General features: G+C 35.3%; 6 protein-coding genes and 2 pseudogenes across 9 annotated transcripts; 4 read left to right on the forward strand and 4 right to left on the reverse strand.

Moving 5' to 3' along the window:
- Nucleotides 1-6,464: 6,464 nt before the first annotated feature.
- LOC111410825 (proteasome subunit beta type-1) lies at nucleotides 6,465-10,559 on the forward strand. The gene is made up of 7 exons (XM_023041390.1): nucleotides 6,465-6,645; nucleotides 6,736-6,843; nucleotides 7,871-7,952; nucleotides 8,577-8,706; nucleotides 8,805-8,947; nucleotides 9,035-9,121; nucleotides 10,187-10,559. The coding sequence occupies exons 1-7, from the start codon at nucleotides 6,599-6,601 to the stop codon at nucleotides 10,259-10,261; spliced, it is 672 nt and encodes a 223-aa protein (XP_022897158.1). The 5' UTR covers nucleotides 6,465-6,598; the 3' UTR covers nucleotides 10,262-10,559.
- Nucleotides 10,373-12,617, reverse strand: LOC111410824. Of its 3 annotated transcripts, XM_023041386.1 has the most exons (7): nucleotides 12,336-12,611; nucleotides 12,205-12,261; nucleotides 11,966-12,091; nucleotides 11,215-11,293; nucleotides 11,039-11,131; nucleotides 10,851-10,964; nucleotides 10,512-10,746 (listed from the first exon to the last, which is right to left on the reverse strand). In XM_023041386.1, exons 1-7 carry the CDS (start codon nucleotides 12,491-12,493, stop codon nucleotides 10,693-10,695), a joined length of 681 nt encoding a protein of 226 aa, XP_022897154.1. In that variant the 5' UTR covers nucleotides 12,494-12,611; the 3' UTR covers nucleotides 10,512-10,692. The 3 variants fall into 3 exon arrangements, with proteins under 3 accessions (XP_022897155.1, XP_022897157.1, XP_022897154.1); XM_023041387.1 differs by lacking the exon at nucleotides 11,039-11,131 and having other exon boundaries at nucleotides 10,373-10,746; nucleotides 12,336-12,617; XM_023041389.1 differs by lacking the exon at nucleotides 11,966-12,091 and having other exon boundaries at nucleotides 10,373-10,746; nucleotides 12,336-12,615.
- An 873-nt stretch (nucleotides 12,618-13,490) lies between these two features.
- Nucleotides 13,491-16,304, forward strand: LOC111411531 (annotated as a pseudogene).
- Nucleotides 16,305-20,561: 4,257 nt separating this feature from the next.
- LOC111410826 (SNARE-interacting protein KEULE-like) lies at nucleotides 20,562-31,516 on the reverse strand. Its single transcript, XM_023041391.1, has 22 exons — nucleotides 31,309-31,516; nucleotides 30,587-30,645; nucleotides 29,938-30,019; nucleotides 29,423-29,501; nucleotides 29,082-29,132; nucleotides 28,888-28,984; nucleotides 28,749-28,781; nucleotides 28,408-28,536; nucleotides 27,460-27,654; nucleotides 27,286-27,369; nucleotides 27,107-27,205; nucleotides 26,958-27,028; nucleotides 26,250-26,346; nucleotides 25,787-25,912; nucleotides 25,594-25,689; nucleotides 24,108-24,224; nucleotides 23,924-24,004; nucleotides 22,620-22,822; nucleotides 22,222-22,312; nucleotides 22,045-22,134; nucleotides 21,301-21,401; nucleotides 20,562-21,210 (listed from the first exon to the last, which is right to left on the reverse strand). Exons 1-21 carry the CDS (start codon nucleotides 31,379-31,381, stop codon nucleotides 21,348-21,350), a joined length of 2,007 nt encoding a protein of 668 aa, XP_022897159.1. The 5' UTR covers nucleotides 31,382-31,516; the 3' UTR covers nucleotides 20,562-21,210; nucleotides 21,301-21,347.
- Nucleotides 31,517-35,038: 3,522 nt separating this feature from the next.
- Nucleotides 35,039-39,519, forward strand: LOC111410827 (probable protein S-acyltransferase 14). Of its 2 annotated transcripts, XM_023041393.1 has the most exons (8): nucleotides 35,039-35,171; nucleotides 35,411-35,612; nucleotides 35,987-36,197; nucleotides 36,277-36,368; nucleotides 37,427-37,550; nucleotides 37,643-37,728; nucleotides 38,180-38,245; nucleotides 39,013-39,519. In XM_023041393.1, the coding sequence occupies exons 2-8, from the start codon at nucleotides 35,424-35,426 to the stop codon at nucleotides 39,136-39,138; spliced, it is 894 nt and encodes a 297-aa protein (XP_022897161.1). In that variant the 5' UTR covers nucleotides 35,039-35,171; nucleotides 35,411-35,423; the 3' UTR covers nucleotides 39,139-39,519. The 2 variants fall into 2 exon arrangements, with proteins under 2 accessions (XP_022897161.1, XP_022897160.1); XM_023041392.1 differs by lacking the exon at nucleotides 35,039-35,171 and having other exon boundaries at nucleotides 35,196-35,612.
- A 491-nt stretch (nucleotides 39,520-40,010) lies between these two features.
- On the forward strand, nucleotides 40,011-42,151 carry LOC111410828 (pentatricopeptide repeat-containing protein At2g45350, chloroplastic). The gene has a single exon (XM_023041394.1). The coding sequence runs from the start codon at nucleotides 40,097-40,099 to the stop codon at nucleotides 41,885-41,887; it is 1,791 nt and encodes a 596-aa protein (XP_022897162.1). The 5' UTR covers nucleotides 40,011-40,096; the 3' UTR covers nucleotides 41,888-42,151.
- A 1,288-nt stretch (nucleotides 42,152-43,439) lies between these two features.
- LOC111410829 (40S ribosomal protein S13) lies at nucleotides 43,440-45,916 on the reverse strand. Its single transcript, XM_023041395.1, has 5 exons — nucleotides 45,794-45,916; nucleotides 45,626-45,698; nucleotides 44,588-44,726; nucleotides 44,313-44,499; nucleotides 43,440-43,770 (listed from the first exon to the last, which is right to left on the reverse strand). The coding sequence occupies exons 1-5, from the start codon at nucleotides 45,814-45,816 to the stop codon at nucleotides 43,737-43,739; spliced, it is 456 nt and encodes a 151-aa protein (XP_022897163.1). The 5' UTR covers nucleotides 45,817-45,916; the 3' UTR covers nucleotides 43,440-43,736.
- A 2,629-nt stretch (nucleotides 45,917-48,545) lies between these two features.
- On the reverse strand, nucleotides 48,546-60,748 carry LOC111410830 (annotated as a pseudogene).
- Nucleotides 60,749-68,348: the final 7,600 nt, after the last annotated feature.

A 68,348-nucleotide genomic window follows, 5' to 3' on the forward strand; every position in this document is an offset into this window, starting at 1 on the left:
TAGGTAAAAGTAAAATTTATTGATTTCTGGAAACTGGAAGTTTCCAAGTAATCACATTTTGTAGTTTGGTGTGACTGTACCTTCTCAAACATTTTTTTAATTGCCTATGTACATTATGTTGAAGTTTTACCAATGAAAGTAGAAACCATGTTTGTAACAAGGGAAATGCTATATGTACCAAATCATTTACCAAATAGATGATCGAATTGACAAGTGTCGTGCCCTCATTGGAGTGGATTGGAGGGGCGCCACTTATCAATTCGGTCAAAAATTAGTTAAGACATTTGGTACAAGTAGATTAATTTTTGTAGTGTACAGATTGTGACTATACCTTCTCAAATTTTTTTAATTCTGATTTTGTCTTATTATTCATGTCATTACATTTGACAAATATTTTCGTGTATATATATTTTGAGGAATAATATTATTTGCCAATTGAAGAAAGTGGAAAGTTGTCCTACTTAATTTATCTTGGTCGTCCCTCCCCTTTGTTTGTGATCGAGAATTTGAATTTGTTCTTAACTGCAGAATTGAATTATATTAGTGCTAATTAAATTTTGTTCTTATACTCGAGAGGATGATTATTCTCAAATAACTACTGGTTAACCCATGAGCTCGGCTTGGGCTCGTGGCTCGTGAAAAACGAGCCAAGCTCGAGCCGCTCGCGAGCTTGTATTTTTTTTTTTTTATTTTTTTGGACAAGAGCTCGTGGGCTCGACCAGGCTAGGCTCGTGATGAGCCCGAGTAGCCCACGAGCAGGGTTTTAACGAGCCGACCGTCGGCTCGGCCCGTTTGACATCCCGTAGTTTCAATTTTCAAGTTCTCCATCAGTTTCTGTATTTAATTTGTTTTAGTATTTTTGTTTTTGGATTTTCTATTTGTAAAATTCCAATAATCGTATGTCGATCAATTGTTATTATTCAGTAACTCAGTTAGTTGATTAGCTTTGTAAGTCTGCTTCGATATTTGTTCGGGTCTTCCTCTCACGCGCATTTCCTACAATTGGTCATTAAAAAAGCAATATTTATTTGGCTATGCGTGCAGAATTTGTAGTGGTTTTGAGTAGTTGACTGTAAATAGAATTTGCAGAATTATCAGAAAGTTTATCTTTCTCCACACGATTTGTAGAGGGTCAGAGAGTAGAAAGGTGAGATGGAGAAGTTTTAATATTCGGTTGAATCATTTGGTGTTGCAATTTCTTAATGTTTCCCATTGTTTGAGGTTCTCGTAATGATATATAATTCAATATGTGTTTGTGTCTTTGTATAGTTCATTGGTGATGATAGTATACCACATTGTTCTCTACCAAAAAGTCATGCTAGAGGAAAGACGGATATAGCATGGGGTCATTATAAAGAGAATATTGAAGCTAGTACTAATGGGAAAAAAAAAACTTGTTTGCTTGTATTGTGGAAAGACTTTTGTTGGAGGGGGTATTAATCGAGTCAAAAACACTTGGCGGGAGTAAAAGGTGAAGTAGATTCTTGTCGTAAAGTACCTCCTGATGTTAGATTTAAAATGAAAGAAAACTTGGACACATTTGCTGCAAAGAAGCGTAGAACTCAAGAAGTTCTTGATTAGTGTAATTCACATAGCTCTTATTATCGAGAACAAGAAGAGAATGTATAGAGATTTAGATAATGATGATATTCAAGAGATCATCCCTCCTAGTTCTAAAGGAAAGAGTATAGCTATGTAGACAAGTCAACGAAAAGGAATGTGAGCAAAACATTTAAAACAACAAAAAGGAATTAGTTCCTACTTCATGCCAAGAACGGAACCTGGTAACCAACCTACTATCAAAAGTGTTCTTCAGAGTAAAGAAGCTATAGAAAAATGTGATCTCACCATATCAAAATGGATGATTGATTCATGTATTCCTTTCAATGCTGTGAATTCTGTGTATTATCAACAAAGTATAGATGACATAGCTAGCATGAGCCCTGGCTATAAAGGCCCGAACTTTCCTAATCTTCGTGGTTATTTGTTGGCTAAAAATGTCGAGGAAGTACAGAATTATATAGAAAGCTATCGTTCAACATGGAAGACGACTGGTTGTACAATTATGACAGATGATTGGACAGATCAATGTAGAAGAACTCTTATTAATTTTTTAGTTTATTGTCCAAAAGAAACGATATTTTTAAAATCCGTAGATGTTTTAGATGAATCAAAAAGTGCTGACATGTTATACAAGTTATTTCGAGATGTTGTGTTATTTGTAGGTTCAGAATTTGTGGTCCATATGGTGACGGATAACGCTGTAAATTATGTTGCTGAAGGTAGGTTATTGGAGCAAGAGTTTCAAACATTATTTTGGTCTCCATGTGCAGCCATTGTATTAATTTAATGTTTCATGATATTGGTAAGCTGGATGAAGTTAGTAATGTCATATCTAAAGTATCACAAATCACAAAATGCATATACAACCATTGCTACCCGTTGCATTTGATGAGAAAGTTTACTGGAAGAAAGGAAATACTTCGACATGCTCCTACTCGTTTTGCCACTAACTTTATTGCTTTACAAAGCATATTGGCCCAAAAGGATCCATTAAGAGAAATAGTGACATCTAGATAATGGACTTTATTAGCATATGCAGAGGAAAGTAAATGGAAAAGATTTGTTGATGATGTACTTGATTCATTTTGGAAAGAGTGTTATACTATTGTGCAACTTACTAAGCCCCTAGTTCGTGTTCTACGTATTGTTGATAGTGATGAAAAGCCTCCGATGGGCTATTTGTATGAAGCCATTCACGTGGCAAAAAGTGAGATGGAATGTAGATTTCAAAGAAGGAAGAATAGAATAGCTCCTTATTTGCAAATTATTCAGAATAGATTGGATAGTCAATTACGTAAGAATCTTCATGCTGCTGGGTATTGGTTAAACCCGTCTTTCCAATACAATAATCCTGATATGGATATCATAAACAAATTATTTCAGGGCTTTTAGATGTAATCGAGATATATGCTTACGGTCAACTTGATTTGAGAAGCAAATTAACTAGTGAAATGAGATTATTTAGGCAAGCACGTGGTGACTTTGGACGTTTATCTGGTGTAGCTGATCGTCGTAAAATGGCTCCTGGTAAATTTTATTTTCATGTTATGTACTTTGTTGTGTCTGAATTATATGACATACGCCTATTATATTCTTTTTGTTTGGTACAGATGAATGGTAGATGTGTTATGGTAACAGTGCACCAAATCTACAAACACTTGCAATTCGAGTATTAAGTCAAACATGTAGTTCTTCAGGTTGCGAGAGAAATTGGAGTATGTTTGAACATATTCATTCTAAAAAGAGAAATAGACTTGAGCACCAAAGACTTAGTAATCTTGTGTATGTTCACTACAATTTACGATTGCAACAACGGTAATATTATTTAAATAAAATATTTCAACCTTGGTGATTTTATTTTTTATTTGAAGATTTTGCTTTCTTCTATTAGAATTTTGTGTTGATTACTGATAAGTGTGTTTTTGCACACTTATTTACATCACAAATATGACTTAAATACAAGTAAAATGATTGAATTGTTATTTAACTTTGTCAAATTCATGCAATGTAGGTAATTCTATGGAAATAGTGGAATTCAGGAAAAAAGAGCCGAAAAATGACCAAATTGCAATTATCTGAAGGTTGACCCGATGAACACATCAAGCAATTGATCAAGCCAAGCACCAATTGGAAGTTATAATGGAACATTGGAGCAACTAGAAACAAGAGAGGAGGTCAAGAAGTGAAGGAATGAAACTTGAGGATCAAAATGACTCAAATTAGAAGTTTGCTCTACTATGCGGTCGCATAGTATAAAACCTATGCGGTCGCGAGTGACCCTCCAGGGATTAAAAACGCCATTTTTCTTATGCCTATGTGGTCGCATAGGTATAATTTTTTCCCGATTTTTGCAGTTTCCTTATACGATTTCAACTCCTTTGGTAACCTAATTTGGACGGGTTTAAATAGCAACAAAACATCCAGAAGCGGCACGAACGACTTGGGAGGCAAAAACATTCATCTTGGAGTGGATTTGAAGGCAAGAACAAGAATTGATGCGAGATTTACAAGATTTCTTTAAGTTTTGATAACCCGGTGATGTATTTTATTCATACTTTGTTAGATTTCGTTATTTTTATCATGATAGGCTAGATTTCTGCAACTAGGTGATCGATTACCATGTAATTATTATTAAACTTGCTATTTCATGATTTTGAATTATTAGTTCGATGGGATATTTGAATGGATTATATTGCTTTATTTATTTCCACAATTAATGTGCACTTAATTTGTGTGACTTTGGTGGTTTAATTCTGAATTTGAGAAAATTAGATTAAACTCGACATATATAATTCATCATAGGGTCCGATAGGGGATAGAAATATACCCCTATGCCCTATGTAAATCTTTAATTGCTCACAAAAAGATTACATGAGTTCTTGTATAATTGCATCTGTCATAGAAATATAGGCTGGTGATTTATGAGAATAGATTCAATACATCTCGAGAGAGAGTATTCAATAAATTTAGGAGCATTGATTTGTCAAATTCTTATTGGATTATCAAAATTGTGAAATTAGGGTTTAATTAGTAATTATTTGGGGATTCGTGATCCTAGTGCATTTGTTTTACATAGATTTTCATAAATTGACAATACATTTCATTTATTTTTCATAACATTTCGTAATTGAGTCATTCGTTAAGTAAATTTAAGTAATTAGGGTTTGATTTGAAATTAGGGTTTTTCAATTTGGGGATTTCCCCCAAATTAGGGTTTGATTTGAAATTAGGGTTTTTCAATTTGGGGATTTCTCCCAAAATTAGGGCTTTTGATTCCAAAATTCATCTTAATTCAATTAGTTTCGGTTAAGGCTAAAATAAATAAAATTGAACTACTCTTTCTCTGTAGGAGATACTCGGACTTCTAAAATCCACTTTATTTTACTTGTCACGACCCGTACACTTGCGGTAATTTAAATCGAAAGAAATATTTCGCGAACAATTACTTATAAATTGGAATAAACTTTGTTTAGGAATTATTTCAAGAGTCGAAATTATGATCCTATTGACTTTGAAAGGTTTGACATTTATAACAATTGGGTGTTAGAGGATGAGCCACCGAATTTGGTAGATTATGAGTTGGAGACATTTCGTCGTGATTTGAGTGCATGCTCTATACAAAATGATAAAAATGATGATAATTGTTTGACTGATGCTATTGTTTCTTCTTCTTCCCCCTTTTTTTTAAGTACATGTGCTGTAACGTACAAATTTAAAACTCTTTTCAAAAGAATTACATTTTGATAATCTTGATCTGGATTGTGATGGAAACGATGACAATGGAAATGTTAATGGAAGTGATGCAAACAATGGAAACAAGGATTTTAGTATGACTAAGACCCATCATTGGTACAAGGCGAAGGAATTGAAGAATTTATGTCCGAGACCCCAGCATGGATGCGCTCAAACTCTTATTAATTGAGAAGATATTAATTTATTTCAAAATGTTCTTTATCAACGTTTAACTTTTGATTGATGGTTTTACTTTTGCAAGAATATTATTAAAGTATATGAAGCTATCTTGTTGAACTTTTCCATATAATGTATATGTTTTATATGATCGATTGTTGTGCTCATTGTTCCAAATTCATATTTTCACTATATATAATCTAGAATTTGTGAAATTGGGCTACAAATTAATATTTAGTTAACAAAACAATGTGGGGTTAATTTAGTTATTAGTAAAAAATGGAAATAATATATATATATATATATATATATATATATATATATATATTTATTTATTTATTTATAGGAATTGACCCGTCGGTTGAACCACTAACCCGTTGACCCAGTGCATTGTCCGGATCGACAGTCGGATTGGGTCTAATAACTATGCTTACCAAGACCCAAAATAATTTTATCTTGCACAAATGATGTATAGCGCTAGTCTACAAAATAGTTGGGTTATTAGTTTGTCATATAATTGGAGCATCTAACCCATTCAATGTGGTTAATCACACTAGGTAATTTCAACCTTATTTTAGTTTTTCAATTTATTTTTTTTTGGGGGGGGGGGGGGCAATATCCTATTCGTTGTTAAAATTTCGATGATGTATCTTGCCACCTGATGTTGGGTTAATTACTCGAAGTGTTATTGAACTTGACAATTGGTGTCATTTGACTTGTCGCTTAACTTTTAAACTTGTTTTAATTATACCACCGTGTTAATCCATCGACCTTGAAAACTTCTACAAGGTATGGACGGGGAGGTAAATGAATTTATTTATTTATTCTTTCCTTTTAATTTTTCCTTTTGCTTTCGGTTAGTACCCTTTAAAAGTTTAGATTGATTGTGCAGTGAAGTCATAGGTTGGGGACCATTTGTTTAAAAAAAAAAAAAAAACCAGTAACGACACCGTTTCAATTGCCCGTCCGCCAAAAATACCCACGCCAAATGGGAATATTTTCATTTTCCTGAATTTCTTGAGAAAAAAGATACCGAGAGCTCAAAAGGTGAAGTGGGATTCATTCTCATCCAAGGCACCACAATTTTGAATCTCTCCTCTCTCATTCTCTTAGATCGGATATCACCATGACTAAACAGCAAGCAAATTGGTCTCCTTACGACAACAATGGAGGGTATGCAAAACCCTAGTTCGATTTATATGCACAAAAAATTGTTAGTTAGATATTATGATGTTAGTTTCTCATCTCTGTTTGTGTGTCCAGTACATGTGTTGCGATTGCAGGAACTGATTACTGCGTGGTTGCCGCCGACACTCGAATGTCCTCTGGTTACAACATTCTCACTCGCGATTACTCCAAAATTAATCAACTGTAAAGAATTGCTTTCCCATTTCATTTTCTATTTATAAGGAATTTGACTTTCGCAACTCTGTATGTCTTAATTTTTGAATTGATCCTCGTTAAAAAAAAAAAAAAAAAAGGAGGTCAGTAGGTTGTTTTAGTAATTTAAATTTTTTAGTACTATTGATGACATATTTATTAACAAAACTTTGTAAACGGATAAGTAATTACTCGAGCCAATTTTCTGCATCTGTCTTTTTGACGGTCTTGACATTAATGGCCGTAGCATCCAGATGAAAGATTTGCGTATTTTATAATAGTGTTGTGGATGTTTTTATTTATGGAGAGAACTTTCCCTCTGCTTAGAATTTGGCAAAATTGGAATCTGGAGAGAGAAAATTGTGCATGCGATATCAAGTTGGAAGTTATTTTTTTTTTTTTTTTCATTTGATTCTTTATCGCAAATAAGTATGGGATATCAAGTTGAGTTTCTTTGACATTTTTTATTCACTGAAGGGTAGGAGAAATCAATTTCTTTCTCACTTTTCTCGTTTCCCTTTGCTTAATGTATGACTTGAACAGAAACTTGAATAATGTGAAAACTATGTCTCTTAGTTCAGAAAGCTGGCTTTTTGACTTCAGCAGCTTTGAAAAGAGTGACGAGGTTAAAAAATGCTTTTAAATGTGCAAGAGGATTGCTTGATGGCACTCACTTTCATTTCTTAAGAACTTATTATGTCTGTTAATTATATTCATTTTAGTGTTTAGGTACATCTTTGAGATGTTCATTGTTGTACTACCTCAAGAACATTTGCTTAAAGCATTCATGATGCTTAATTTTTGTATTCATTCTTCCCTTCTTACTCAGAAAAGGTAATTTTTGTTCTTCCATTCAACTTTTTGGAGTCTGTATTATGTGACTTTCCTCATCATGAATTTATTTGGCAATATGTGATTGTTGTGTATGGCTACTTTTTTCAATTTTCTTGATTGCTTCAAAGTTGTCCTTATCTTGGCAAAGATGTAAAGTATATATTTTGGTTCTCCAATAATGTAGGGCGGACAAATCCGTGCTGGCCTCGTCAGGTTTTCAGGCTGATGTGAGAGCTCTACAAAAAGTCTTGGCAGCTAAGCACTTGGTATGTTCTTTAAGCATTTTAAGATTATTGGAAGACTTTATAATTTTAATCTCCCTAGCGGCAGTTAAATATGTAAAGGGTCGAGTTATGCATTTCTTCATTGAGCTGTTCATATTCCTCATTCAATTGCTAAATTAAAATGCTAGTGTGAAATTTTAAGGGCGTCTCAGCCCCTTTTTCCTTATCAGCTATGGGTGTCAAATCACTCAACTATAATTGTGTTAACGTTCCTTTTGATTTACTTCAGTCAATTTTCGTCATGTTTTCTAGAGTTCCAGGTAGATGACTGATTCACTTTCCTTTGTCCTATTGCATTATGCCATCAGAGGTTTTTGTTACTATTCAAGGAACTAATTTATGATGAATAAATTGCATATGCAAACCTTCTTTTATCTCATTGCAGTCCCTTTTAGTACCTAAAAGTTTGAAACCTCAATTTTCTTCCTTCCTTTTTCATTACCACTCCTGTTTGGTGGACTAAACATGATAATTGGATCGTTGCAAAAGGATTAAACTGAGTTTTATAATTGCTGCTCTGAACTCTTTCGGTGCTGCAAGCTTAGGGTAGTTGAAATATGTATACAACTCATGCCTGATAATTCTTTATTGTTTCGTGAATTGCAGCAATATCAGCATCAGCATAACAAGCAAATGAGCTGTCCTGCAATGGCACAGCTGCTCTCTAATACCCTGTACTACAAACGTTTCTTTCCATACTACGCATTCAATGTTTTGGGTGGTCTTGACAACGAAGGTAAGACTTTAGTGAATTCCAGTTGGTTTGTGGTACGTCTATCATTACTTACATCATGCTATTTTCTTTTCTTTGTTCTTTTTGGGGAAATCCTGAAGGAAAGGGCTGTGTCTTCACGTATGATGCTGTTGGATCTTATGAGAGGGTTGGATACAGTTCTCAGGGTTCTGGTTCTACACTTATCACGCCCTTTTTGGACAACCAACTGAAGTCCCCAAGCCCTCTCTTATTACCTGCCAGGGTCTGATTTTGTCTACCATGCATAGATAATTTCTACATACAGTTTATATCAAGTATGGCCGAGTTATGTTTTAATGATATTCTGCAGGATGCTGTTACTCCACTTTCAGAGTTAGAAGCCATTGACTTGGTGAAAACCTGTTTTGCGTCTGCAACAGAAAGGGATATATATACTGTAAGCGAGTCTTCTATTTTGTCAATAAGGAGAAGTTATCTGCTTTTCTTTGAATTATTTGTGGAGCTTTCCCTTTTAGTCATCTGCACCATGTTCCTCATTAGGCTGGCACGTGTTTGAAATCCTTTTTGATGTACCATTGTAGTTAAATGGTTTAATTTTTGAGTGTAAGAGCATAAATGTGTCTTCAGGATCAAATATTACCATTTTAAGAAGCTTTATCATAAATTAATGATTTACTGCATGTTTGCTCAGGTGCATCGAACAACATTAAGAAAAAAGGGTTAAAATCTTGTTTAATGTATTATTTAGTCACTTTAGTCCTGTCCAGTACATATATAAGCCTGTTATCCCTTGCGTACCTTTGATCTGTTGAGCGAGAGCCCTTCCACATGGGACTCCCGGATCACTATGGCCGACTTTCGTCTCTGTTCGACCAGTCAGTCTGATTAGTCCTGTCCAGTACATATATAAGCCTGTTATCCCTTGCGTACCTTTGATCTGTTGAGCGAGAGCCCTTCCATATGGGACTCCCGGATCACTATAGCCGACTTTTGTCTCTGTTCGACCAGTCGGTCTGATTAGTCCTGTCCACATGGGACTCCCGGATCACTATGGCCGACTTTCGCCTCTGTTCGACCAGTCAGTTTGATTAGTCCTGTCCAGTACATATATAAGAAATGTATAGAGAGAATTATACAATTTGGGCCCTATGATTTAAAAAGGTACTTGTAACACATTGGGGCGGGAAATGACCTGGAATATTCTCTTCCCAATTCTCCCTCCTATGTGGTTTGTTCCTCAAAGTTTTATGTACAAATCAATACTCTTACTACACTGCTTAAAATTTTAACAAGGGAAATCAATACGTCAACCAAAAATCTAGTAGTACCTAGGAATTTTGTATCTTGTGTGGATGTAAAAAATTTCCCTCTATAAATAGCTCAGATATGTAATCCTATTGGACCATATTGCTAGATGGATTATTTGTGGATCTGGTTTTCATTTGTCCTTTTTTTTGTCTGCTGTTATCTATAGACCAAGCTTCTTGTGTATGTTTTGCAGGGAGACAAATTGGAAATTCTCATTTTGAATGCAAGTGGTATACGTCGGGAATACATGGAGCTTAGGAAAGATTGAGTCCTGTCCCCTGTTTCTTTGCTGCTGCTCTTGCTGAATTGGGGGACTTATGCTCGGCATGGCTGTAGAGGGTAGTTGCCAGATGATTCTTATGTTCTACTGGCATGTCGCTTATTTAACTCCCGGACTAGCAGTCTGCATCCTTTAATGAAAATGTCGTGACATGACTTTTTTTCTGGGGACTTGCATTTCTTTATTTGAACAATCACCTATAGCTTGTGTTTGAATCTTCGATCATGTTTACATGTAGTGACTGTGTTGAATGGCATTTCTTGAAATACATGAGCAAGCTTTGAAATATTAATTCTTGGAACTTTTTATGGATTCTGATTTATTCAGTATCCAAACCAAAGTACAATATAACAAGATACATGACATGAAAACGTGGGAAAGGGAATATCTCTTGATTCGAATGCTGCTCTTGCGCCTAGTCAGAAGGTGTTTTCTGATGCCCATCCCTTCTTCTCTAGTTCTAATCTGAGTACCTGTTTCAGATCAAGAAATTTATGTTACTGTGACATATTTTACAGCATTAGTTTGGGTGAGAAGTGCAATAATATCCAACATGCGAGTTCCTAATAACTTTTACTTTGATTCTCTTTCTGTTGATATCAAAGTCGAAATTCCCCATACGTGATGCTGAACGATACTGTACGATTGATTTCTTGCCCGGTGGAAACCAAAACTCAACATCATCAACGAACTGAAAGGAGAGAGAGAAAATTCAAGTATGGAGTAAATAAAAACTAAAGATTAACACAAATTTGTTGCACCTACCCCCAAGATTGGGCTTTCATATTCCACGCGCACATAATCATCCCTCTTTTCTACTATTCTTGGACTAAAATTGTCTGGTTTTGTTGATTTTATCTAAGCCATGCAACAATTAAAAATTTGTTAGAGATTTCAATTATAAATAGAGGAATTGTGAACGAAACACGTTGAATTTGTACCACTTCAAGAAGCTCCTCCATTGCTTTTTCTTTACTCACAGGCTTTTCACTTCCACGTCCCTCCTCGGGATTGTAGTTCCTGAAAAATAATACACGAAAAACAATCTCATCATCATTTTTCATTAAAATGAAGTCAATGCAAATTAGTTGGATAATTTTCAATATTATTGTGTAATGGTTCGTGTATCACATGTTTAATAAAGAAATTCATAGGTGATGATGCTATCACCGTCCAAACTTTGAACCGACTCCTTTTTCTATTTGAAAATCAGGCACATTTCCCTTACCAACCGCCCCTGGGAGGGGGGTCGAGTTTTGATAACTGAATTTAGGTTAATGTCTTCGATTGCTCACTGAATTTAGGTCCATGTCTTAAATTGCTCACTGAAATTTAAAATATTGAATTTTGATCACTTAATTTTGGAATATGCCATATATTACTCACTATCATAATTGTTGAACTTTAAAAAATATTAAATTTACAGTGACTAATGTATAGTATTTTTCAAAATTCCGTTAGTAATATATAATATTTTTCAAAGTTTAGTAAGTGATGGACAATATTTTTCAAAATTTAGTGGTCAAAACTTGATATTTTAAACTTTAGTGAAGAATGGAAAACATGAACATAAGTTCAATGATCAAAATTCGACATTTTAAATTTTAGCGATCGGCATTGACCTATGTTGAGTGACCATTTGCACAGTTAATTCTCGAGAAAAAAACAGTGCAACGAGAAATAGCTAGTTACCAAGGTGGGGCATAGTGGGTAAGATCACTGATATTCTCAGAAGTTGAAACACAATTGTTGGTGGCCGGACATAATGCTAGACCAAGAGGATTCTTCTGCACTCCCAAGTAATTTGGCTTCGTTCCACTGTCCTCCTCAACAATAAAGGTTTTTGTTTTTTTTAAATCCCAAGAAATAATAATGTGTAGTGAATGGTTGAAGAGAGGATAGAGGAGACGAGGCGGGGATAAAAAACATGCCTGAAATGGAAAACAGCTCCGAGAACCGCAATTTCACTGCTCCTCAATATGATTTCCCTTTCACACATAAAGGTATTGGGATTAATCGAAAATCCATTTGATTGAAGAATAAAAATGGTAAATCGGAATACCTGCGCCCCTTTTGGTCGGTGTTCTGTTTTGGGGCCTCTTCTTCCTCCTTTGGCGACCCATTTGTAATATTGATACGAACGAAAGGAGAAGCTTTGTGAGCTTTGTTGTAGGTTTTGCAATGGATGAAATGGGCACTGGAGGAAGCCATCGAAGCCATTACTGCACAAAGCTCGCTCGCTCGCTCTCTCTTTCTGCGCTATATTATAGAACGGGAGTTAAATGTGCCGGGTCAGGCCGCCTCGTGGTCGATTTTTAGGGCCGTGCTATATGGACAGCCCCATCCAAGAAGATTATTCGTGTTTTTTTATTTTTCTTTTTGGAATGTGCACTGACAATTGTACTTTCACTTTTCGAAAGATTGGTAAAGGTGTAATATTTGCAAGCACAATTTTTATTTAATACGTTAGATTTTAATTGAAGTAAACATATTATTTAATTAACTTTTTGTCGAATTATTATCTTTAACCTTCCATTAATTAGTACGTCTCATTTTTTATGATAATTTATATCAAAATATTTTATTTTCATGCTTTGAAACGAGGAGAAAATATTTCACACTTTTTATTCATTTATTTATAGAAATATGATAAAAATAAAAGCATCTTCAAATGACTTTCTATTTTCAAAGAACATATTCTATTATTTAGAGAGCATTTATAAATTTAAAACATTTTAAATTTTGAAATATTCTAACAAACTCTTTATATTTAACATTTAATTTTATTACTAACAAAAAATATTTATTATTTTTCTATCTTTTATTTTAACTAGTTTTTTTTAGATTATTTTATTATTTTCCTACATTGGGAATTGAAAACACCTTGAATGCATTTAATTATAGAGAGTAAGTCAAACCTATTCTCTAAATTGAAACATTAATTTAAAGAGTTTATTGGAGCATGATTTTAAAGATTGACTCTTTAAAATAGAAAATGAGCTTGTCTCTCCAAATTTGGAGAATGAAATATTCTGTAAATTAAAATGTTAATTTAAAAAGTTTATTGGAGTATAATTCTAAAAGATGACTTTTTAAATTAGAGAACATCTCATATTTAAAGAATCTCTTAAAGATGTTCTAAATTGTTCTACGTCATTTCAACGAATTTTTCATGAAATATGAAATATATTTCCATACTGAAGATTCTATATTGTAGATGATTGGAATTAGGACAAGTTTGCCTTTGCCATCTGGGTGGGAGATGTTTTGGCAGATATCGGTGTACTTTCTTATCGAGGACTATGCTAATTAGAACCTCGCTACGTGTAAAGAATCGGATTTCACAGAAGCTCTTCAGACAACACATAAAGCGTGAGGTCAACAATTTTGTTTGCAATTTTTTATCACCCACGGGTCCTGCATGGGGCCAACCTCATGTGTTTCTTTTGGAGGCTGGAGGGGTTCTATTCTGGACAAATGGTTATCCCCTGCTAATTATTGGCTACACAATGGATGGGGGTACCAGAAAATCCACCGAGTTCACCATGAATACAATGCTCCAATTGGATTTGCATCTCATGCACATTGGCCAGAAATCATAATCCACGGATTTGCCTCCTTTTTGGGTCCACTCATTGTTCCGAGACACATGATCACCTTCTGGCTATGGTTTATTTTGAGGCAAATGGAACTATGGAAGCCATTGAAACTCATAGTGGGTACGTACGTATACAAGTACATCCCAGATTTCAAGTATTCAAGAAAATCCCATTTCACTCATTTAAAAACTTGAGCTGTTAGAGGGACTTAGTCTTCAACAAGCTCTCCAAAAACTTGAGCTGTTATAAAATTTAGTCTTCGACTCGCTCCCTTAAGTGCAAAAATGTGTATTTTCATATTGTGATGTAGGTACGAGTTTGATAGATGCATAGCATGGTAACGTGGCAGGAACTGTGAAGAGCCGTTGCATGGAAATGTGGGGATCTGATACGTGAAGGAAGAGAGAGGATGTGGGCTTCAGATAGAGAACAAGACCTAGTCCAATGATAGATGCATAGCATGGTAACCGTGGCAGGAACTGTGAAGAGCCGTTGCATGGGAACGTGGAGATCTGATACGTGAAGGAAGAGAGAGGACGTGGGCTTCAGATAGAGAACAAGACCTAGTCCAATAGCATTTTATTTTCTTGTTTTCATTTTCTGTTTGGCAGTTGCATTTATTTTGTTTTGCACGTTATTAGTGCTGTTAATTAATGTAGGTTTAGTGTTTCCTTAGATTTAGGAACTGCTTGGTTGTGTTGGGCTTTTGCCTATATATATATATATATATATATATAGTGGACGTGAATGGAAGAAACCAGATGATGAATTAAAAACAATTGTGGTTTATTCTCATCCTAAGAGAAAAACTTGTGGTTTCCTTCCTACCCAAAAGATCCAAGAAAAGTTGCAGGAAGCCCTTGTTTTGGTTTCAGAAATAAGGATGTCTTTTAAGGAGTCTTTTCTTCCAAGGAGTTCATTTCAAGCACTTGGCAGAAAGGATGATCATGCTCCTCGCCACTGCACTGAATTGCAAAAGGAAGAGGAAGACTTCACTGGTTCACGAACAGGAGACATGGATTTTTCCCATTTTTCTGTAGATGATCCAGTGGAATGGTTGCTTCATGCAAATCGTTATTTTGAGTGTCATGAGATTGATGGTGCTCAAAAAGTGACGTATGCAGGCAAAACTCCACAAGCGTTTCTAATTGAAGGCAGCCCAGAATTGATTGCATATGAGGAGCAAGAGTCGGCATAGTGTGACCACATCCAAGTGTTTGACAGGGGCAAGAGAATAATTCAACATTGCATCCAGGGAGACCTTCAGAAGCAAATTCCAATTGTGGACCTTGAGGACAAGTGTCCAATTGAGGGGGAGGTATTAATGAGTGAGAAAGAGAACGTGGCCCTTAATTCGAGAATAAGACCAAGTCAGTGGCTCAGTTGTGAAGATTCTATGGCTATTTTGTTGTTTGCATGTGGGAATTTGAGTCCAATTCCAAGATCATGCTATGCATCTATCATCCAATAGAATTTTATTTCTGTTTGGCAGTTGCATTTATTTTGTTTTGCACGTTATTAGTGCTGTTAATTAATGTAGGTTTAGTGTTCCTTAGATTTAGGAACTGCTTGGTTGTGTTGGGCTTTTGCCTATATATATATGTAGTGGACGTGAATGGAAGAAACCAGATGACGAATTAAAAACAATTGTGGTTTGTTCTCACCCTAAGAGAAAAACTTGTGGTTTCCTTCCTACCCAAAAGGAAGTTTTATGTATTTAAATCTATTGTTTTTGTCTTTGTTCTAACTGGGACCGCATCAGAGTTCCCTTTGAGTCCGAAATTTATTCCATTTTATGGAGGAGCAATTTACAATGACCACCACTACGTTGGTGGAAATTGCCACAGCAACTTTACTTCAGTATCCACTTACCGTGCTTACATTTACGGAACCAACAAGGTTTGTCCATATTTCGAACTCAAGTTTTTACTTTTTGACAATTTTTTTTAATTTATAGGAGAAATAACATCTAATTGTTATTTTCATCGATTTTATTCCTTTTGCTGTGATTTTTCTTGAATGTTTTTTCTAGGGATACTGGTACCAGAAGGAAGTATTCGAAAATGTACTAGCTATACATTCCCTCGAATTATGTCTAAATGATGGGATTGTTATTTCCTTTCAGGGTGGAATTCACATTTCTTATCTTATTATACTGCTTGTTGGATTCATCAGAAACGGGAGAAATCGAAGCAAATGTGAGCAAAAATGGAGATAGTACACACAAGTCATGAAACTTGTAGCAAGTTTTTCGAGGTTCTCGTTTAAGAGAGTGCTATTTTTAATTAAAATCAAAATGTTATTATTAATTAAATCTTGATTTTGGGTTAGTGAATAAAATATATAAAAAGCTTATTAGTGTTTATGACTTATCTGATGAGAGTAAATTGTTGGGCACAGAAGCTCTGATACCACTTGTTGATCCAAACTAGATTGTAAATAATGAGATTTAATGACAATATTATGAAGTAAACAAGATCACACGATTAAACACAAGATTTAATTTGTAAAAAAGGAACAAAAGATTAAACTCACGATATTTATTATTGAACAATATGAAGAAAATAAGTACAGAATAGCAAAATTGCTTCTATGTTACTCTCTAATAAAACTGATAGAGAAGCCTTGTATTTATAGGCTACGTTTCAAATCCTAGAAGAGTTCTAAGAGGCAAGAAAATATATTATAATTAGAAGACCCAATTTCAACAGGATTTTACTTCTTTGTTGAATGCAGTTAGGCTCATTTCCAATACTAACAACATGCGATTTAAGACTCTTATTTGAATCACAACTCTAACAATCTCCACATTGACTCAAATTCCGGTGCAATGAGCGGAGTTTCACAAAATTTCTCCACCCCAGAAATAAACACGTTTGCATCAAAATGAAATGCCAAATCGCTTCAACGCAGTAACCAAAACTCTCCAAATAAACCATCGTCCTTTGCACGGCGTCCACAAGCGACACCTGAACCCTACTCCTGGGTTTCCCAAAATTCCACCAAGAAATTAATGTTTACCAAATATGGTCGAAGCATACTCTGTAACAGAAATCATACAAAATGCCTGAACAGAAGGCACCTTGCTAAAACTGTCGCCTTTAACGTTCCCAAAAGCATTACAGACATCAATGACATCAAGATACCTGAGCTCAATGGATCCAATCCTAGCAACTGAACATAGTGCAACCGTTGAAATTTGTGGTAAAGCGGAATCACCAACATTTTCTCGAGCAATGTTCTGAACCGACCTAAAGCCTGTTACAAGAGGTACTGTACTAAACTGAATATCCACCACGTATGTCTCTTAACTGGTTCTGCGCTCTCCTGCAAGATGTACAATTAAGACATTCTCCGTCCCTCTAGTACAACCCGGACACCATTTCGGACCTTCAAGATTTCACCTTCACCAGAGAATTTATACTCTTTTGCATTTAGAGCATTAAGCGAGATGAGATTCCTTTTCAGGTCTGGAACATGTCGAATATGATTAATTATTCTGATTCTCCCATCCCGCAGCCTAAATTTGACTTGATCGATCCCAGCAATACGGCAATATTTGTTGTTTCTCATTACAACTCCACATTGCTAAACAAACTCATATGTCCGAAAGAAATTCCGATTGGAACACATATGATGCGAACATGCTGAATCAAGAATCCGCTCCTCGTCAGACCTAGATTCCGCGTCAGATACCACGATCAACATCACATCTCCGTCGTCTAAAAAAACCTCAACTGCATTTGTTTCGTCCGAAGTCAAATGTTGCACTCCACAATTTGCAGCTAAATCACCTTTAGTCTGCAATTTATCGCAATCCTTTCGAATATGTCCCTTACGTCTGCAGAAGAAGCAAAACAAATTGCTGTTATTCTTCGATCTGTCCCTCCATTGACCACCATGAGATACAAGAGCTTCCTCATCCCTCGATGTAGCTCCAACCAAATGCTTCAACTTCTCATTTGAGTGCAAAGTATCATAGACATCGTCTACAGTGAAAATATCTTAACTATACAAAATGGTGTCCCGAAACGACGCATAAGAGCCGGGCAGCGAACACAACAGGATCAAGGCCAGATCTTCTTCATCATACTTAACCTTCAACGTCTCTAGATCTATAACTATTTCCTTGAACATGACAATATTGTCCTCTAGTGACTCTCCTTCCGCCATGCGATGAGAATATAGCTTCTGCTTTAGAGCCAGTTTGCTCATGAGACTTTTAGTCATGCATAATTGCTCCATTTTTAACCACAAGGTAGCCGCTGTTTTCTCCTTCAAGACATCTTGTAGAATATTGTTGGATAAATGAAAATGGATCTGCGATAAAGCCTTCCGATCCCTTCGTTGTTTCTATTCCGTTGTCCAATCAGTTGGCATCTTCTTAAAACCTAGCAATGCATCGTCTAAATACAATTGTGCCAGTATAGCCCTCATCTTTCTTGCCACAAAAAAAAACCTTGTATTACGATCCAGCAGCGGACTGTCATACCTCATGGTAGTCATCTCTAAAAAACATCAATCAATCCACAGAAGAAGAAAAAACTCTGATACCACTTGTTGGGCGTGGAAGCTCCGATACCACTTATTGATCTTAACCGGATTGTAAATAATGAAATTTAATGACAATATTATAAAGTAAACAAGATCACACGATTAAACACAAGATTTAATTTGTAAAAGAGGAACAAAAGATTAACCGCGGAGGAACGATATTTATTATCGAACAATATGGAGAAAACCAAGTGCAGAATAGCAAAACTGCTTCTATGTTATTTTCTAATGAAACTAACAGAGGAGTCTTGTATTTATAGGCCACGTTTTAAACCCTAGAATAGTCCTAAAAGGCAAGAAAATATATTACAATTAGAATACTCAATTTCGACAGGATTTTGTTTCCTTGTTATTGAATGCAGTTAGACTTAATTTTGACACTAACAACATGCGATTCAAGATTCCTATTTGAGTCACAACTCTAATATAAATGATTTCATGGTTGGCAGTTGATCTTCTCTACAGAAGCCAAAAAAATTACAATCTTCAGTTTGGCTCAAATCCACGACTATAAGTTTAAGAGGCTTTATCGTCTGAGCTAGACGAGCTTTGATTTGTCATCTTTTTATTAAAACTAATGAAAAATATTTGATCATAAAGATAGTTTCAGTTTCAGGGAGTTGAATGAATTGAAATAGCCTATCTCACTCACTCTGTAGCATGTGGGGCTCTTAACATTTTGTTTGTGCATTTGAGCCCCATTTAACAGCTTTTTCTAGCTCAAACCTTTGGATCTAAACTATGGGTAATTGATACAACGTCCCTATCATTTGTCTTTGTCACGCAAATTGTTCATATCGTTGACCTTTGACATTTAGATCCTCATATTAACTTTCTTTTTGTTAATTATCCTTGACGTCACATTCCTTCCATTTACTCCACTAAAGCTTTAAGAAGGATGAATTTTTAATCCTCTTTAAATTAACAAAAAGAAAAGAAAAATAAAAAAATAATTACAGCCAATGTTTCAAAAAAATTTTTCTCAAAATGTGCAAACTAGTCCCACTTATAATTATTATAAAACATATTAAAAAAGAAAAAGAAAAAAAAGTTTCATCTTCACAATGAATCCCACCTAACCCGACAGACCCCCAGTCCACCACCACTAGGGATACTGAAAAGACATGAGAAATTTGAATTAACCTCTTTGGACAGGGTTAATTCTAGGGCCAAAAATAGGGGTGTCCCTGGCTGTCCAGCAAGGTTGGAGAAATTTACTAAAACGAACATTTGCCAATTTAAAAAAAAAGGGGTTTTTCCACCCACAATTTTTTGAAAACAAAGGCAAATCCTTACTAAAAACGCTGAAAATTATCAACTTGATGATAATACTAAAAATAAAATTAGAAAATTTTGATAAATCAATGAAATTTAGTTTAAAAGTTATAAAAATTATGAATCTCATAAAATGTGTGAATAAAATTATTTTTTGACTTCAATTTAATTTTTTATCAACTTTTACTGAAAATGGACTAATATATATCTAGATCACTATCAGATAGAAGTAGGCATTCTACTTCGTCTATTTCTATTCCCAAAAATCAAATTCCTAATCCTGTTTATTCTAAAAATAGAGAGGAAGATTCTCAAAGTGAATCTAATTTGAATTATTCCCAAGTACATGGAATGTTTCACGGGTTTCTAGACTGCCCTCATTCGTCCGTTTTATTTTTCATCTTTCCATAATGTGTTGACATGTATTATCTATGAAACAATTCTGTGAAAGAAATCTTTACGCGTAGCATGATTATTCTAATTTAGGTTTTGAATATAATATCATAAGGAAAAACCCCTGAAATTAGATTTGCAAATTTTAAAACAATTTTGTAACAAAGAATTTATGTCACCAAGAAATAAGGAATTTCATCATTGGTTCTTTGAGACCTTTAACAATAAAGGAAAAATTAGGGTTGAGTTTCCTGACCTATCCAATTATGGGAGTTTGGATCTACGTTTGACGGAATTTCTTACTTTGACAATTAAAAAGTCAAAATTTTCTAAAATAATTATTATGCCCTTACTAAATAATAAAAAAATTAAAAACAAAATCAGAATGAAAAATGAAATATATATATATAATTTTAAAACAAACAAAAAGAAAATGAGGAAAAAAACAAATCATTTGATTTTTTATTTTTCCTAATATTTCACAACCTTGAAAACCCTGGCCCTTGTTTGATCAACCGACAACCAACAAGTTCCTAGCAAATCAACAGCAAAAGCTCCTTTTATGCACAACTGCGCAAGGACATACTATGCGCAAGAAAACCAGCACAACATTTTCTCCTTTTTCTCTTCTATATCTCAAATTTCAGATAAAAAACTTGATAAATCATTGTCCATAAATTCAATAATAAAATTTGGATTAAAAAATTATTGGAGACTTTCCTGTTTCCTCTTCCAGATAGAACAGGATTGCTCCTAAAATTAAATTGATCATAAAATACCGCCTCCTAGTTGCTTGATAACTCAGAAACAACAAAATATATATTTGATCTCAAAAAAAGGAAAAAAAAAAAAAAAAAAAAAGGAAAAAAAAAAAAAAAAAAGAAAATTATCTTAATCTATGTTACATTATGAATGAAAACTTGCACTTTGTCCAGGATAAAATGGTCATTAACTATCAACAATTTCTTAACTCTCCACAGCCAGGATGTACAGGACTTCAATAAGTTGCCTGAAGATCTTCATCTTCCCCTAAAGAATCATGTTTCACCCATTATACAGTCAGAAACCAACCATGAAACTCCCATTTTGCTGTTCCAGATATGTATATATTCCACCCTGCTCATGCAAAATATATATATGTACATTTAGAATTCAAAACCAACAGAATCAGGGGAAAACACGGAGATTGTGTGAATCAAGACAAACCTGCTGGTTTTGGGCAAAACTAAGTATAATGTGATGAAAATCAACTTCTAGATTCCGAGGCCATCAGCAGAAAGCTCCTTTTCTGACAAGAGCTTAAGTTTCTGCAGGACAAAACGATAATTGTTAAGATTTGGGATTCATCTTAAAAGGTCAATTTTGTTAAGAAGAGTAGCACCCAAACCATATAAAGTTGGCCTATGTTTTCATTTTTATTCGAAGTGGGATTGTATCTCTTAATATGCCCCGCAAGATGGTGACTCGTTTGATCATACCAATCTAGAAATTTGTGTGATCATTTTTTAGTCTTAATCGGATCAAATTGCTCGTCAGAATTTAATGAGCTCTAATATCATGTTAAGATTTGGATTTCATTTTAAAAGGTCAATCTTGTCAAAAGAAGTAACCCAAGAGGTCTATGTTTTCATCACTGGAAGTGAAGAAATTACACTAAGGCCATGGATGGGTGTTCGGGTCCAGAAAGCTTCTACTGGGTGAAAAACAATACTCAGATATAAAGAAATAAAAATGTAAAGCAATATATGCAAGAGAGCTCCACCGGAAACAAAGGACTTAACGACAAATTGGTCATCTGCATGTACGAAATGGCAGTAGACAAGAACAAATGTTAAATATAATCCAGTTTGATATGTAAGGCCAAAATTCAATTTTGCTAGCTGGAAACTAGTTGAAGACTAAAATATTATATGAAAAAAAGAAAGAAGAAAAAATGAAAGATAACATTACCGTGATGTATTGAGGTGGATCATCAATACTAGTTGAACCAAGGACTATTTCCCTCCTCAATTTTGCTGTTAGCTTGTGACAAACCCTTAACTGAGGACAAAACAAGCGAATGTAAGCCATCTGCACAAGGCGAATACCGTCAAGATTACAGCTGAGGAATAAAACGAGAAGTCCCACCTCAGATCTAGTTGCCCCACCAATTATGAATATAAAAATGCGCTTTCCCATCTTCTTAAAATCATTAGATACATTCCTCAAAACTGAATCACTGAAAACACGGTATTAAAGAGTTATAAGTACTTGAATAACCTATTCAAAGATGTTGGGAATGCAATTTATATTCTCTTAACAGAGTAGAAGAAAATTTGATAAATGATACACGACTATGAATTTTATTTATCTGTAGGCTATATAATGCATTTTCTTATATGTCTGGAAGTCCATAAAAAGAAGACCAAGTCATCAAACTAAAGGATGAACTTAAATTGATCACGATCGTGTGGATCCTAACTAACAATGACATTCAGGATAAAGCAAATTCTTCTGGAGCAGTGCAGATTGCTAGGTGTTCATACCTTGAATATCCATCATCAGATGCTCGAGATCGTGCCCATGTTGCAGTTCGTCTTGATCTCACTGATCCACCCTGAGAGGGCACACTAGTTCGACCTGATCTCACTGATCCACCCTGTGGTGGCCCGCTGGAAGGACTAGGATTATTCATGCTTTGATAATCTTCTTTTGGCAGTTCACCTTTATTCAACTTCTCTATTAACTCCTGAATAAATAAAAAGTGAAAAACAAGGTTATTGTACACTTTTCATGAAAGAAAGAGCAATACATGATGAAAATGTTTAGCTTAAAGCATTTCATTCTGGCTCTTCATTAACAGAAATATTATGATAAAGGAGGTGAAGAAAAAAATATTCAGGGTGCAAAAGATTTACCCATTCAACATTATGCAAATCAGCAGAAAATGAGTACGATACCTTGCACAAGAAGATGTTGGAAAAATTCACCTCCATTTTTATTCTGTTCCTTTTTCTCTTTATCAACTTACCCATCACTTCTTAGAACTTTAACTCCTTATATAAATTAAAATGTAAGAACTTTATGTGAAGTGGTCAATCATAGTACTTTTCCAGGATCAATAGTGCACTGCCTCATTTCTGTGTGTAGAAGTTCTTAAATTGCTATTTTTGATCCGTTGGAAATGATCAGGAAGCATTGATTATGCAGGCAGCCCAAGGTAAACGAATAATGACATAATTTGCTCTACATTATTCAAACCGTCAGGCAAGACTCCTTTAAGTCATAAGCATGTTTACTCTTAAGCAGTTGTAAGTGATAATAGGTGGATATAGGGGAGCATAAATTCAGTCATAAGTGAAATAGGACCTGGAGTATTAATGAATTGGAGATTAAAATTTTTTAATCTTGGAAGATCTATTTTAATTGCCCTACAGATTAATTCAAGCATGAGGTAGCATAAAAATGACAAGGACATGGTTTCATTTTCAAGTTTCAACTGTGCAAAAACAGTGAAATATTTCAAGTTTGCTTCATGCTTAATGTGGTACACTGGTTTACTCTTGATTTGGTATTAGAAGCTCCCCTATCAATGTAGATTATTAATCATCTCTCCAAGTCGCATAATCCAATCACCCTAATGAAAATTGGGATAAGGACCAGGTCAGCTTTCACTCAAAACTGGAGGCTCTAGAATTGAAACCTTTCTCTTCTAATGAAAACCTACGTCCATGCAGACAAGGAAAAAATAAAAAGTGGCAGTGTGAACCGACCAGGAGTTTTTAGCTTGAAAATGCAAGACTTTTGAAGTTTAGATTCAAGCAGCATATGCAAAAACTTTTAACCAAACCTCTATCATAGGATAAAACCGAGATAGCGCCCATGTTTCTTCTTCCTCTCCAGTTCGATCCTTTCTTGCTGCATTCTTCCTCTAATAAGCAAACAAAAAGGTTAGAAAACTGTCAGTCTCAGTTCTAGAATCAACTGTGGTTCTGCAACTGACTTTAAGCATTTGAACTGGTAAATATATTTACCTTTGCTGAATCAAACTTAAGTGAAAAAGTCCCATGTGAAGTCTTCCTTGAATTTGATCCCTCGAGCAATTTCATATTTTTCACTGCCTTCATGTCTTCGCTTGATAATTTTGCCAACTAAAGCAGTAAAATAGCAGCCTCATCAATTTTATCTAATATTTTAGATCAATTATATTACTCCAAGCATCCACAAAATATAATACTAACGCTAGGAATCACATAAATGGATATAAGTTCCACCACCCCCTGCTCAGCAAATGGATACTCATCTTCCTACAGATCTTGTGCGAGTCAGTGGCTTCAATTAATATCCATTTTAATGACCAACAAGGGCTTGCACTTAAACTCATTTTTAGACATCTAAAATTGAACAAACTGAGACTCATTAAAAATCAAAATAACTAGAAACGAAAACTAAAGAGAATCCGGTTAACAAAATCACTGTGTTGATAAATAGGATCAATCCAATAAACTTTTTCCAAAAGTGCATACGTAATTTGAAACAATGAAAATCTAACAGTGCCTTCTCTGAAAGCATATGTAATAACTCATTTCGTGATAATAATCTTTTTCTATTATTGTAATTTCACCCCTATGACTACTGATCTAGGATCTTCTTAGCTACATCATATTAATTTAAGGAAAGTTACTTGGAAAGAAAAAAAAAGCTGTGCTTCGAAAGAGGCCATAACTTGTGGCCTTCCCTAAAGGAAATAATAAGTGATAAAAAAATGCATGCAAAAGATAAAATTGAAACGAGCATTCAAGATTGCTAAAAGTGCACCTAAAAAATCTCTCAAATAGGATAATATATAGTAGGCAGAGCGGATGGACTAAGGAATGAACGTTGGAGGTTAGGAACAGTCAACCTATAACATCTAGATATTCTAACAGATGTATTCTAATTCCAATCAAAATAATCTTTCAGACTAGTGTATAATTGCATCGCCTCGGCTTCATATTAATGTTCTGTTCTGTAAAAAGAATTCTGTTCTAGGGTTTAACTTATTGCAGTAGGATATCCTAGGCATGTTTGAAAAGAAAATTAAAGCATATACCCTGTCAATCTCACAAAAATTCATAGTTTAGCTCTAAATAATATTTTAGAGGAGAATTTATCTCAGCTTAATGCTTTTGGTATTTACTGAAAACAGTAGGGCGTTATAGTAGATATTTAGTGGTATTATTTTGAGATAATATCAGACACCCCTCAACTGATAATATCAGAGACAAGTGATCTCCTGTGTTTTCGAAAATCACAGAAACCTCCCTTCTAGGCAAATATATATATATAACTTTCCTATTTTATCCTTCATTCTATTAGATTTGGAACAATCTTTTTCTTATTTTTATTTTTTCTAAATTTAGCTTGAAGAAAACTCAAAATGCTAACTTTATTATTTTTTTTATTGTGACAAGAACAAAAAGAAAATAGTTTACTCAGTATATTGCAAATGAGAGAGAGAGAGAGAGAGAGAGAGGTCACCTGCATTAGTTTGGTTGCTTTGTCACCCTCAAATTTTTCTGGATAGACAGAAGCATATATCATCAAAAGCCGTAACTTATTCTCGCACATCCCATTCTGCATGAGGTAAAAGAAAAATTCACAGTGCTATGGGAAACAGAGAACACAATGCTGCCAGACTTCTGAATGCAGACACAGATATCAAAATTATCACCTGCTTCATTCTCAGATAATTGATGACTTCCTTTGTTCCTGCATCTCCAAATACAAGATCTTGCTCAAGTTGTCCAAGTTCTCGAAGACCCACATCTCTGATGATTGCATTCAGTTTTCCAGCAATCTGAGAGAAGGACGTAAAAAATCAGCTCGATAAAAATGTTGTTAACGTGCTTGGATTGTCTTGCCTTCATAATACTTCTAAAAGGTTTTCATTTGATTAGTCTTCTGTATCACATTTAAATATTAGAATGAGTGATAGAACTCTATGTAGGTACGAGGAATCCTGAGGGAAAGCCTAAAATGTTTACATAGTTCGTAGCTTCAAGCTTCCATGATACCCAGTAAAGGGGCTTGAGGTCCTTCATAGGCTAGATGATAAATGGTTAAAGTGCTTCATTGAGTATATGCTAAGAGAGAGTGGAGAAATAATTATAAATCCTATGATGAAAGAAGCAAACCTCAACATGAAGAGAGAGTTTCTCCATTTGTTCATTGTATTGTGGTAAAGCTTGAACCATTTTCTGCAGGTCTCTTGTGGACAATTCACTACCATCTCTGCATAAAAACAAAATTCACCATCAGAAGAGAAAAACAAACAGTAATAATTTCATGAAAGGACCCTTCTGTTCTTTTGAAACTCTACTTATTTATAGAATTTGAAATTTATTCATGCATATTTTGAAACTGAAATGAGGTAGACAACAACTCTTCCGGTAAAATTCCACTTAAAATAAAGCTTTTAATGACATAACCAAAACAGAAAGTCATATTGCCTATCAGTGATCATGACAGAATGGTAAGAGTAATTGTCAAATACAATCTAAAAGAGTGTTGCATACTTTATAATCTTTTCAAATTAGTAGACAGTGGTAACTTGTCTAAACAGGTTAGTTTTGCCGTTTTCAAAGAAAAGATCTTAGCTTTGGGAAAACTTCAATTTAATATAAACTATGACATCATAAGATCTCCTCGGCTATTTCTAGATTCAAGAAATAAAAATTTCATGGGTGATGGAAAAATGTTTCTGCTCTTAAGAGACTGAAATTAAGATTCCCAAAAGATAATGGTCGAAGAAAATCAACTTCCTCAGTACAATATTACAGGTATGCTTCACTGTGGTAAGAAAGGGGGAAAATTTTGTGTGTATGAGAACCATTATCACCAACCTCTGCTGCAATTGTGCTGCTTTGTTCTTTGAAACAAAATTTGTCATCTTCTCGCTCAACTTTTCACTAGCCTAAAAAATACAAGTTTAGAAAGCATATTCATATACAAAAAAATAACCCCAAAAGACAAGGTGACGCATGAGAAATACCTCTGCTATATGAGCATGTCTGAGTTCAAGCCAGACAGGGTCATTATCTTCTAAAAGGACTTCCTTTTTCTCCGGCTCACCACCTGATTTGCTAGGAATCTTTCATCCATTATGTCATTAGATGATTCCACATATCTCAAAATAACCCCTCAAAATATAAAGATAACAAAAACATTTACCTCGTGCACATATTTGTTTCCCTCCAAATCAAGCATATCATGACACATAGCATCATAGGTCCATTCGTGAATAATTGGAGCAATCTAAAGCATCAGATTCATCATAAGTATAACAAAAAAACCTTTAACCAACAAAGGAGGTGAAAAAAATATTATTAGGAAAATAGCCAAAACCTGATCTATTGATCTATCCACTATTAGTAATTCACATGTTTCCGTTTGTGGAAAGTTAGGAATGGCTGATTTATACGTTGTAATGTTGTTCCAAATAGCAGCAGCAAGCTTTGTGGGAACTAATTCACGGGAGGTTGTCATCGTTGATGCATCATCAAGTACCTTGGCAGCTCGATATCTCACAAAAGGAAATTCCTATAGATTTAGCATCGTGTTAAGTAACAGCCCAGAAATAAGCAAATAGATGAAATAAATCCAGCTCTCATATTTTCCATACTCGCAGCCACAAATCACAATCAAAAAAGTTTCAAGATTACTTATTTTCCTGTTCTCTGCTTTAGCTTTATCTTTCATTTTCCTATATTACTCTTTCCATTTTTTAAATTTTTTATCTTCCATACTAGTCTAACCCCACGAAGCAAAAACTAGTGGAACAGAGTATTGGGTAAATCTGGAGCCTGGAGGAAGGTTAAGCTTGTCAATTCATATATCTTGTACCATACGTCTGACAACAATAGAATGGTAATAAAGTACAGCTTAGGAAATAAAAATTGATCAGAGAAGCCTGGAGTCCAATAAACTTAGGATCGATTTTGACCAAAAGAGTTTTCAATAAAACTAGGGACTGCTCGAGACATTATGATTTTTTTCCCTCTTCTGCATATTTAGCCCATGTTTGGCCCCCATTTTTTATAATGAAAATGAGAGGAATAGTGTTTTGTTGAAAAAATGAGTGGTTGAAAAAGAAGGAAATTTTTTTGATTTACGTGTAATATTATTTTATGGAAGATTGTGTGGTTGAAAATATGAGAGAGAAAAATAGAATGTAATGGAATGTAATTTAATGGGGATCAAACATGAGCTTAATGGTAATTAAATATTATAGTATAGTAATATTATTTTGTATGGATGCAGATCCAAAAGCTGAAAGAAGTTAGCCCATCGCACCTTTAATGAAGCAAAAACAGTAGCAATTCTAGTAGCCATTACATTCAAGCATGCATCAAATCTGTGAGAACTTCCAGCCTCTTTACCAAAGAGTTCTTCTAGTGCTCTTTCATGATCGGTAATAAAAGCCTGCAACCAAAATTACCGAACTGATAGAACTTCTGTCTTAATTAGGATCCATATATAAATCTGAGAGGAAACTAAGATCTAAATATCACATAAACACATCGGACAGAAACTTCTTATTACTTATAAAACATTTTCTCCATTATTATGCATTTCTAACTTCAATGCTGAAAGGTATTATCAAATTGCATCAACACAAGTGATTCATTCAATACCTGACTGTCGATAGAGAAGTACTCCAAATTCATCTGCATTTTGCCAATGGACAAGAATTTTTTAAAATTACAAAGATAACTGTAAGAATCCTCAAAGTATCTAAATGAACTTCGCTTCTGGAGATGAAAAGATATTAACCTCTCTTAATGCACCAATACGTGGTAACACACTAGTATCATTCTTGATTCGAGCAACAAGATCCTTTGGCACAGATGAACTGAAGTATACATATGCTCTGACAGAGGGATACCAAGATAAAAAGAAAATGTCAAAATCTGTAAAATCAGATCAAAGGAAGTATGATATTCAGAGAAATAATTTTTTTCACTCACTTCTTGTATAAGGGCTCTCTTCCTGACATGTCTGACAAGAACATAATGACACTGCATAGGTTTCAAACAGTAATCAGTCCCTGTCTTCTTATAAGACATTCTGAATAACTAGTATCCTAAAAACAGACAAAAAGAAATAATATATAAATGGAAATTCCTCGTGCACGGACTTTGCAAACAAATAAATCCTGAATGTGATGTGAGTGGTGGGAGGGAAAGGAAAAATAACTAATTATATTTTCTACGTATATTGGAATGCATATATCTTGCTTTCTTTTCATAAAATTAATGCATGCTAATAATAATAATAATAAAATTAAGATATTGAATGACGACCATACTTCTCCTTGGAAGGTTGAATGAAGTATATGGCATCCATTGATGGCAAAGGTTGTCTTCTTCTGAAAAGATCTTCCACCACTGCCAGATGAAATAGTGATATTAAAAAGGAGAACAATAACTGGGAAAATATTCAAGAAAATAAAAAACCTGTCTGTAAAGATGTTAAACAATTGATAGGCCTATGCATTCATGTAACGTGATTATCGAAATCATATTGCCTGAGCATCGTTAGTGCAGTAACTTAAACTTGGACGGGTAATTCAGATAAAAATATAGAATGGATAACACATCTAGTGAGAATCAAGTGAATGGATCTTGGATAATGAAACACGAAGAAGGGATATAGCCTATTTGTCATGAGAGTTCACCAGATCTGACAAGTGAGCAGAAAAAACAGAGTACATTGGAGATAAAATGCCAAAAAAGGGATTTGCTTAGGTTAACAAGAAACAAGGTGACAGGATTTATGATGTAAACATGATTGTATGGTACTAATTCATCATATGGTTCTCACATGAAATTCCTTGGTCTGTTATATCTGCCATTTTGCAGGAGTGAGACATCACTTTCACTGTGACTTTATCCATGATAAGTACCTGCACAAATTTGAGAAGTGAGGTGTCTAACTTACAAAAACTAAAGGGCTACCAGAGTAAAAAAAGCACAGTAAAATAAGTATATCAACGACATAAAATGTGATGATATGTTATTTGCTAGCAAATGTTAGAGCGTCAGAATTAATCTTCTGACACAATTTTGAATAGTTTCACGAAGTTCAAGATTACAAAAATTTTGGACTTGTGCTTGTCAACTACTCTATATGCATGAATAACTATTTATTTAATTAAAAAAAAAAAAAAAAAAAAACTAAAGTGCACATGTATAAGAAAACCAAGAATGCCTAAGAAACATATATTTTGCTCAAACTTTCCATCAATTTGCTATTGATTCGTTCAGATGCATCCTCAATATTTGCTTATTTTACCCGTCAAATTAAATTAAATTTCTATTTTACTTAGAAAGAATTCATGTGCCTTGGCATGCTTCAGAGATAGTGTCGAGGTTATTAGTCATATCTGATGTTAATTATGTTATTAAAAATGGGAGGATGTGGCCAATAGCTACCTCTTAAACAAAACATGACAATAGGATATAAAACTTACCTTCCACAACGATCTTGAATCTCCTGCTTTGGAAGATTGAAGCATCTCATACAACAGCCCTAAAAAATTCACCAAAACAATCAGTTCAAATTCTAAAAGTTATCATTTACAAGATGTAGAAGTCATCCACATACTTGTGCATGCTTAAAGGAGAGGATATGCAAAGCATGACAAAAAGAAACAAGAAGGTAGTTAAAATGAAAACTGTATACGTTTATGCATATAAGCCTTTTCCTGCTATATATAATTTTCCATTATTCATTTTGTAATCTCGAACTCTTAAACCAAGCTGCATTACAAACATGGCCAGTCTGCTGGCCAAGCCAACACCGAATCAAATATCACTATGAGGTAACCACATTTTCTCGTGGAAATTAAAGACAATGAATAGGCTATTCAAATTTTTCTCAGTCCAAATACTAAACTAGAATTACCCAAGCCCAAATCGTGTAGAATATTGATCTCTTAAATCAAACCGTTATTTGATATAACCGACTCTCTTGATCCAAACATAATTGATAATCAACCCTGATCCATATATTATTCAACAATGTGAAGCGAGAGAGGAAGGTTTCCACAGATGTGCATATCCAGTAAGCGATACAATGACGATTGCGAAATTCATAAAATCACAAGTAAAAGCGAAAAAAAAATGAAAAATCATACTACAGTTTCTCTGTGTAAGTGTTGTGAGAGACAGAGAAATGACAGAATGGGCTTACGATCGCGACTGACTTGCCGGAAAGTCTTGTACTCTCCGCCATGGGAGGACGAATCTGAATCCGAAAATGACATCTAGTTGAACTTTTATCTCAGCAATGGAGGTGAAATTTTGGATTATTTTCAGATTCTAATACAACTTTGTTCAAATGGAGAGCACTAAACAGAGAATGAAATACAAAAGAGGTAAAATGGCAGCGCGTTTTTGAAGGCGAGGGAGACTGGGAAAAGGTCGTTATGTTTGTGGGGACGCATAATTTGCTCCAACGGTGGTTACTTTTTTTATTCTAATTAACTCCCATCTTTTATCTTGTATTTGCTTTCCACTCCCTGTAACTTTTATGCCATTTTGGTATGTATCAAACAAGATGTGCTAAGTGTAAATCACAAATTTATTTACCAACAGACAATGTCATCAAATAGTTCTATTACTTCTAAATAAAAAAAATAATAGTGGTTGAATACATAATTATCGTGCAATAAATAAGGAAAGATGAATTTAAATTTGTTTAGATCTAACCTGAAAACTTCAATATTCCTCTACAAGGTTGGATTAGGGGCCTCAAGGCCGAAGAACAAATTGAAAGGTGTAGTCGATGGAATATGTGTGAATATTCATGTACTATCCCTTACTGCAACTAAGGTATAAAAGATGCTATGTACTACCCCTTATTGTAACTAAAGTATGAAAGATGTTAGGTTAGTGGAAAACTGATTATCTAAGCTTCACTAGTTTCTTGGAGCAAACATCCATTGTCTAACGGAGGAGGTAGTTTTGAGCTCGTTCCACAAACATTATATCCAATCATCAATTTCTTCCAACTTGTTCATCAACTATGGCATGTAATCACAATTCTTGAAGGACTTAGATAGCCTAAATCGACAATTTTGTCCAAATCCATTGTTACATTTGAGTTGATTGCTTCATGTCCTCCCTCATCAAAAAGCAGAATTAATTGTGTTGATTCTTACATGAAATTGGCGAGTGGTGCATCCAGTTGGCATGATCATCCTCGCTTTCTAGCTTTAGTATCTATTCAAATTATCCTCTATTATTCTCGATCTTTTCTTGTTTAACAACTATTAATTCTTTCACCTTCGACTATCTCTAACAAATCACATAATCATTGGACTTTAAGCTATCTAATGAAACACCAAGGGAATACTCATGCATGATCCAATGACGTGTACCTTTATAAGGTTCAAAATCTCCTTGTCTCGAAACATCTTCTTGGAGCCAATTATCTAGCCTTGAGAGTTGTTGATTTACGTTACTCCAATTTGACCGTCCCATAAGCCATAACCTACTTTTCTTGAAATTCTCTTCGTACCAATCTTGTACAACTTTGTGAATACATGGATAGTCTTCTTTAGAGTCTTCGTACCATTCTTGTTGATTTTTGTTTCAATCTCCCATGGATCATTGTCGCTGAAAGCGTCCTATGGATTGGCATTGTCACCGAAAAGTTTTCTTCACAATACCGTTTCTTGACAATGGGTCACCTCAACGAGGTAGAATGGGATCAATTCTTCATTGTTGGATGTCAAGGTGGCATAACAAATTATTCATTTGTTTAGTGCTTTCTCGATTATTTGAGCCTAATTGCAATGAGAAGGATTTAAAAAAATGTTCTCTCTGTCATCCTGGTTCCACTCGAAACATGTATAAGGCACTATGCCCTCATTTCGTCTCCATTTTTTCAAAATTTATTTTCAACCAATCGTTCTTCTATATAATAATATTACATGTATATCTAAAACATTTTATTATCTTTTGACCACGCATTCTTAAAAAAATTACAATTCTAAAATACATTTCTCACAAAATCACATTAAAATAAAGCCCAGTGGCTATATTTAATGACCATAATCAAAATAATATTTCCATATTAGTCACAAAAGATACTAAATAAGGAAAAAACAAAGAAAGTTAAACGAGCCAATTAGCTTCAATATTCATCCACTAATCAACGAAGATTCCTTCTACTCTGATTTAAAAAAATAAAAATAAAAAAAAGTAGAGAAAAACAAAATTTAAAGAAAAAATAGCATTCTACTCAAGTCTCTACAATTTTTAGCACAAGTCTTTTTTTAAAAAGGCAATATTATTTGTACATCATTTTGCATATAATAGTGTACAGATAGAGACACTAAAGAAGAGAAAGATCAATATCATATATCTATATACCATAACGTACACAATGATGTACAAGTGACAACGCTCTTTTTTAAATACCTATATTTACATTTAAAGATAATTAAAGAAATACGTTTTTAGTAACTACTATAAATGTAGTCGTTTCTGTTTCAAAATACATCCATCTCCTTGACACAAGTACAAACTATCATTTTCTTTCTAGAATGTATGATCGATTTTCATTGAATCACTTTTATCACCTTTTCCCCTTCTTGTTATCTTCAAGCTCTCTTCCAAGAACCGCTTCCTTTGCTTACCTGTACCAGCTTCATACCCTCTCAGCTCTCTATCCTTCTACATGAATTCTCTGATTGAATGGTCATTCCTTCATGCACCGCTCTCATTCGTGCCTCGTCTTGCACACGTAGCCTTTTGGCCCACTATGTGCTGCCATGCTATGCTTGCTCTTTTATGCACGTGAGGAAATTTTATCTCACAACTTGTTTATTGTAAGACAAATTTAATTCCACATGGTGTGAATTCCATAAAAAAATAGATTTTCAATTGATCTAATCTTAAACTAAATTAGGGTCATTTTCAAATCAACCCTCTTCCCCCTCCCAAATTTACTTTTAACCGCACATTTTTTTTCAATAAAATAATTTTACACGTGAATTCATAACATCGTCTTACACGTTAACCCCACATTTTTCCCCAAAAATATGACTTTTGAGAAAATGTATTTTCAAAAAATCTAAATCAGAATCGCACTTACAAAGAACAACTATACAGAAATGGCGGCTTTCATAGCCGCTGTTTGTCTCTCATTCTTTCAAAATTATTTTTCTACATACTTATTATCATTCACGCTATAGAATATTATACACGTAAATCCAAAAAAAAAAAATCTACTTTTTAACCACATATTTTCGAAAAATTTACTATTGAAAACAATGTTTTTTCAAAGAAGTGGCCACCAAAAGGGGGCATAGCCCCTGTTTAGGCTCAATTATTTCACATTTTTATGAGAGAAATAGTAATTTTTTGAAGAATATGTAGTTGAAAAACAGGAAAAGATTTTAAATTTGCGTGTAATATTATTTTATTGAAAAATATGTGATTGATAAGAAGAGAAAAAAAATAAATTTTAATTTAATGGGGGGCCAAAAATGGATGTCATTCTATAAAGCTCCCTACCCGCCAAGGTATAATCCCCATTTCACTAAACCCATCATTTTAGCAGATAGCACTAAAAATTTTAAAATGTGATTAGAATAAGTTATTATAGGTTTTACGGTGTAGAGACTCAGAAATTCGCGTGAGAATCAACAGATTTTTTTTTATGAGTAAGGCATCTTTCTATGGGATAATATGTAGTAATAGAAGGAATCACAATATTTAAAAGAGAAAATTGCCATTATTGTCAAGCAGGAGGTTGGAAGAGAAGACTAATAATTTGAAAATTGTCTCAAAAAACTCAAAAAAATGAAAACAGAAACGCCATTGACGGAGGCTTAACTACTAAATTTTATATGGGAAATTTTGAGGTTATAAATATTCTTTAACGATTTATATAAGCAGCAAAGAAGACTTCATGTATCATTAAAAAAATATATTAATTAAAGTAGACCTTCTAGACCACGACAAAAAAGAAAGAAAGCAGCCTTCTTGGTAGAAAACTTGTATAATTTGACCAATTCTTCAATGCTAATTATTTTGTTGAAAAAGGTAAATCTTTGTTATTATAATTAATTAATAGCTAGCTAATTCGATCGCAGTTCTAATTGTCTTCTTTCTTTATCTACTCCGCCCTTGGATTCCACCGGAGTCCTACTCCGTGCCTGATATCCATAAACCCTAACCATTTACCTCAACATTCAGGAAATTAAATTCGAACGAGAGAGAAACTGTATTTTTTCCTTATTGGGACATTTATTGTTGTAATTGATCTTTTATATTATGTATAGATCTGGGACAGTGATGGCATGGAATGTATTCAAATTCTGCACAGCCCTGAGGGGGCTGGGATCGATCATGATATTGCTGGTTCTTGGCGTTGTCGGCGTCACCTATTATGCAGTGGTGATTAACAATTATGGACCGGGACTCGAAGCCGGAGGGACCGAGGCATTACTTGCTTTTTTCGTCTTGATCTTGTTTCACTGTCTGGTAAGCTTCAGGGAATTAGCTGGATAATTTTGGAATGTTAATTTTTTTTTGGATTTTATTAGCTGTTCTGCTGGATTCGAATCAATATTAGGTCGATTTTAGTGTCTCAAAGATAGGATTCCTTATTTGATTTGTTTTCTTTAATTTGCAATGGCAAAACTAATGTGACGAAATAGAAATATAGTAAATGTACCTAAAAAATATTCAATGGGATCTCAATCTTCTGGCCAAAAATCTCATTTTAAATGAGTTATGGGATGCAATTTGATCATTCTAGCCCTAAGCCACTTTTAATTTTTAGGAAATGCGACAACCGTATGCAAAATATAACATGTAATGAAGCTGAATAATTAGTCATTGTAATGGTTATGCAGTTAGCCATGCTGTTATGGAGTTATTTTTCTGTTGTCTTTACGGATCCCGGTATTGTGCCTCCAAATTGGAGGCCAAAAGTGGATGAAGAAAGAGGAGATACCGATCCGTTGACTGCAACAGAATTTCCAGCAGAGCTGGAGAACCGGGGAATCCGATTTTGCAGAAAGTGCAACCAGTTAAAACCGCCGCGGTGTCATCATTGCTCTGTTTGTGAGTTGCCTCTTACATAGCATTTCTTAGAAATTATAGCATTCTATGATTTTTCAAGTATAATGAATTTTTTTATTAGGTGGGAGGTGTGTGCTGAAAATGGATCATCATTGTGTATGGGTAGTCAATTGTGTTGGGGCATTGAACTACAAGTATTTCCTTCTCTTCCTGGTATGATATCCCTACTTAAAATGAATAATATTGTTTTTTTTTTTTTTTAGCTTGCAGATTCTAGGATAAATGTATCTTCTTATATTTAACCTCCGTGGATGTTGATTTCTTCAAAAGGGTGCATTGATTCTGGACAGTTTGAGTGTGGCTTCTTCACAAGCTGGGATCTACTGTCCCATTGGCTTTCCAGCCAATCAAATCTCTATATGTGTCTAAACTCAAAATAAATAAATAAATAAATAAATTTAATATTTTAAAGGTAAAAAAGAAAGATAATAGAGAACTATCATCTTCTCCTCTACATTACCAACAGAATTGAGAACAGATCTAATCTGATTTTCAAAAAAAATCATCCACATCTTCACGATAAACATAGAATAATCACATTTTAAGATCTGATTTTATCATATTAAAGGAGATTTGGGAACAGATAATGGCTTTATGTGGATCTGCATTTCCAAATAAATGTAGAAGTTTTCCTCTATTTATTTATTTATTTTTCAATCATATCTGTACAATCTGTATTATGAAATAGCTTTCTCTGCAATCTGTAACCCAGTTCATTGTTAATTTTTTCCTGCAATTCCCCTGGCGAAATTATAGTCAATTTTCTGGTTCTTTGCTGTGATTTCTACAATAAGGTTTTGAATCTATTCCATTTATTTTCTGCATATCTTATCGATTTGAATTTTTAGAAGAAATTCTGTAACGAGTCTTGATTCCAGTTCTATAAATTATCAGAAGACATAATGGGCAATGAATTGAAGCATCAAACGAGTTATTATTTCTAGGTAGAAAATGAACTAAAAATGGATGATGTGGAAAATTAATATGAAGTATCAAGATTTAATTGACGGGACAGTTAATGGGGCAGCATAACTGAGACAGCAGATCTCAATTCCTTTTTCAAATCTTTTATTAGGTTCTATTTCCTGGTGGATGCTGATTATTGTTCCATTTGATATTAACTTACTCCTGGAATTCGCAAATTTATTAATTGCTTGGTGTTTAAAAACATGTTGATGTTAGATAACTGATGAATTTGTTTCGTTGTGTAGTTCTATACATTCCTTGAAACAAGTCTTGTTACATTATCATTGCTGCCACATTTTATTGTATTCTTTACTGATGATGATATACCTGGGACTCCTGGAACACTTGCAACCACTTTCCTAGCCTTTGGTAAGGTCAAAGATTCCTTTCACAAATACTTTGGTCCAGCTGCAGCTCGTGATCCTTTATTGTTTTATTCATGAATTCTTTTGGTATTGCAGTATTAAACTTGGCATTTTCTTTGAGTGTTTTGGGATTTCTGATTATGCACATATCATTAGTGGCTGGAAATACCACAACCATTGAGGTACTGTGTTAATCCATGTTTCTATAATTTAGCCTTGATGAAAAATGTCCTCTGAACAGAGTTCACTATGTACGCATAATATTCCTTACCCTGAAGGAATAGCCCTCGATGTCCAAATTTCTGTTTAAGATCTTTGATATGCTTTGCTTTCCACTGTTGAGATCAATGCTATTATATGCACTGGGTGTACATGGCTTCCAACTTTTCTTATTTAACACTTAAGCATTGCAATTCCCTTCTATTTTGTTCCCTTAGAATCCTTTAAAACATTCAAAATAGCTAGAGAACTTTTCAGTGGGTATTATTTTAGTTAGAAGGGGAGAGGTTGAATTGATACATTCTAACTGAAGTTGACTGATCCTGTGAAAGCTGTTTTCTTCTTTTACAAAGATACATTCTAACTGAAGTTGATATGGAGATTAGACTGACGTTTTCATTGGCTTTTATTTAGGCTTATGAGAAGAAGACTACTCCCAAATGGCGTTATGATCTTGGACGGAAAAGGAACTTTGAACAGGTTGGATGACTTTTGCATTTCATGTATCATTTCTTTTTTTGTCAGCGAAACCAATGCTTTTAACTTTGATTTGAAGATGAGCTCAACTATTTACATTTGAATAATTATCAAGTAGTAATATTTGTAAATACTAGTGATAAAGAAAGTACTCCTAAAGCATGCACACAGATCGTTAAGATCTCTAAATGATTCGTGCATCATATCCTTTGGGCTAAAGCCAAAATGTACAAGGTCTTTTTCAACTGCAGGCTAGCAACTTGTTATAAATTATCTTCATGGCTTATGTGAGTTTATATCTCTTCAAATTATAAACTTGCAATTTATCAGACTCGTATGCAATTAGTTTATGGTCTTACCCTTGACAAGTTCCCTTCCAGTAAAGGCCAATGTAATCTCATGTTGACTGGAGGAGATTTCACTATTCTAGGCTTGTCCATAGCAAATCCTGGGTAGGTACTTCTTTTGATAGCCAAATGCCCAACTATAGAACTAGTTTGCTTATAACACCACCACCACCAACTTACCAGGACTTGAGATCTGTGCTGCCCAATTCAATAACTCTGCTCTCTCTGGGGCTACAACCTCTAAAATCCATTGGCTTTCTTCCTTCTTCACCAATTGGTAATTTGTTTCATTTGTAGTTTGTTGTTTCCTTGCAAAACCCGCTAATTGAAACTGCAGAAAAATCTTATTCAGTTTTTGCCACCTTATTAGATTTGTGATCTTCGATGTTTGTATCTCTTTACAAGGTATTCTGTTCTGTTTAGGTATTTGGAACGGACAAGAGGTACTGGTTTATCCCAGCTTACTCGGAAGAAGATTTAAGGCGGATACCTGCTCTACAGGGTCTTGAATATCCTTCGAAGCCTGACCTGGATGCCCAAGAATTATGAGGATCGATTGAAAAGATAATTATACTAGACATTGAGCTCCAGACTAATATCATTTTTCTGCTCAAATTATTACTAATTTGGGACTGCAGAGCAATCCAGCTGCTTTCACTCTGCAGAATTACAGTTGATGAAGAACCAAAGTGCTTGCTTTGTCCAGAAGTTTCCAGATGAAATAAGTATGTTAGGAGAGCTGATGATCAGGTTTTACTAATCAATGTGGAAATTTAGTTCTGTAAGATATGGCTGATTTCCTTGTAATGGTTCTTTATATGTTTGACTAGGAATGTAGATTAATCTTAGTATCTCACTTAAATGTAATAGCGTTGTATTTTAATGATTTTTTTTTTTTAATGCATTTTTCTTTTCCGGTGTTTTGTGAAAGAATCGGGCTTTTATCTTAACCATTATATACGTTAACACAGAAGCAAGAGACTCAACATTAGCAATGCTTGGAACGTCAATGTCATTGATGGAATTGAACTTGTTGAGCCATATTCATACTTTTTGCGGTAATTAATCATCTCGTATTTGTAGTAGACATGATGATGCTACTTAACGTGTTATATGGTATAATACATGTTATTAAAGAATGGATAGAGTTGGAGAATACTAAAGAATGTTCATCATCAACGACAACTTAAAATAGTTAGTAGTTTGAGGCAATTCATGGCACCTAGTGTGAAAAATCGAATTAATTTATATGTATTACTTTAATGAAGAAACAATAACAGAAATAACTAATTCTTCTCAAATCCGTACTGTGAACTGAAATGAATAAAGTTAGCTATGCCGAATGTGAAAGACAATGTTGTGGATCTGTATGAAAAATTAGGCCCAACAAAATCTCAACCCGGCCCATATTTACATGATATTTTGGCGTTAAAAATGGCCGTTAAAAACCGAATTTCGGATTAGGCATCAAAGTTTTTCAATCCAAGTGGCTTTATTCATCAATCCAATGGTTGTGAGTGTAAATTCAATGCCAGCGCTCCCAACACTTGCTTTTGCTTCAAAATGCAGAACCCAGATAGAAATAAATCAAATGCATGCAAGTTTAATTACCACAGGGCAGTTAAAAAATCCGTGTTTGACCACAAAAATAATTCTTGATTTTGCTATTTCAAAACACGAACCCCTCGTTAATTTTGCAAGATACCTCTTTTTTACTCAAAATTGTAAAGACCATTTTATTTGGAATTTAATTATTAAATCTTATTCTCATGGAAATGACCCCGAAAATGCCTTGCAATTGTTTGCTTTAATGCTTGTGAATGGGGTTTTAGTGGATGAGTATTCCTTTTCTTTTGTGCTAAAATCATGTTCAAGGATGAGTTTAGTAAAGAAAGGTATGCAGATTCATGGGCTGCTGTTCAAATACGAATTTGGGCTGGATGTGTTTTTGCAGAATTGTTTGATTTGTATGTATATAAAATGTGGGTGTATTCAATATGGTCGGTTGGTGTTTGATAGGTTGCTTCAGAAGGATTCTTTTACGTATAACTTGATGATTGATGGGTATGTAAAATGTGGGATGGTGGATTCAGCTCGGGAATTGTTTGATTCGATGCCATTGGATATGAAAAATTTAATCACTTGGAATAGTCTGATCAGTGGCTATGTGAAATTTGAGAATGGGTTTGAGGTTGCTTATGATTTGTTTGAGAAAATGCCAGAAAGGGACTTGATTTCTTGGAATTTGATGATTGATTGCTGTGTAAAGAAAGGGAAGTTGGAATTGGCTAGTCTTTTGTTTGATAAGATGCCGGAAAGAGATGTCATAAGCTGGGCTACTATGGTTGATGGCTACGCAAAAATAGGCAATGTTGATGTTGCTAGAGGTTTCTTTGATTCTATGCCTCAAAGGGACGTGATCTCCTGCAATGCAATGATGGTTGGGTATGTCAAAAGTGGACTCTGTAAGGAAGCGCTGAGAGTTTTTCACGATATGTTAAGTGGAAGTAGTTTTGATTTGGCTCCAGATAATGTGACTTTGTTGACTGCTCTTTCTGCAATTGCACAATTGGGCTGCATTGAGGAGGGGGTTGCAATACATCGTTATATGGAAGACCATGGGTTTGTAGTGAGCGGAAAACTTGGTGTTGCCTTGATTGACATGTATGCAAAGTGTGGCAGCATAGAAAGGGCTATGAATGTATTTGAGAATGTTGATAAGAGAGGTATCGATCATTGGAATACTATTATTGGTGGATTGGCCATTCATGGCCTGGGCAATTTAGCTTTTGGTTTCTTCATGGAGATGGAGAAACTCCATTTAGAACCAGATGACATTACATTCATTGCGGTTTTGAATGCTTGTGGCCATGCTGGACTGGTGAAGGAAGGTGTACTGTGCTTCGAAATTATGAGAAGAATTCACAAGATGGAGCCTAAGCTTCAACACTACGGATGCATGGTTGACATCCTTGCCCGGGCAGGGCATGTTGAAGAAGCCACTAGATTTGTCAAGGTAATGCCCATTGAGCCAAATGATGTAATTTGGCGAACATTGCTAAGTGCATGCACGAACCATGAAAAGTTGAGCATTGGAGAGCCAGTTGCTAAGCATCTGATAGGAATAGATTCATACAATCCAAGTTCTTATATACTTCTATCGAATATGTATGCTCAATTTGGTCTATGGGACTATGTTAGACAGGTTAGGACAATAATGAAAGAAAGGGACCTAAAGAAAGTTCCCGGCTGCAGCTGGATCGAACTCGAGGGAAGTGTTCACAAATTCTTTGTTTAGAGAAATTTTTTCTGCACGAATGGACAGCGGCACTTGGATTCAGAGCTCAACATTTGTAGGCTTTGATGAGGTATTCTCTTCATGCCCGAAAGTAGCACTAGCTTCTTTCCCCGAAAGTACAATGCACACGAAAGCTAATTGACAGGGAAGGTGAAGCAAGCCAGTGCATGTAAAATCAATTTGATAATACTTACCTAATTTTTTTAAACTTGGGAGTTTGTATTACACCATTATCTTCTATATGTTATGTCTCTATTATTGTGACGCGTACAAACAAAATAACCTGTTATTGCTAAAAATAACTGAATAATTGAAAATGTGAATCTGAGTTTGCTTCACAAAACAAACCAGACACCATCCGAGTAATATGAAAGGAAGGAGGGTCTCACCTTCACCAGTTGGAGCGTTAATTTACCTACTCATATACCACCCTTATCTACCCAATAATTTAGCATCACGGTTGCATTTTTGTCTAAATGAACTTCCAAACACAGTATCTATACTCAACCGACTCCAATCCTATTGAAGTTCGTTGCATCTATGTACCAAAAGAATAAAGCCAATTGTACAATATATTTGCACAATTTGATTAACAACAAGTGTTGGAGAAATTCTGGTCATTGATTTTAAAAACAGTTTTTCAAATGGATGGATGTGATGTTTGTCAACTCATACATTGTAAACTAAGTTGTAAAATACATTGTACAAGTAACATGATTGATACCAAAAATCAGGAAAAGCATAACATTATTGTAAATTACACAACGGTACACCAATTTCGAATTTGTTGTTGAATAAATCTAGTGGTACATAATTTCTTGTACCTAAAGGTGTCCATCCTCTCATATAAGTGGACCCCACTCAAATATTTTATTCAAGCGGACCCCATTCCATGTGAGAGATAGACACCTTTAGGAATAAGAAATTATGCACCGCTAACTTGATTGTTGTTTGTTTTCGAATTGGAGTAGCACCGGAGTACGACTATGACTGGTGCTAAATTCACGAGCTACAAAAAAGGTGCTCTTTATTGTTATTTGTGTCAAAACTTTCAAACCAAAGCTTGGACTAATGGTCTTCCCACTAGGATAAGATATTAACTGGCACCAGCTCATTAGAATTACGTCATGATTTCAACATTCAAAGTTAAACAACAAAGAACAAATGAAAAATTGAAAACACGCTAGCATGTCTTCATAAATCTTCAGGGTTTATCAATTAAATATGTTATTTATGAGATTCTCCGACATCAGAAATACTACTTAGCAATCATGACAATGTCTTCATAAATCATCAAAATGAAGCTTCAGACAAGTAAAGCTTCTCGGTTGTTTACCTTGGTTTCTTTTTACAAGGAGTACTGCTACATGTACAACTTGGGGATGATTCCCATATGAGGTGACATTAAATATTAATGCCAATAAATTGAATCCCATATCCACGCATTTAATTCAAATTACCATTTTATCACACCTCAATTGCCACATCGCATGAACATAATTCCTTTATTCTTACATAAAGGGAATAGAGGAATGGAGCATGCACCTCATCGTCACTCCTAAAATAAAATAAAATAAATTTTGCCTCGGATAAAGTTGTCTTAATTTCCATCATTCATTTCTAAAACAGATTCCATATATAAAAACACGTGTCAACTGGTCATTCTCCAGTTCCCCATGGAAGATCATATAAAAATTGCACGATCAAGCTTAGCAAAATTCCCAGTTTACCACAATAAAACCAAGCCTTCCAAAAACAGAACGAAGAAAAACAGTCGAAGATTCACTAGCAACTCTCTTCCTGAAATAATAATCAAGTTACAAATCCAACTTTCCATCAGGTATCTGCTTCAGGCAACAAGTGTGCTCGCGGTGGTAGATTCACTGCAAGGGGTAAACAACTAAATGAGTACTTGCAGGAAAAATAAGAAAAACACAGACCAGTTAATTGTATTCTGAATGACGAGGAGAAATGTATGCATTTTATGAAAATGGCTATAACTCAAATGCAGCCTAGGACCCAAAAAATAAATAAATAAATAAATATTTTTTATCAAAATAAAAGCATCAAGAAACACAATGGTAGCATGACTCAATGTTTAGTATTTCTGCCTGCAACACAAGCCTTGTTTAAGAAAGGAGTTAAGGTCGTTTCTTGTGATTATTTTTCATAGTCACTGACTCGAACTATAATCAGAAGCTTTGCTCAATACAAAAGCAATGTGATCAAGCTATAACAACACTTGAAATCTCTGAATTGGATTTTATACATTTCTATTCAAGTAAATACCATATTTAGACTAGCATATTTAACAGATTATTGACAAATATTTAGCTATAATCAAAATGCAGTCCAAAAAATTTGATGAAGCTTGGGAATAAGAACACATCCAAATAAAAATCTCAGAAATGGGAATTGAACTTACTATTTCCAGACAGGTGGAAGCTTCTTTGTCTTTTTGTAGTAGCGAGCAAGCCTGTGAATTCTGCTCTCAACAAGAATCAACCTGAACTTGGAGTCTTTGTCCTTTCTGTTCCTCTCAAGATGCTTGCGAATTGCAACAGCTTTCTTAATGAGGTGGTACAAGTCCTCAGGTATCTCAGGAGCAAGTCCTGGTCATCAATAACAATAACAAGGTAAAATGTTTATATATCTGCAGAAGACACTGAAACTAGTAAGCCTATGGTGCAGAAAATTTACCATGGCCCTTGAGTATCCTCAAAATCTTACTGCCAGTAACACTCTTCACCTGTGCAATTCCATGAGAATCACGAAGAATAACACCGATTTGAGAAGGTGTCAACCCTTTCTTTGCAAACTTACAGATATTGTCTTCTACCTGAATAGAGACAGCCAAAAATATTAGCAACCAAAGTTAATAGTCTACAACAAGCCTTGGATTATCATCTTTGATTTTGCAAATTACTGTAAACATCTTTGTTCAAAGTTAAGGTTTGCAGTCTCGAACACAGAAGGACACTCGACACTGTTCAGTAATGATTGATCTAAAACCACATCAGGCTACAAGCTTGTTCTTAAACTTGTATCCAAGCAAAATCTAGAATATTGTAAACCCACTTTTCTATAATTGAAAACATTTATGCTCGCAATTGGTCTAATAAATCGCTTCCAAATTAATCCACGGATACATCAATTCAATTCATACAAGAAAGTTCTAGCTCAAGTAGTTCCGGCCGTCACAACAGACAAAGGAACAAATTAGTATGACTCCATGCCTCCATCTTAATATTTAGCTCTCTTTTCCTCCATTTATCTTTAAATAGTACCCCAAACTCAAGTCAAGGCTTATGCCTCGCGAAGAAAAGCAGTACATTTTCATTTATTACTTTTCAACTTTATGTTATCACATTAGAGCTTACTTTTAAAAAGAAATGGGCGAAGTGAGCATCCCCACAGGCAAAATTTTATTTCTACACTTCCATTAATTTTACAGAACTCGTTCACATAATTTTACTTCATTAAATTATTACTAAGCAATATGAAGGTATTGTTAAACTATTACACAACTCCATGGAATTATCAAATTAATGATCGTTAATCCCAGAAGTAACATGTATGATTCCCATTTGTAAACGTAAGTGTAATAGGATCCACATTTTGTTTCTTTGTCTATTATCTCAATAAATATAATTACTTAAACTTAGCCGATGGCGCAAAGTGAAACAGATTATTCTGGATTGTAATCAATAAAAGCGAGGGTGAAGTGCAATTACGTACATCCTGAGAAGATATCTTAAGCCAGCTCGGTGGAGTCCTCTTGTACCGAAGCGCTGATGCTGAAATACCCTTGCTGCATAACATACATTACAAAAAGAGGAAATAATCGTTATACGGATATCTTTTCATGTATGCGTATTCGTAAATTGATAGAGAAAGAGAGAGGACCCTCGGCTGTGCATACGACCCATGACGGCGGAAGTCTTGAAGGAGCCGGCGGTTGCGCTGGGAGCTGAACTACGCTTGCAACTGAGTAAAAAACCCTAGAGTGGATATGAAGATTAGAATCGGAGGGCTTTTATATAGGAGAAGATATTTGCAAATGAGTCCTTAAGGTCGACCTTATTTCTTTTTTCACCTCTTATATTTTGTCCTTTTATGTAGAGCAATGTTATTTAACCTCAATGGAAATACAATCTCAATTTAGGTGGTACTAATCTGGTATTAAATGATTGATAAGATTAAATGAGTTATTTAATTTCATCTTTTATTCAATTTATTATCTAGCGCTAGTTAGACTAGAGTTATAACACGAATAAGACTATAGTATTATTCTTTTACGTGTCTAGATGCATTAACGAATGCCTCACCATACCTTGTTTACATGCTCTAGATAAAAATTAAATTTTTAATAAATTTTAATAATATTTGATAAAATATATTGTTGAAAAGTTATGCATTTTATGAAATATATCATTAAAATTAGTGAGCTATGCAACCACGATATCAAATCTTTCATTTTGTCAGATTTGATCCAAATCTTTCAAAAATTCAAACTTAGAATCCAAATGAATCCATTTGATCGTTAGCTGATTGAAGTAGTGTCATGGCTATGACCGTTAGTTGATTAGAATAGTAGATCATTTTAAGGGATTGCACAAATGACTTATGCTCAAGTCTTTGAACTTCTTGAGTTTATCAACATCTCAAATACAACAGTTAACCTTCTCCTCCAAAAACGTATAATTCTGCAGAGATTTGTTATTTCCCCTGTTTTTATGTTTGGTGGGTTGGACTATGAACATAGTGATAGGAATAATCATATTGGTAAATCCCCAGCCATTCCGTAGATCTCTTTCGTCAAATATACTGAAAAGTTCCTCAAGAGTCCTTGAAAATGGAATATGAACTAGCAAGAGGATTCTAGACAGAAGTCAGTCTAAAACTCATGTAAAAACTTATGCTTCATAAACCCAAAACCAGTCAATTTATTTGGTAGGTGCACATCTCAATATGGCCATTCAAAAATTAAATAATCCATTGTTTACAAGTGAATTACAAGAATAGTTCAATCAGCATTAAAGGAAACGAATAGAACAAACTACACGGATGTAAGCTGTCCAGCACACTCGTAGACAGGAAGTAGTATATTAAAGGGCAACAGGAATCTTGAAACATACATAAAGCCTCTCACTTGACTGTATTATAGCAGAAAACAACGGATAAAAATAGAGATAAGACTTTGTTAAAACAAATAATCACTCTTCATCGTTCCAAGATAAGCCTCGGATGGTTGTGAAATTATTAGAATTTGAAAGTGATTTTACTCTCAAACATATAAGAACTTTCATACAAATCACTCCAAGAAGAAGATAATCATCTTCCACCAACCTGATAACGATTAACTACTTCTTTGTGTACTTATGATAATTCATTACCTCATTCTTCAAATCATGCCCTTTTGCAGGACAGACATAATACTATAACTTCCAGTTTTTCCGGTAAGCCTTCGTTTAGAACAATCAATCTCTACTCTATTAATGATATTCTGCATCAAGAAATACTAAATTGAAGTGGAAAGAATATAAAATTGAAGAATATTGCCACAAATAAAATGGACGTGACTACAAAAAGCGCCGTGATTCTCATTGTGTAGAATTAAATTCATGGAGTGGCAAAAATGGATTCATGTAATCGACCCCGTATTTTATTGGATTAAGGGATAGTTACTGGTTTATTATTGTTTTCTTGTTATCATTTTAATAGGATATAGATGATGACAAACTACCATTTTATACAAGGTGTCAAAGAGGACATGGATTAGAAACCTAATTCGATTAAGAAATCTTTTGGGCATTTAATTTCTTAACCTTCAAAACTAAGAACTTCCCAGATTTTGTCTTCACAAGCTACAAGGACAGGCTTTGACCTTTTGGTAAGCATGAAATTCAAGGCATCCCATAATTGCCAGCTTATATTTAAATCATCCTAGTAATGTCATTTAAAATGGTGGTATCTCCTTATCATTTCTCTTGACACTGTTTGTTCCTTGATAAATCACTAGACAAAAGAAAAGACATACTTTGACTAGACAAGACTTCTAGAGTACATCCTTACATGTGTCATTAAACTATAATACTAGAATTATGCTACTTATCTAGACTACTCATGGTCTTTTGAGTGTCAATTAAGGGGCATTAAGTGATTGACCTCTTAAATCCAAGTATATGGGTCACATTTAAGATGTCTCATCACTTAACACCATGACAGATTTCCTCTAATACTAATTTGATTCGGAAGAAGTTCTCGCTTAAATGAGGTCAGACTCGTCCAATGTAAGCATAATCCTACACACATGAACATGCAAATAGAAACCGAGAAAGATCCTAACAAATATTAATTCACAAAGATCAAATAAGATTCATTACCTATATTAGCACAGCCAGGATGAGAATCAACCTAATGGATTCTAAAATTGGCAAAGGCTAAAAGCAGCAATAATTTGATCAAGATAGAGCTCTTACATTAATTGAGAAAAAGTTAATCTCATAGTAGAAGGGGCGACAGAGTCATAAACACAAGAACGACCCATCAAGATACATTAACCTAATACACCGGACTTTACAGAAGCAGTTATTTTGCAACAAGTGAAATCGAAAATCATATATTGAATCTACATAGAGAAAGCATGGCCAAAGTATCTATGCTACTTTTATTTGATTTTCATATATAAGATATAGATCCATCAATCAGCAAATAAACTGAATTAGCAATGATGCTACAATGGTAACACTACAACAAATACACGTCTATGACAGAACAAAAGTTGGTCTTGTCTTTTGATACGGATAAGACTGCCCCAGCAAGCAATGCTCACCGACCACAAAAACTTCTTCCTCATGGATCATGAATTCCTCACATAAAATCAACAAGATAAAACAAGGTAACTGGACAACAAACGATAATAGGTTAAAAAATCATAAGAATCAAAATGAAATAATTGTCATTGCGCGCTTTTCTTCTCGTTACCATAGTACCTGAGATACCACCGAACGAATTTCTTCAACCCCGTCTGCAGATCTGTTGTGGGCTTATAGCCAAGCTCATTCTGAGCCAAGCTGATGTTCGCGTGTGTGAACTGCACATCCCCGTTTCTCGACAATTTCATTAGCAATCGCTTCGCCTTCACCTTGAGTAATCTTTCCAAAATGCTCACAAGATATGAAACTGGTACAGGAGATGTGTTGCCCAAATTGTACACCCGTAATTGAGCTAGCCCTTTCTTCTTGCCACCGCTACCAGTGCTCTTCTCAACAATATCCAATGCTGCTAAACAACCCTTTACAATATCGTCAATGTAGGTAAAGTCCCTCGCAACTGTACCATGATTGGCTGCCTCAAATATAGGAATTGAGTTTCCCTTCAAAATCTCCCTAGTAAAAAAGAAATATGCCATGTCTGGCCGACCCCAAGGTCCATAAACCGTGAAGAACCTCAATCCAGTAAGTGAAAGTCCATATATAAGATTGTAAGTATGTGCGATCTCCTCACCAGCCTTCTTAGTAGCGGCGTACAAGCTAGTAGGCTGGTCCGTTCGATCCCTCTCTGTAAAGGGCACCTTGGTATTCAATGTTGGGAATCTACTTATACATGCACAGCGGAAAATTAAAATTATTTCGATTCCGACCTAGGATCCCTTTTTGTTTAGATAGAAATCGTAATAAAGATTGTACCTTTGAAGAATTCTGCAAACCTTTTGCTTTTCTTTTCGTTCCAGCAATCTTGATTTTCCACCCACAGCTGTCCAATTGTCCAGTCTCCAACGGTGATTCACACAGAGAATAAGATTACAGCTACCAGGGTTTTTCTTCTTGTGCCAGCAAGAATAATGAAAACCATATGGATCTCAAACCCTAGCTATATATTTATGTAAGTGGAAATTACACTGCTACGGGTATTTAAACTTCATTCTGCAAAAGTCGGGTGCAAAGATTATTTAATCAAAATTCAGGTTTGAAATTAATAATTAAAAATATATATCTACAAACCCTAGGCTAAATCAATTTCCCTCTTTCCATTCTCTCCCATCTCTCTCGCTACCCTGTCCGTTGAACTACCGGAGTCCACCGCCCACATCAAAAATCCACCGCCTTCAACTACCGGAGTCCACCACCGCCAAGAGCACTATTGTTGGTGCTAATGTAAAGAAGAGGAGATGTCACGACGAAGATATACCAAGCCGTCGAGCAAATCCACTGCGCCACCAAAAATTTTTCTTTTGCGAATCATCGCGAGTTGCAGTGGTGAAATGACGGTGGCGGCGAAGCAACATCTTCACAGGAGAAGGTACCAGTCAGCACGAAGTAGATTCACTGTACCACCGCGAAGCAGACTCACTTCAGCGACTATTCACAGGCGAAGCACTATGCCAACTTGGTGTTTTGTGGTGATGGTGTAGTGTTTGTGTGGTGGTGGATCTGGCAGTTGTGTGGTGGGTTTGGATGGTTTTTCTTGTGGTGGTGGTAATGGTGTTTTACATGGTGGCTGTCTTGTGGTGGTGGTGGTGCTAGTGTAGTGGAGGCGACGATAATGTTGGTGGTGGTTGTGGGTGGGACGGCGTGGTAATGGTGCGGTGGAGGTGACAGTTGCATTGACGGTAACGTTAGTGGCGGTGGTTGTAGGTAAGATAAACTGGGGTAGGGATGTTTGTTAGTGTTTGTGACTGTGTTGCAGGTGACCACGGTGGTGGTCGGCAATTTTTTGGTGGTGGTATTGGTGTTGGTGGCGATGGTGACGGGGTGAGGGCGATGGCCAGTGGTGGTGGAGGTGGTGGTGGATTGGATTGGGTGCTTGGTGTCTGTGACCAACTATTCAGTGCCTGTGACTAACTATTAATCCGTAACTTTCAAATTCGATTATTTTGTGACTAAAAAACTAATCTGTGACCATCAAATTTAAAAATATGTGACTTGTGACCTATAATTTTTTGAATTTGTGACCAATAACATAAATTATGACCTATAAAATCGTTAGATAAATTGTGATCTGTGACTTTGAAATAATTTGTGACCTATCAAAATTTTGATTTGTGATCTCGAAATAATTCGTGACCAATTATTTTGATGATATGTGACCAGTGAATAAATCTGTGACCTTAATTGTGTACACGTGACCATTAATTTTATTATTATGACTTTATTATATTCAAGTAATAAATATTTTTAATTAATTAAATAAAAACCTGATTTTTGCATTAGTTAAACTTAAACACATGGTCTTTGAATTGTACATAGTTAATACATGGTTTATGAATTTTTCCCTTTATATAAATCCAAACAGGCTGGATCCGGTCCGGTCCAATATTTAATTAATCTATTTAATTAAATCTGGTCCGTGAATTAATTCGGGGCTATAAATAACCAATCCAATTAATTAATTTTATCCAACGATTGGATGAATTAATTAATTGGCAATTTGCAATCTTCCAATTCTCTTTTGTGTGCGACCCATCAAGTTCCCGATCACGATGCCTAACGACGTGAAATATTATTTTGATATAATCAAAATTGATAAATTAAAAAATCCTTTTAATTTATCGTCAATTCATACTCACCGTTCCAGATTGACATCTAGCAATGTGTGAGGGCAATACATGTAATGGGAAATGTCATGTGGTGTGACAAAACCAAACTCGTTCGTTTACCGTGAAACTATAATCCCTTCGTCAATATGATCCGATCAATTACGAGATATGAAAGTGTGTTAATCTCAATCATCGATCATATCTTTCACTCCACTATCAAGTCAATATAAGTCGAAAACTCATTTTCGACTTATGAGTACACCTTGGCCAAGGATTTCACCATCGACTTAATTGAATGAAACGCAGATTGTAATCTCCTACTATCTAAGAGTGACGAATCCTTTATTGATCAATCACAACCTTCATACGATTCTTGACGTACCCGAACGATGTCGTATTAGCGGCCCTTTGCAGAGCAACATTCAACACCGTCAAAGTATGACTATCCTCATACAAGGTACCATGACGACCTCAAGTCAAAGGACCAATTCCACTACCGAATGTTAGAGATTAACCACTGACACTCGGATAGTTATCCATGTGGAATCTCTCGGCGGGTCTCCAATGTTTTGTTCTATAACAAAATATCCACATGTTCATTTAAGTGTCACCACACTTTAACTTGTGAGATCAGCTACTTATTTCACAAATAAGAAATGTCACACGTGATGGTCTATCCGTAATAACGATATCCGTATCTTGTTATTACTTACGATTACGGACGATTTAAAATTCAATCAGATGTAATTTGTATCTCACAATCACAACTCCTTGTGATTAACAAATTATGAAGATTTGAATTTACGAACTCTATTATTTATTTAATTGTTTATTAATTAAATAATAGATCTGTCATTAAATTGTATTAATTATATATCAAAAGTATTATGCCCAAAGTTGATTGGACCTAGGGTATAATACTTGCAAACTCCCACTTGCACTAGATCCAATCACTTATGTATCCAATATCATAAGTCTACATGACTATCATGTTTATGCAACGACAACTCTTTGTCAGTAGATCTGCAATATTGTTAAATGTGGAAATTTGTTCTTCTCTTTACGTCATTTCTATGTATTATCTCTCTGATGAGATTATACCGCCTTAATACATGTTTGGATCATTGATGAGACCTTAGTTCCTTTGCTTTCGCAATAACTCTATTGTTATCACAATACAATGGTATGTGATCAACAATATCAAGAACTACTCCAAGTTCATTTATGAACATCATGATCCAAATTGCAACTCTTTGCTAATTCTGAAGTAATCATGTATTAGGTTTCTACTATTGAATCAACGATTGCTTCACGTTTGGAACCTTTCCAACATACCGTTTAAGAGTAAACCAATTTCTCCATATGAAATCTTCTCAAGATTTCATCTATGTAAATTGGGATGAGTTAAACAATCTTCTCGATCTAGCTCTATAGATCAAGTTGTTTATCCCATATCGTTCATGAAACAACCATTATTTCAACGTTTGAAACATAGGGATGTCGATTTCTATAACATTAGGAATACGATGCTCCTACTATCTTCTTGTAAACACACAATTCGTCTTCAAATTTGATAAAATCAAACACTTTGACTTTTCCATCAAATCAAAGATTTCAGCTCCATAGAGACTTCTCTTAACCTACAGTCACGATATGCAACTGTTACAAGCAAAAACCCGAACGGACTTTAGCAAGGCTACAGGAGAAAGGTTTCACTAAGGTCAACACTTAACCTTTACTTCTAATCTTACTTTGTATATATGGATATTCCCATCCATATCGACTTTTTTCTTGTAAACTATTTACAAAACTTTATGAGTTTTATTCCATCAGGAAGATTGACCAAGGTCCAAATCTTGTTCACATACATAAAGTTCATCTCGAGTTTCATGGCCTCTTGCTGTCTCTTTTAAGTCAACACTTGACTTTATTTTGTTGCAACTAGCAGGTTCATTATCCTGGATCACTAATACCTGATTAATGATCATGGATTCGCACCTTCTTGAAGATCGAATGATCCTACTAGATTCACATAGAGCTGTCATGTCCTCAGGAGTCTTTACTTCATGATCCAAAGTATGTCTCATATCAGATATGGGATCAAACTTGGATTTATCCACTTGGTTAACTATATCTGTGGACTCTTAAACTCTTTCACATTCTATTTTACTCCTACTGTCCTCTCCTAGAGTAAACATTTTCTCTAAGAAGATGATATGTCGTGAGACGAAGACTTTCTTCATAATAATAAAATTAATATTCAAATGTCTGCTTTGAATATCCCCATAAATACGTGTTTATCAGATTTAGCGTCAAACTTATCCGATTCAAGGCGCTTCAAATAATCGTCATGGCTCCAAACTTTCATATAAAATAAATTGGGACTATTGCCTTTTCATAACTCATATGGAGTCTGTTCACCAATTTAGATGAGACATGATTTAGTGTTTTGCATACTGCAATCAATGCATGACACCAAAACAATTTTGGGAGATTTGCATGGCTTGTTATTAATCACATTATATCTAATAATTAACGATTCCTTCTTTTAGATACACCACCTTGCTGCAATGTATATGAAGGAGTCCACTACAAGAGAATTTCATTCTCTCTTAGATAATTTAGATTTTATCTTTAAGATACTCTCACTTGATCAAATCTTAATGTGAGAGTATATTTACCTATTTGTTTCTCTAATTCTAGTGCGAATCCCTTGAACTTTTCAAGAGTTTCATGTTTGAGTTTTCTTCAAGTATACATGATCATTGATGAAATAAGGCCCCGTTTGATTGCACGAAATTTTCCATGGAACTTGGAATTCGAATTCCAACTTCCACTTTTGGCCTGTTTGATTGACAAAATTTTCCAGGGAATTGATTTTCCATGAATTTCTAGGTACAACACCTTAAAGCGTGATTTTCCACTTTTTTTTCCTAGGGGATAGGTGGTTTTTGGTTTTCCACCCCTTTTTATTTTTATTTTTTTTGCTTTTTTTATTTTTTTTAATTGTTGACAATGGGAACAAATTTTAGGAATAATTGTAAAAGAGGATATCCCTGAAATTGACAATTTTCACGTAAAACAAAGTCAAACGAACATCAAAAAATACTTTTACTTCAACATTTTTCACGTGAAAAATTTATACAATCAAACACAATAATTTACAATTTCCATGAAAACAATTTTTAGGTAATTCAATTCCCTGGAATTCATTTTCTTTCCACCTAAATTCCATCTTCGCAATCAAACAGACCCTAAGAGAAACATTACCTGAAATTAATTGACACAAGTCCATATGCATCACCATGCATTAGACCAGTAATTATGCTGACATTTCTTCTTTTCAAGTAAAAGAAGATTTGGTCATTGTGCCAGACATGCAAAATTTGTATTTTTCAAAATCAATTAATCCCAAGTATACATCTTTATGTAACTTTGAAATTACATTTCATCTAAATGACAAAATCTGTCGTGCCAGATTTTGGTAATAATTAGATTATCACACTTATGTCTTTTAATTTCTATACTCATTATAGAATCCTTAGTATTAAAGAATATAAACGTCGTTTTGTAATTTACCATAGCCATTAGGATCTTTATCAAGATAAATAAGAACAACAATTGTCCTTAATATTAAAATAGTTCATGTCCAAACATGAAATTCATTTTAATGTTCCAGCTATGGTGGGTATAAAGCGACATTTCTCTAATTCCAATACTAAACAAAAGGCAATAGCAAGAAGTATATCCCTACAGGTAATGCAGTAACCTTTACTCATCTCCAACGTGTAGTTCAACTTCTCCCTTTCGCATATTCAATTTCTCCATATTTGTATAAATATGAGATTTACACCTGGTATCAAATACCTAAGAAACTTGTGAAGTAGATGTAAGCCACGCAATATTCCAATGACCTTTCATTCTACAATGAAAACAAGGGTCATTAGATTTGATATTTGTCCTTCGCCTAGACTGTCTTAACCATATTGGATGCTTTCACAAAACCCCTTTAGACTTCCTCTTAATATCTTTAGAGGAATCAATGGCTTGCCCACTTTTAACTTTGTTATTGGGCATAACAGTCCGAAACATGTTGAGCAACTTAATGAGTATGCATTCGAGTTTATTCATATCTCATAATTAATATGAATAACTCTATGACAAAGACTGCAGAGCTAAGTCAATACTTAGTTCATAGTTTATGATTGAACTCAATTGAGACATTTCTCAACATCAATCATCTTTAATGTCTAAGCATCGATTGAAGATTACTCTGTCATTTTGCATCGGTATAATTGTTTGGAAGTCTCATATCCTTCCACACATGATTATTATCATACAACTCTTTGTAATGAAAAATTATGTGTTAACATCTACACTCTCAAATTTCTTTTGTAACTCAGGTGACATAGTTGCAGGTATCACATACGTTCATTACTATTGTCATCACTGCGTTTATTATAGCAACCATCTCTTCCTTGATCGGGTCATCACCAGATGTTTCTGGAAAATGGCTACTTAAGGACAACCAACTTTCTCATGTTTGAGAACAATTCTCAAATTGCAGTGCCTATCAAGAAAATTTAATTTGATTGTTGGCATTCAGTATGCCATTCAAATCATATGGTTACTCAAGATTCAATATAAATGTAAATGACGAAAAGGAAAAAAATAATATATAAAATGCATCAATTACTTTAACATGGACTTTTATTAAATTAATTATGTTCCCACTGTTTAACTAAAATTTATGACCCTCTTACATAAATTTATGGAGTCCATACTTGACTCCCAGTGGGTTGGGATCCCATCTATTATATTAAGACCTTGAGTGTACTCAACAAACTTTAATATAACATTTGGGTAGATACTGTTATCAATTGTATTTCCATACAACTCCCAGATCATTAAGCCAACAACTCTTTGTTTTCACACATATTATGTGTTAACTTAACATGTCTCTAAAATTTATCTCCTTGAGTGTACTCAACAAAAGATAAATTTTAGTTAAGTCAAACCCGTCATTCAGAAATATCAAATATTTCATAGTGTCAAACATATCCCTAATGGACCAGCCTTGAGTGTACTCAACAAGTTGAGACGATTTGAGACTCTAGTTTTTCATTATAATGATGAAATGCGATTACAAATGTGACTTAATATTTTATGGAAGGATTTTACATTCAAAAGTCTCATCAACAACGATACAATCATATATATATTATTATACATCTACCATGCAAATAAACATATATATAACATAATATAATAGTGTGGACAATTATGGACTTTTACTATCTAATCTTTCCAAGCCATAAGGAAGACTAATTGGTCAATTCCTAGGAGGTATAGTATTGAATAGTATCAATGCACCATCTCAATGGTCTCTTCCTCTTTTTGTTTCTTCGATTAGTCTAGCTACAACTTGTATCCTATACTAGTTGGCACGCAAGCCTAAATGAAATTGGACTCGCAGGCCCATAATAATAACAATAATAACAGGCTCGCAGGCCCAAAACAATTAAGAGCTCGCAGGCCTATAAAACGACAAGAATAAAAATTAACCATTCAACACATCCATATGGTCGAGTCCATAATCGTCCACTAATAATACATGCATCACATAAAAGTATACCTATATAATATCTAATACTTTTAGCAAATAAGTTTCAAATTTTTAGCAATTAAGTCGTCTAAACTCTTTTAGACAAATGGATCGGAACAATTAAATGATTAATTAATCATATTAATCGATTATTTAATTAGCGCGCATGTTTAATTAAAATCAAATTTTAATTAAATACCGAATTAGAGTCCAACTCTAATTCAACTATTATAGGGTGGGATAATTTAATTAAAATCAAATTTTAATTAAACATCAAATTAGAGTCAAACTCTAATTTCAAAATTTAAGGCGGTGGAATTTAATTAAAATCAAATTTTAATTAAATAATAAAATTGGAGTCTAACTCTAATTCCAATATTTAAGGGCGAATTTATTTAATCAAATCATATTTCATTTGAATACTAAATTAGAGTCCAACTCTAATTCCAAGAAAAAATTTAGGGCGGGATAATTTAATTAAAATCAAAATTTAATTAAATGTCAAATTAGAATCAAATTCTAATTTCTAGAATATATTCAGGGTGAATAATTAATTAAAACTAATTTTAATTAAATGCTAAATTAGAGTTCAACTCTAAATTAAATTGAATTAATATTTTAATTTAAGATAATACTTCTAAATAAAATAAAATCAATTGGGTCAAAGTTTAATATTTAAGTTAAAATCCAATTTTAACGAAAATATAAAATGTCGTCAAATTTAAATAAAACCTTTAATTTGGGTCAAAATTAAAATTATGGGTCAAACCCATTTGGAAATCAAATGTAAAACATCTCCAAATTTAAAATTCAATACATCTTTGAAAATTCAAAATTTGACCCATTTTAAAAATACCAAACAGGCCCTCCGATTTCTGAAATTGTGAAAAAAGGCCCTTCTTTCAATATTTACACATTTACCACAAAGTGAAATTACAAGTAAGGGTCCTCAATATCAAATAATGTAAAACGGTTCCTTACTTAAATAACTTACAAATTGACCCCAAAATGGATATTGCAAATGGAGGCCTGCAATTTTACAAATTGCATCAGAGGCCCCTGCCTCCAATTCACCCACAGACACAGAGAAAACCTAAAATTTAACCCAAGATTTTGGTACCGGCGCCATCTACTTTCACCAATGGGTGCGTCGCCAGCCGCCAGCAATCGGCGGCGCACGAAACTGGCGTGGCGCTGCTGCCATTCGCGGCAGCAGTAGCAGCAGTAGCGTCACACGTTGCTGCTGCACTCAGTGGCTGGGCACTACCCAGAGACGGCAGCAGCGTCACGCGCTGCTGCAATAGTGTTGGGGCATTGCCCGGACGGTGTCCCACGCCGTTTGTGAGCCAACGATTGCCGCCCAATTGACATTTTTTTTTTTTTTGACAATTCCAATCCAAGAAAATATTATATTCAAAACAAACTTTGAAGATAGAATTAACTTTCTTAATTGCTAGAAACATGAAAAACAATAACAATCAACTTTTTATTGTTCCCAAACATCAAAACAATTTCTAACAAACACAAAGTAGGCTCTAATACCACTGTTGGGAATCTACTTATACATGCATAGCGAAAAATTAAAATTATTTCGATTCCCACAAAAAATCCCTTTGTTTTTAGATAGAAATCGTGATAAAGATTGTACTTTTGAAGAATTCTGCAAACCTTTTGCTTTTCTTTTCGTTCCAGCAATCTTGATTCGCCAACCACAATTGTCCAATTGTCTAGCCTCCAACGGTGAACAACACAGAGAATAAGATTGCTGCTACCAGAGTTTTTCCTCTTATGCCAGCAAGAATAATGAAAACCATATGGATCTCAAACCCTAACTATGTATTTATATAAACTCAAACGGGCTCGGCCCGCTCCGATCCAATATTTAATTAATCCATTTAATTAAATATGGTCTGTGAATTAATTAATTAATCAATTAATTAATTCGGGGCTATAAATAACCAATCCAATTAATTAATTTTATCCAACGATTGGATGAATTAATTAATTGGTAATTTGCAATCTTCCAATTTTCTTTTGTGTGCGACTAATCGGGTTCCTGATCACGATACCTAACGACGTGAAATATTATTTTGATCTAATCCAAAATTGATAAATTAAAAAATCTTTTTAATTTATCGTCAATTCACAATCGTCGTCCCAAATTGACATCTAGCAATGTGTGAGGGAAATAATGTGATGGGAAATGTCATGTGGTGTGACAAAATCAAACTCGTTTGTTTACCGTGAAACTATAATCCCTTCGTCAATATGATCCGATCAATTACGAGATATGGAAGTGTGTCAATCTCAATCATCAATCATATCTTTCGCTACACTATTAAATCAATATAAGTCGAAAACTCCTTTTCGACTTATGAGTACACCTTCGCCAAGGATTTCACCATCGACTTAATTGAATGAAACGTAGATCATAATCTTCTACTATCTAAGAGTGATGAATCCTTTATTGATCAATCATAACCTTCATACGATTCTTGATGTACCCGAACGATGTCGTATTAGTGGCCCATTGCAGAGCAACATCCAACATCGCCAAAGTATGACTGTCCTCATACAAGGTACCATGACGACTTCAAGTCAAAGGACCAATTTCACTACCGAACGTTAGAGATTAACCACTGACACTCAGATAGTTATCCATGTGGAATCTCTCGGCGAGTCTCAAATGTTTTGTTCTATAATAAAACATCCACATGTTCATTTAAGTGTTACCACACTTTAGCTCGTGAGATCAGCTACTTACTTCACAAATAAGAAATGCCACACGTAATGGTCTATCTGTAATAACGATATCCGTATCTCGTTATTACTTACAACCACGGACGATTTAAGATTCAATCAGATGTAATTTGTATCTCACAATCACAACTCATTGTGCTTAACAAATTACGAAGATTTGAATCTACGGACTCTATTATTTATTTAATTGTTTATTAATTAATTAATAGATCTGTCATTAATTGCATTAATTATATATCCAATGTATTTATGCCCAAAGTTGATTGGACTTAGGGCAAAATACTTACATTCAACCCATACACAGAACTACTTGACGCCCACACAATAGCAGGCTGAGGATTGACACTCTTGCAAATCTCAAGAACACTAACAAGGCCAGCAATATTGCTATGCACATAGGAGCTAGGATTTTCCATGGCATATCGTACCCCAGCCTGTGCAACCAAATGCATAACGTGGGTGAAGGGAACAATGTTGAAAAGCTTCTTCAAGAGGATAACATCATTGATATCACCCTCAACAATGTACACCCCTGGGCGCTCCAAGTGCGCTTGTCGCGCCCTCTTGAGGGATAGATCATAATAATCATTGAAATTATCGAGCCCAAGAACGCCATCACCACGGTGCTTGAGGGTAGTCAAGACATAGGTTCCTACAAAACCAGCAGCCCTAGTGACCAAAATAGAAATCCCATTATTTTAGCTGAGGTCCTGACCCTTTTTTCCCAAGAAGTTTCACCATAGGAGCTGGTTCTAAGGGATCTCCTAGAGGGATCTGAGGGGACAGGTGATGAAGAAGAGGGTGATCTAAAGAAAAAGAAGGAGATCGAACCTATAAAAACAAAGGACCAGAAAGTGAGCTTGGCTAGAGAATAATGCAGCTTTAGCCTAATGTATGGAGATTTCTCCATCTTGCACTTCCCTGGGTTTGATGGATTATTGTCAATGTGCTTCATCTATGACATAATCCTCTCAAAATCTTGAAGATTCAGGAAGTTCCTAGATGGGAACTCCCTAACATTCTGGGAAATCTACTGATTATCTTGGATTTTCAAGAAATAACAAAGTAGGATTGAGTAGGGCTGGACAAAACTCTCGAACGAACCGAACCGACCGAACAGAACCGAACCCGACGGTTCTTCTCAAGTTAAATACCCGAACGGGTATTTGAATCAGGAACCGACGGGTATGGTTCGGTTCTCGGTTCTAGGCCAAGACCCGAAGAACCGAATAAGAACCGAATCTCCGTAATTTTTTAAATTAATTTATTTTAAATAAGTAAAATTATTTTATTTTTTCTAAATAAATTTGTTAACTAGTTAATTTAGTTCAAACTACAAAATATGATTTTTCAATTTCTAATATTCAGTTCAAAATCGACTTAATCAAATAGACCTCAATTTTATCCAAAGCTGTTATTCTACTGTAGTGTCGTTGCTACCGGAGAAAATTGAATTAAAACTCTACAACATCTCTCTTAATTATTTTGAGCTCGCTATCTTTCTCTTTCTGTGATTTTAATAATCAAATTTATGAAGAATTCAGCAAAGATAGACGTGAAACACATAAGATTGAACTACGTTATTTTGTAAGAGCTAATATTAAATATATCATTAATTAAATTAACGTAACTTTGTATTTATTTAAAAAATTAATTATAATACGGAACCGAATGGAACCGAACCGAACCGAATGGAACAGAACCCGAACGGTTCCGTAGTTAAATTTGGACCCGACGGTTCCACTTACTAAATACCCGAAAATTTCGGGTCGGTTCGATTCTTGTTAGAACCGAACAGAACCGGACCATGTCCAGCCCTAGGATTGAGGTTTGAAAATTACAAAAAAGACTCAATTTTTTTCCTTGAAATTTTGTATTGAAGATAAGGATAAAAACTTGTCAGAAAAAGGTAAAAGCTCAGAAGAAAAGGGTCTGCATAGATGAAGGTTTGAGGGTGGTTGTATGGTCCGTGAACGAGTTTTATGCTTTATTCATGGTGTTGACACATAAAAATTCAGCCCAAATCGAATGGCCCAAGGAGTAAAGCCCAATTGAAGGATCCTCCAATCAGATAACCCAAAGAACGAAGTCCAATCGAACGAATCAAGGTGAAGGCCCAAATAAGGGGCCCAAGAATGCGGTAACGCCATCGCCCAAGTTTGTAAGTCGCCCAGAATCTAAAAGAATGGAGTGTCATACGGTCGCCCAGAGCTTTTATTCTACTCTCGCCCAAACCTTCAAGTTGCCCAAGGTATTAACAAACATAACGCATCGTGGTTATCAATGAATGCAGTTATCAAGGCAGTTGTTAAAGTAGCCTTATCATGTTCCACGACTCAAGGAATTCAATCGAAAGCAGTTGAACGATGAAAGATAATGGCAGCAGTTAAAAGGCAGTTTTATGACAAAATGGCCACTACAAAGAAAATGGGTAGTTATAGGATGATCAAACAGTTTTTAGGGTAGTTAATCACAAAGAAATCGTCTATGAGGTATAAAAGGGAGAAAGGACGCAGAAGCAAAGGACCGAATCCAAAACTCTCGAACAGAGAATATGTAATTTTCATTTCCTTAGCTTTTAGACTTAAACATCTTTCTTTCTGTAACTCGTGTGCTTGCGCCCCTTGGAGGCACGTTGTTTTTCATTCCCAATTGTAAAGTTCATCGCCAATAAAAGAACACCCCTTTTTGGGACTTTGTTTCAAGAGGTTTCGTCCCTTACACAATCGTCTGACCCTTTTTAATTGTTAGCAACTTAACCCGCGCGAAACAATTTGGCACGCCCAGTGGGACAGTGGTGTTAGGTGTTGAAAATACAAAAGGTAAAACAATATGCCTCAGAGATCCGACAAGGAAGGAGCAAGTCAGGGAGGAATCCAGTCTGTAACCGAGCGATATGAGGAGCAGCATGCCTCTCCACGAACAGATGGACAAAATCAGAGCAGTAACAGTCGTTACGAACCAATGACGGAGTTGAGTCCTCGAACCATGCGTGCATTGCTTGGAGAACTCACGCAAGACGTTGTTGAACAGGTAAATCTTTGAAGTATTCATAATATGAAAAGATTTACACAAAATGGAAATGCACACTATGACAATATGGCCAAACAGCTAAAGACATTAAATGAAACGATGAATAAGTTAGTAGGCCAAATATGTCAACCGGCTATACCTCTTACAAACCACTTTCAAACCAGGACAATTGTGGGACATAATCCCTCTGTCCTAAATCCGAATCAAGGGGTGGAATCGCTTTCTAGTCCCTCTACTTCAAACCAAGGAGGTACTACAGTGCCAAATCAAAATAATAGTAGTGGCATGCCTAACTTGGGGGGTAATTCGAACGTGAGAGATAATGTCCTAAATAATGGACAGAATATTCCACGTGGTAATGAGGGAACAGATGTCCAGGCTAACGGTAATGGACTTAATTATGGTAATTTTGTTGCCAATCAAGGACCAAACATCAGATCTCATGCAAATCAACTGGTTAATCAGCCTGTAGGAATTCCATATGATCCCAATGTCATGTTGAGGAACCAGATATGGAAATCGTGCACGATCAGATGGCCTTTGGGGTGCGTCCTGTCATTAGGCCGACGTATACAAAGTCATATCCTGATTGGGTAGACCAAGCATATCCATGGCCTAGAGGGTACAAAGTGCCAGAATTCTCACTGTTTACTGGTTTAGGAGAGGTGTCTACTCTAGAACACATAGGGCGATTCACGTTGCAAAGTGGTGATGTAACCGATTACCATAAAATGAGACTTTTCCCTAGTTCGTTAATAGGAGTAGCTTTCTCCTGGTTCATCAACTTGCCAGTGAACTCTGTTCAAACATGGCAACAACTGGAACAGTTGTTTCATGCTCAGTTTTATAAAACTGAATCTGAAGTCACTTTGGCTGATTTGGCGAATCTACGTCAAATGCCAAATGAATGGGCAGAAAGTTTTCTCCAAAGGTTCAAAACAGCAAGAAGCAAGTGTTTTGTACCTCTGCCCGAAAAAGAATTTGTCAAGATCGCACAAGACTGCTTGAGCTTTGATTTAAAAAAGAAGTTCCAGGACAAGGAATTTTCCGACCTTTTCCAGTTGAGTGCGAATGTGATTAGGTATGAGCGACTGATAAGAGAAGAAGAACAAATGAAAAATTCTAGTAAAGGGACTTATTACAGAGACCCAAATTTTGACGTTCATACCATCGATGACGAATCATACGATCGGGTCGAAATGTGTTTGGCCGAATTGGTAAAAGGGGATATATATACTTGTCCCATAATGGCCAAACCTAGACCATCGGGCAAAGATGAGCCCATAAAGGATGGAAACATAAAGGCTAGAACGTTCTCGTTCGATGTGACCAAAGCTGACCTTATATTCGATAAATTATATAGGAATAAGCAAATAAAGCTGAGCGATAAGCACAAATTGCCAAACCCTGAACAAATAAAGGGTAAAAAATATTGTAAGTGGTATAATGCATGGTCATATTTGACTAATAATTGCTTGATTTTCCGTCACGTATTGCAGGATGCTATTGAATCAGGACGAATTACGTTCGACGATAAGAAAAAGATAGCAGTGGACGAGAATCCTTTCCCACAGCCACTTGGGGTAAATATGGTAACGTCTGGGTTCAAGAACAAGTTGCCAAAATTCAAGTTGGTCATAGACGATGGAGAAAAAGACACTAGAACACATCCCAGTGTCTTCGAACGAATCAAAGGAAAAGAACCAAAAAAGGACGAAAACGTCCTATGTGCAAGGTGTAAAAGGGAAGTAAATGGAGACATGGAGAAACCAGGGACATGGCAGCATCCTCATCGCCCTGCCTTCTTCCCAAACATTCAGCCTGACAGAGGGCGAGGTACATCATTTTATAGAGGACCACCTTTTGAAAGGCAGTTCAGACCAGCAGATACTGGAAGAACATTTAGGCCGCAACCTCGCCGGCCAAATGTATGGCATTCATTCCAATACAGCGCAGGAAGGGCAATACCCTTCGATGAGATGACTAGGACCCAACAAAGGCGTTTCCAGCGAAACTACGGAAGGATGATGAGGCAGCAACAAGGAATGCCACATCCTAAAGCGCCTCTATTACTCAAGGTAGCCAATCAGAACGTCCTCAAAGGTAGTAAAGAGACTGGTACAGATGAATCAATGAAGGAACTGCCAGAAACCTCTTCTGGGAGGTCAAGGTTTGAGAGGGACAAAAAGGATGAAGAAGATCCAGATCAGCCCCTTGCTATCCAATTCGGCACGTTGCCTCCTGTCGTGGCCAATGAATTCAAGAATAAAGAAAAGGAAGAAGAGAGGGAGGACAACGAAGGAGAAGCCTGCATGCTGGTATGTGAAGAAGGCCAGACTTCGGGAGAGGCCTACAACGATGAAGAGGACGATGGGATGACAGACATTGAAGAAGAAATCGACCTAGAAGCAGAAAGGAAAAAGAGGGGAGTATCGCGCAACACTCTGTTTAAGCAACTACACCAAGAGGGAGTTCGCGAAGTAGACTTGTTAGGAGAGCCATCTGGGCGTCCTTTCGACTTCTACGTACTATACGGGACACCCAAAAGAAAAAAGAGAGTACCTCGCTCTGAAAAGTATGGGTCACCTCCAAAGATGATGCCCCCTCCCACAGGTTGGATAACTGATGAGGAAGCATTAGAAAGAAGTAAGAAGGAAATTCGGAAGACAGAGGATCAGTGTGACATACTACACGTCGACCTATCAAAGGGGGATAATTCGACAGAAAACAAGCAAGAAGTAGAAATAGAGGCTGTCGAAAAGGTTGTTTTTAAACGGCCAGCCATGAAATTGACAAAACACCTGAGGCCATTATACGTTAAAACTCTAATTAACGGCGTCCCAGTGGCAAAGGTGCTTGTCGATAATGGAGCGGCTATAAATACCATTCCATCCAGACTGATGAGAAAGTTCGCAAAGACAGAGGGTGATATGATTCCTACAGAAGTCATCCTCACTAGCTTCAATAGAGAAGCAACTTCAGCTAAGGGAGTTATGCCTTTAGACATAACTATAGGTACGACTACTAGGACCACTATTTTCTTTGTAATAGATAGCCCTACTAGTTACAATGTGCTCCTAGGAAGAGATTGGATACACGAAAGCAGCTGTATACCCTCGTCGCTCCATCAATGCCTGGTTTTTTGGAATGACAAAGGCGAAGTAGAGGTGGTATAAGCCGATCATAGGCCTTTTGTCGCGGAAGCAAACTCGGTGGAAAAGTTCATGTACGAAGGAAACTATGGACCTGTCAGAGTGGTACAAGACGGGGAAGAAACTCAGGTTGTCGCGCAAAGCGAAGAACCATTCTCAGTAGACGTACTCACTGAGATGTTCAAACAGATGAGGCCAAATATAGTGGCCCTGGAAGAGCCAGTGATTGGCAAAAGAATAATCAAGGAATCTTAAATGGATTCTGAGTTGCAAAAGCAAATGGCCGATATTCAGGCCTTCAAAGCCAGACTGATGGCTTTCAATAAGGAATGCAATGACAAGGCAAAGGAAGATACTGCCCTAAAAGCGCTGAAGGACAAGTTGGCAGTATTCGAGTTAGAGCAAAGCCTTGGCCGAGAAGTCAACAAGGTGGACTGTTTGGAAGAGGAAGTACTTACAAAAGAACTGGACGACGAGGTGATGCGGATTGCCAAACCTGGATACGCTCAAGCGCAAGACCCTCTGATCAAAGTAAATATTGGCGATGAAGGAGAAGATCACCCAACGTTCATCAGCCAGATGCTCGACCAAGAGGTTAGTAACAAATTAATCGCTTTGTTAAAAGAGTACAAAGATTGTTTTGCTTGGGAATATGAACAAATGCCTGGTTTAGATAGAGACTTAGTGGAACATAGATTACCAACTAAGCTTAATTTTAAACCTCATAGGCAACCTCCTAGGCGTTTTGCTCCTAATGTACTCCCGAAAATTAAGAAAGAGATAGAGCGATTATTGAAAGCAGGTTTTATAAGAACAGCCAGATATGTTGAATGGTTGTCGAATATTGTGCCAGTACTAAAAAAAATGGTAAACTAAGGGTGTGTATAGATTTTAGAAATTTAAACATAGCTACACCCAAAGATGAGTATCAAATGCCCACGGTGGATTCCTTAGTAGATTCAACTGCCGGACATGTCATGTATTCTTTCATGGATGGGTACTCAGGATACAATCAAATCTATATAGCTGAAGAAGACATACACAAAACTGCCTTTAGATGCCCTGGGTCTCTAGGATGTTTTGAATGGGTGGTTATGCCTTTCGGCCTAAAAAATGTAGGGGCAACTTATCAAAGGGCTATGAATTTAATCTTTCATGACATGATAGGCAAGTTTGTTGAGGTGTATGTGGATGATATAGTGGTCAAGTCCATTAAAGAAGATGATCATTTCGAACAGTTAAAATGTTCGTTTGAACGAATGAGGCAGTATAAGTTAAAGTTGAATCCCTTGAAGTGTGCATTTGGTGTCAATGCAGGGAAATTTCTTGGTTTCTTAGTACACAAGAGAGGGATTGAACTTGACAAAAATAAAGCGAAGGCCATCTTAGAAGCCAAACCACCTAGCAATAAAAAGGAGTTGCAAAGGTTTCTAGGCCAAGTAAATTTTTTAAGACGCTTTATTTCTAACTGTGCAGGGCGAACTAAAGTTTTTTAGCCGCTATTAAAGCTGAAGAATCAGGACGAATTCGTCTGGAAAGAAGAACATCAAAAGGCTTTTGAAAGCTTGAAAACATATCTATCAAGTCCACCAGTGTTGGTGTCACCAATCCAGGGACGGCCAATGAAAATGTATGTATCGGCTGAAAAAGAATCAATAGCTGGAATGGTCGCACAGGAAGACCAATTTGGTGAAGAAAGGGCAATTTATTACTTAAGTAGACGGTTGACGAAATGTGAATATAATTACTCTGCTGTTGAAAAATTGTGTCTAGCACTGTATTTCACATGTACAAAATTAAGGGCTTATTTACGGCCCGTAACCGTTTATTTAATTTCTAAAGTAAATTTAGTCAAATATATGTTCTCGCGCCCTATTTTACACCAAAGGGTAGGCCTTTGGACACTAGCTTTATCAGAGTTCGAAATACAATATATACCTCAAAAGGCAGTCAAAAATCAGGCTTTGGCTAACTTTCTAGCCGATCATCCATGCCTTGACATGCCTGCAGAAATCAAATTAGAAATCAATTCGTTCGAATTAAAACCTTGGGTATTGTATTTCGATGGGTCAAAAACTTCTAAAGGTGCAGGAGTAGAGGTAGCATTGATTAATCCTTTAGGGATTTGCTACAAGTTTGTATTCACCTTAGACAGAATGTGTACCAACAATCAGGCCGAATATGAAGCTTTAATTGTAGGCCTAGAACTAATGGTAGATATGGGAATAAGAAATATGATCGTTAGGGGCGATTCTCAATTGGTGATCCATCAACTAATCGGTGATTTTAAATGCCAAAGTGATTCCATTATAAGCCAGTACGAGATCGCCCAAGAATTACTAGAAGAATTCGATCAAGTAGAACTCCAAT

This window comes from Olea europaea, chromosome 15 (genome assembly GCF_002742605.1).
Source record: "Olea europaea var. sylvestris chromosome 15, O_europaea_v1, whole genome shotgun sequence".
Taxonomy (NCBI): Eukaryota; Viridiplantae; Streptophyta; class Magnoliopsida; order Lamiales; family Oleaceae; genus Olea; species Olea europaea.

Bases quoted from the DNA above. Each gene is read 5' to 3' on its own strand.
- LOC111410828 (XM_023041394.1), top strand. From the start codon at position 40,097: ATGGTTGTGAGTGTAAATTCAATGCCAGCGCTCCCAACACTTGCTTTT.
- LOC111410826 (XM_023041391.1), bottom strand. From the start codon at position 31,381: ATGTCATTTTCGGATTCAGATTCGTCCTCCCATGGCGGAGAGTACAAG. The intron at 28,537-28,748 runs GTATTGAATGAA...TTTTGGTTGCAG, and splicing joins ACTTCTCTATCGACAGTCAG to GCTTTTATTACCGATCATGA. The intron at 24,005-24,107 runs GTAAATATATTT...TTTGCTTATTAG, and splicing joins TTAAGTTTGATTCAGCAAAG to AGGAAGAATGCAGCAAGAAA.
- LOC111410824 (XM_023041386.1), bottom strand. From the start codon at position 12,493: ATGGCTTCGATGGCTTCCTCCAGTGCCCATTTCATCCATTGCAAAACC. The intron at 11,294-11,965 runs GTAACTAGCTAT...ATTATTTTTCAG, and splicing joins ACCCACTATGCCCCACCTTG to GAACTACAATCCCGAGGAGG. The intron at 10,965-11,038 runs GTAGGTGCAACA...CTCTCCTTTCAG, and splicing joins ATGAAAGCCCAATCTTGGGG to TTCGTTGATGATGTTGAGTT.
- LOC111410829 (XM_023041395.1), bottom strand. From the start codon at position 45,816: ATGGGTCGTATGCACAGCCGAGG. The intron at 45,699-45,793 runs GTCCTCTCTCTT...TATGTTATGCAG, and splicing joins GGTCGTATGCACAGCCGAGG to CAAGGGTATTTCAGCATCAG. The intron at 44,500-44,587 runs GTAAATTTTCTG...ATTGATGACCAG, and splicing joins GAGGATACTCAAGGGCCATG to GACTTGCTCCTGAGATACCT.
- LOC111410827 (XM_023041392.1), top strand. From the start codon at position 35,403: ATGTATAGATCTGGGACAGTGATGGCATGGAATGTATTCAAATTCTGC. The intron at 37,729-38,179 runs GTACTGTGTTAA...GCTTTTATTTAG, and splicing joins GAAATACCACAACCATTGAG to GCTTATGAGAAGAAGACTAC. The intron at 38,246-39,012 runs GTTGGATGACTT...TGTTCTGTTTAG, and splicing joins GGAAAAGGAACTTTGAACAG to GTATTTGGAACGGACAAGAG.
- LOC111410825 (XM_023041390.1), top strand. From the start codon at position 6,599: ATGACTAAACAGCAAGCAAATTGGTCTCCTTACGACAACAATGGAGG. The intron at 8,948-9,034 runs GTCTGATTTTGT...GATATTCTGCAG, and splicing joins CTCTCTTATTACCTGCCAGG to GATGCTGTTACTCCACTTTC. The intron at 9,122-10,186 runs GTAAGCGAGTCT...TATGTTTTGCAG, and splicing joins CAGAAAGGGATATATATACT to GGAGACAAATTGGAAATTCT.